Raw genomic sequence first — 72,089 nt, forward strand, 5'->3', positions numbered from 1 at the left:
TAGAAGCATTGAGATATCACATCTCATGTTATAGGAAGGGTCTCAGGACTGGAATGGGAAGGACTTGGATATCACATCTCATGCTATAGGGAGGGTCTCACGTTTGGAAAGGGAAGGAGTTGGATATCACATTTCATGTTAGAGGTAGGATCTCAGATTTGGTATTAGAAGCATTGAGATATCACATCTCATGCTATTGGAAGGATCTTAGGTTTGGTATTAGAGGCATTGAGATATCACATCTCATGCTATCAGAAGGGTCTGAGGATTGGAATGAGAAGGAGTTGGATATCACATCTCGTGCTAAAGGGAGGGTCTCAGGTTTGGAAGGGGAAGGATTTGGATATCACATCTCATGTTATAGGAAGGATCACAGGTTTGGTGTTAGAAGCATTGAGACATCACATCTCATGCTATCGGAAGGGTCTCAGGATTGGAATGGGAAGGAGTTGGATATCACATCTCATGCTATAGGAAGGGTATCAGGTTTGGAACGGGAAGGAGTTGGATATCACATCTCATGTCATAGGAAGAGTCTCAGGTTTGGTATAAGCATTGAGATATCACATCTCTGCTATCGGAGGTGGCTCAGGATTGGGATGGGAAGGAGTTGGATATCACATCTCATGCTATAGGAAGGGTATCAGGTTTGGAACGGGAAGGAGTTGGATATCCCATCTCATGTTATAGGACGGGTCTCAGGTTTGGTATTAGAAGCATTGAGATATCACATCTCATTCTATCGGAAGGGTCTCAGGATTGGAATGGGAAGGAGTTGGATATCACATCTCATGCTATAGGAAGGGTCTCAGGTTTGGAACTGGAAGGAGTTGGATATCACATCTCATGTCATACGAAGAGTCTCAGGTTTGGTATAAGCATTGAGATATCACATCTCTGCTATCGGAGGTGTCTCAGGATTGGGATGGGAAGGAGTTGGATATCACATCTCATGCTATAGGAAGGGTATCAGGTTTGGAACGGGAAGGAGTTGGATATCCCATCTCATGTTATAGGACCGTCTCAGGTTTGGTATTAGAAGCATTGAGATATCACATCTCATGCTATAGGAAGGGTCTCAGGATTGGAATGGGAAGGAGTTGGATATCACATCTCATGTTATAGGAAGGGTCTCAGGATTGGAATGGGAAGGACTTCGATATCAAATCTCATGTTATAGGAACGCTCCCAGGTTTGGAAGGGGAAGGAGTTGGATATCACATTTCATGTTAGAGGTAGGATCTCAGGTTTGTTATTAGAGGCATTGGGATATAACATCTCATGCTATCAGAAGAGTCTCAGGATTGGAATGGGAAGGAGTTGGATATCACATATCATGCTAAAGGGAGGGTCTCAGGTTTGGAAGGGGAAGGATTTGGATATCACATCTCGTGTTATAGGAAGGATCTCAGGTTCGGTATTAGAAGCATTGAGATATCACATCTCATGCTATCGGAAGGATCTCAGGTTTGGTATTAGAGGCATTGAGATATCACATCTCATGCTATCAGAAGGGTCTCAGGATTGGAATGGGAAGGAGTTGGATATCACATCTCATGCTAAAGGGAGGGTCTCAGGTTTGCAAGGGGAAGGATTTGGATATCACATCTCATGTTATAGGAAGGATCACAGGTTTGGTATTAGAAGCATTGAGATATCACATCTCATGCTATCGGAAGGGTCTCAGGATTGGAATGGGAAGGAGTTGGATATCACATCTCATGCTATAGGAAGGGTCTCAGGTTTGGAACTGGAAGGAGTTGGATATCACATCTCATGTTATAGGAAGAGTCTCAGGTTTGGTATAAGCATTGAGATATCACATCTCATGCTATATAAAGGGTCTCAGGATTGGAATGGGAAGGAGTTGTATATGACATCTCATGCCGTACGAAGGGTCTCAGGTTTGGAATGGGAAGGAGTTTTATATGACATCTCATGCCATAGGAAGGATCTCAGGTTTGGTATTAGAAGCATTGAGACATCACATCTCATGTTATAGGAAGGGTCTCAGGATTGGAATGGGAAGGAGTTGGATATCACATCTTATGCTATAGGAATGGTCTCAGGTTTGGTATAAGCATTGATATATCAGATCTCATGCTATAGGAAGGGTCTCAGGATTGGAATGGGAAGGAGTTGTATATGACATCTCATGCCATAGGATGGGTCTCAGGCTGGTATAAGCATTGAGATATCACATCTATGCTATCAGAAGGGTCTCAGGATTGGAATGGGAAGGAGTTGGATATCCCATCTTATGTTATAGGAAGGGTCTCAGGTTTGATATTAGAAGCATTGAGATATCACATCTCATGTTATAGGAAGGGTCTCAGGACTGGAATGAGAAGGACTTGGATATCACATCTCATGCTATAGGGAGGGTCTCACGTTTGGAAAGGGAAGGAGTTGGATATCACATTTCGTGTTAGAGGTAGGATCTCAGGTTTGGTATTAGAGGCATTGAGATATCACATCTCATGCTATGAGAAGGGTCTCAGGATTGGAATTGGAAGGATTTGGATATCACATCTCATGCTAAAGGGAGGGTCTCAGGTTTGGTATTAGAAGCATTGAGATATCACATCTCATGCTATCCGAAGGATCTCAGGTTTGGTATTAGAGGGATTGAGATATCACATCTCATGCGATCGGAAGGGTATCAGGATTGGATTTGAAAGTAGTTGGATATCCCATCTCATGCTATAGGAAGGGTCTCAGGTTGGAATGGGAAGGAGTTGGATATCACATCTCATGTTATAGGAAAGGTCTCAGGATTGGAATGGGAAGGAGTTGGATATCACATCTTATGCTATAGGAATAGTCTCAGGTTTGGTATAAGCATTGATATATCACATCTCATGCTATAGGAAGGGTCTCAGGATTGGAATGGGAAGGAGTTTTATATGACATCTCATGCCATAGGAAGGGTCTCAGGTTTGGTATAAGCATTGAGATATCACATCTCTGCTATCGGAAGGGTCTCAGGATTGGAATGGGAAGGAGTTGGATATCCCATCTTATGTTATAGGAAGGGTCTCAGGTTTGATATTAGAAGCATTGAGATATCACATCTCATGTTATAGGAAGGGTCTCAGGACTGGAATGGGAAGGACTTGGATATCACATCTCATGCTATAGGGAGGGTCTAACGTTTGGAAAGGGAAGGAGTTGGATATCACATTTCATGTTAGAGGTAGGATATCAGGTTTGGTATTAGAGGCATTGAGATATCACATCTCATGCTATCAGAAGGGTCTCAGGATTGGAATGGGAAGGAGTTGGATATCACATCTCATGCTAAAGGGAGGGTCTCAGGTTTGGAAGGGGAAGGATTTGGATATCACATCTCATGTTATAGGAAGGATCTCAGGTTCGGTATTAGAAGCATTGAGATATCACATCTCATGCTATCGGAAGGATCTCAGGTTTGGTATTAGAGGCATTGAGATATCACATCTCATGCTATCAGAAGGGTCTCAGGATTGGAATGGGAAGGAGTTGGATATCACATCTCATGCTAAAGGGAGGGTCTCAGGTTTGGAAGGGGAAGGATTTGGATAGCACATCTCATGTTATAGGAAGGATCACAGGTTTGGTATTAGAAGCATTGAGATATCACATCTCATGCTATCGGAAGGGTCTCAGGATTGGAATGGGAAGGAGTTGGATATCACATCTCATGCTATAGGAAGGGTCTCAGGTTTGGAACTGGAAGGAGTTGGATATCACATCTCATGTTATAGGAAGAATCTCAGGTTTGGTATAAGCATTGAGATATCACATCTCATGCTATAGAAAGGGTCTCAGGATTGGAATGGGAAGGAGTTGTATATGACATCTCATGCCGTAGGAAGGGTCTCAGGTTTGGAATGGGAAGGAGTTTTATATGACATCTCATGCCATAGGAAGGATCTCAGGTTTGGTATTAGAAGCATTGAGACATCACATCTCATGTTATAGGAAGGGTCTCAGGATTGGAATGGGAAGGAGTTGGATATGACATCTCATGCCATAGGAAGGGTCTCAGGTTTGGTATAAGCATTGAGATATCACATCTCTGCTATCAGAAGGGTCTCACGATTGGATTGGGAAGGAGTTGGATATGCCATCTTATGTTATAGGAAGGGTCTCAGGTTTGATATTAGAAGCATTGAGATTTCACATCTCATGTTATAGGAAGGGTCTCAGGACTGGAATGGGAAGGACTTGGATATCACATCTCATGCTATAGGGAGGGTCTCACGTTTGGAAAGGGAAGGAGTTGGATATCACATTTCATGTTAGAGGTAGGATCTCAGGTTTGGTATTAGAAGCATTGAGATATCACATCTCATGCTATCGGAAGGATCTCAGGTTTGGTATTAGAAGCATTGAGATATCACATCTCATGCTATCGGAAGGGTCTCAGGATTGGAATGGGAAGGAGTTGGATATCACATCTCATGCTATAGGAAGGGTATCAGGTTTGGAACGGGAAGGAGTTGGATATCACATCTCATGTCATAGGAAGAGTCTCAGGTTTGGTATAAGCATTGAGATATCACATCTCTGCTATCGGAGGTGTCTCAGGATTGGCATGGGAAGGAGTTGGATATCACATCTCATGCTATAGGAAGGGTATCAGGTTTGGAACGGGAAGGAGTTGGATATCCCATCTCATGTTATAGGACGGGTCTCAGGTTTGGTATTAGAAGCATTGAGATATCACATCTCATGCTATCGGAAGGGTTTCAGGATTGGAATGGGAAGGAGTTGGATATCACATCTCATGCTATAGGAAGGGTCTCAGTTTTGGTAGAAGCATTGAGATATCACATCTCATGCTATAGGAAGGGTCTCAGGATTGGAATGGGAAGGAGTTGGATATCACATCTCATGCTATAGGAAGGGTCTCAGGTTTGGTATAAGCATTGAGATATCACATCTCTGCTATCGGAAGGGTCTGAGGATTGGAATGGGAAGGACTTAGATATCACATCTCATGCTATATGGAGGGTCTCAGTTTTGATATTAGAAGCATTGAGATATCACATCTCATGCTATCGGAAGGGTCTCAGGATTGGAATGGGAGGAGCTGGATATCACATCTCATGCTAAAGGAAGGGTCTCAGGTTTGGAAGGGGAAGGATTTGGATATCACATCTCATGTTATAGGACGGGTCTCAGGTTTGGTATTAGAAGCCTTGAGATATCACATCTCATGCTATAAGAAGTGTGTCAGGATTGGAATGGGAAGGAGTTGGATATCACATCTCATGCTATAGGAAGGGTTTCAGGTTTGGTAGAAGCATTGAGATATCACATCTCATGCTATAGGAAGAGTCTCAGGTTTGGGAAGGGAAGGATTTGCATTTCACATCTCATGTTATAGGATGGTTCTCATGTTTGGTTTTTGAAGCATTGAGATATCACATCTCATGCTATCGGAAGGGTCTCAGGTTTGGAATGGGAAGTAGTTGGATATCACATCTCATGTTATAGGAAGGATCTCAGGTTTGGTATTAGAAGCATTGAGATATCACATCTTATGCTATAGGAAGGGTCTCAGGATTGGAATGTGAAGGATTTGGATATCACATCTCATGCCATAGGAAGGGTCTCAGGTTTGGTATAAGCATTGAGATATCACATCTCTGCTATCGGAAGGGTCTCAGGATTGGATTGGGAAGGAGTTGGATATCCCTTCTCATACTATAGGGTCTCAGGTTGGAATGGGAAGGAGTTGGATATCACATCTCATGTTATAGGAAGGGTCTCAGGATTGGAATGGGAAGGATTTGGATATCACATCTCTTGCTATAGGAAGGGTCTAAGGTTTTTTATTAGAAACATTGAGATATCACATCTCATGCTATAGGAAGGGTTTTAGGATTGGATTGGGAAGGATTTGGATATCACATCTCATGCTAAAGGAAGGGTCTCAGGTTTGGAAGGGGAAGGATTTGGATATCATATCTCATGTTATAGGACGGGTCCCAGGTTTGGTATTAGAAGCATTGAGATATCACATCTCATGGTATAGGAAGGGTCTCAGGGTTGGAAGGGGAAGGATTTGGATATCACATCTCATGTTATAGGAAGGATCTCAGGTTTGGTCTTAGAAGCATTGAGATATCACATCTCATGCTATAGGAAGGTTCTCAGGATTGGAATGGGAAGGAGTTGGATATCACATCTCATGCTATAGGAAGGGTCTCAGGAATGGAATGGGAAGGAGTTTTATATGACATCTCATGCCATAGGAAGAATCTCAGGTTTGGTATTAGAAGCATTGAGACATACCATCTCATGTTATAGGAAGGGTCTCAGGATTGGAATGGGAAGGAGTTGTCTATGACATCTCATGCCATAGGAAGGGTCTCAGGTTTGGTATAAGCATTGAGATATCACATCTCTGCTATCAGAAGGGTCTCAGGATTGGAATGGGAAGGAGTTGGATATCCCATCTTATGTTATAGGAAGGGTCTCAGGTTTAATATTAGAAGCATTGAGATATCACATCTCATGTTATAGGAAGGGTCTCAGGACTGGAATGGGAAGGACTTGGAAATCACATCTCATGCTATAGGGAGGGTCTCACGTTTGGAAAGGGAAGGAGTTGGATATCACATTTCATGTTAGAGGTAGGATCTCAGATTTGGTATTAGAAGCATTGAGATATCACATCTCATGCTATTGGAAGGATCTTAGGTTTGGTATTAGAGGCATTGAGATCTCACATCTCATGCTATCAGAAGGGTCTGAGGATTGGAATGAGAAGGAGTTGGATATCACATCTCGTGCTAAAGGGAGGGTCTCAGGTTTGGAAGGGGAAGGATTTGGATATCACATCTCATGTTATAGGAAGGATCACAGGTTTGGTATTAGAAGCATTGAGACATCACATCTCATGCTATCGGAAGGGTCTCAGGATTGGAATGGGAAGGAGTTGGATATCACATCTCATGTCATAGGAAGAGTCTCAGGTTTGGTATAAGCATTGAGATATCACATCTCTGCTATCGGAGGTGTCTCAGGATTGGGATGGGAAGGAGTTGGATATCACATCTCATGCTATAGGAAGGGTATCAGGTTTGGAACGGGAAGGAGTTGGATATCCCATCTCATGTTATAGGACGGGTCTCAGGTTTGGTATTAGAAGCATTGAGATATCACATCTCATTCTATCGGAAGGGTCTCAGGATTGGAATGGGAAGGAGTTGGATATCACATCTCATGTTATAGGAAGGGTCTCAGGTTTGGAACTGGAAGGAGTTGGATATCACATCTCATGTCATACGAAGAGTCTCAGGTTTGGTATAAGCATTGAGATATCACATCTCTGCTATCAGAGGTGTCTCAGGATTGGGATGGGAAGGAGTTGGATATCACATCTCATGCTATAGGAAGGGTATCAGGTTTGGAACGGGAAGGAGTTGGATATCCCATCTCATGTTATAGGACCGTCTCAGGTTTGGTATTAGAAGCATTGAGATATCACATCTCATGCTATAGGAAGGGTCTCAGGATTGGAATGGGAAGGAGTTGGATATCACATCTCATGTTATAGGAAGGGTCTCAGGATTGGAATGGGAAGGACTTCGATATCAAATCTCATGTTATAGGAACGCTCCCAGGTTTGGAAGGGGAAGGAGTTGGATATCACATTTCATGTTAGAGGTAGGATCTCAGGTTTGTTATTAGAGGCATTGGGATATAACATCTCATGCTATCAGAAGAGTCTCAGGATTGGAATGGGAAGGAGTTGGATATCACATATCATGCTAAAGGGAGGGTCTCAGGTTTGGAAGGGGAAGGATTTGGATATCACATCTCGTGTTATAGGAAGGATCTCAGGTTCGGTATTAGAAGCATTGAGATATCACATCTCATGCTATCGGAAGGATCTCAGGTTTGGTATTAGAGGCATTGAGATATCACATCTCATGCTATCAGAAGTGTCTCAGGATTGGAATGGGAAGGAGTTGGATATCACATCTCATGCTAAAGGGAGGGTCTCAGGTTTGCAAGGGGAAAGATTTGGATATCACATCTCATGTTATAGGAAGGATCACAGGTTTGGTATTAGAAGCATTGAGATATCACATCTCATGCTATCGGAAGGGTCTCAGGATTGGAATGGGAAGGAGTTGGATATCACATCTCATGCTATAGGAAGGGTCTCAGGTTTGGAACTGGAAGGAGTTGGATATCACATCTCATGTTATAGGAAGAGTCTCAGGTTTGGTATAAGCATTGAGATATCACATCTCATGCTATATAAAGGGTCTCAGGATTGGAATGGGAAGGAGTTGTATATGACATCTCATGCCGTACGAAGGGTCTCAGGTTTGGAATGGGAAGGAGTTTTATATGACATCTCATGCCATAGGAAGGATCTCAGGTTTGGTATTAGAAGCATTGAGACATCACATCTCATGTTATAGGAAGGGTCTCAGGATTGGAATGGGAAGGAGTTGGATATCACATCTTATGCTATAGGAATGGTCTCAGGTTTGGTATAAGCATTGATATATCAGATCTCATGCTATAGGAAGGGTCTCAGGATTGGAATGGGAAGGAGTTGTATATGACATCTCATGCCATAGGAAGGGTATCAGGTTTGGTATAAGCATTGAGATATCACATCTATGCTATCAGAAGGGTCTCAGGATTGGAATGGGAAGGAGTTGGATATCCCATGTTATGTTATAGGAAGGGTCTCAGGTTTGATATTAGAAGCATTGAGATATCACATCTCATGTTATAGGAAGGGTCTCAGGACTGGAATGGGAAGGACTTGGATAACACATCTCATGCTATAGGGAGGGTCTCACGTTTGGAAAGGGAAGGAGTTGGATATCACATTTCATGTTAGAGGTAGGATCTCAGGTTTGGTATTAGAGGCATTGAGATATCACATCTCATGCTATCAGAAGGGTCTCAGGATTCGAATGGGAAGGAGTTGGATATCACATCTCATGCTAAAGGGAGGGTCTCAGGTTTGGAAGGGGAAGGATTTGGATATCACATCTCATGTTATAGGAAGGATCTCAGGTTTGGTATTAGAAGCATTGAGATATCACATCTCATGCTATCGGAAGGATCTCAGGTTTGGTATTAGAGGCATTGAGATATCACATCTCATGCTATCAGAAGGGTCTCAGGATTGGAATGGGAAGGAGTTGGATATCACATCTCATGCTAAAGGGAGGGTCTCAGGTTTGGAAGGGGAAGGATTTGGATATCACATCTCATGTTATAGGAAGGATCACAGGTTTGGTATTAGAAGGATTGAGATATCACATCTTATGCTATAGGAAGGGTCTCAGGATTGGAATGTGAAGGATTTGGATATCACATCTCATGCCATAGGAAGGGTCTCAGGTTTGGTATAAGCATTGAGATATCACATCTCTGCTATCGGAAGGGTCTCAGGATTGGATTGGGAAGGAGTTGGATATCCCTTCTCATACTATAGGGTCTCAGGTTGGAATGGGAAGGAGTTGGATATCACATCTCATGTTATAGGAAGGGTCTCAGGATTGGAATGGGAAGGATTTGGATATCACATCTCTTGCTATAGGAAGGGTCTAAGGTTTTTTATTAGAAACATTGAGATATCACATCTCATGCTATAGGAAGGGTTTTAGGATTGGATTGGGAAGGATTTGGATATCACATCTCATGCTAAAGGAAGGGTCTCAGGTTTGGAAGGGGAAGGATTTGGATATCATATCTCATGTTATAGGACGGGTCCCAGGTTTGGTATTAGAAGCATTGAGATATCACATCTCATGGTATAGGAAGGGTCTCAGGGTTGGAAGGGGAAGGATTTGGATATCACATCTCATGTTATAGGAAGGATCTCAGGTTTGGTCTTAGAAGCATTGAGATATCACATCTCATGCTATAGGAAGGTTCTCAGGATTGGAATGGGAAGGAGTTGGATATCACATCTCATGCTATAGGAAGGGTCTCAGGAATGGAATGGGAAGGAGTTTTATATGACATCTCATGCCATAGGAAGAATCTCAGGTTTGGTATTAGAAGCATTGAGACATACCATCTCATGTTATAGGAAGGGTCTCAGGATTGGAATGGGAAGGAGTTGTCTATGACATCTCATGCCATAGGAAGGGTCTCAGGTTTGGTATAAGCATTGAGATATCACATCTCTGCTATCAGAAGGGTCTCAGGATTGGAATGGGAAGGAGTTGGATATCCCATCTTATGTTATAGGAAGGGTCTCAGGTTTAATATTAGAAGCATTGAGATATCACATCTCATGTTATAGGAAGGGTCTCAGGACTGGAATGGGAAGGACTTGGAAATCACATCTCATGCTATAGGGAGGGTCTCACGTTTGGAAAGGGAAGGAGTTGGATATCACATTTCATGTTAGAGGTAGGATCTCAGATTTGGTATTAGAAGCATTGAGATATCACATCTCATGCTATTGGAAGGATCTTAGGTTTGGTATTAGAGGCATTGAGATCTCACATCTCATGCTATCAGAAGGGTCTGAGGATTGGAATGAGAAGGAGTTGGATATCACATCTCGTGCTAAAGGGAGGGTCTCAGGTTTGGAAGGGGAAGGATTTGGATATCACATCTCATGTTATAGGAAGGATCACAGGTTTGGTATTAGAAGCATTGAGACATCACATCTCATGCTATCGGAAGGGTCTCAGGATTGGAATGGGAAGGAGTTGGATATCACATCTCATGTCATAGGAAGAGTCTCAGGTTTGGTATAAGCATTGAGATATCACATCTCTGCTATCGGAGGTGTCTCAGGATTGGGATGGGAAGGAGTTGGATATCACATCTCATGCTATAGGAAGGGTATCAGGTTTGGAACGGGAAGGAGTTGGATATCCCATCTCATGTTATAGGACGGGTCTCAGGTTTGGTATTAGAAGCATTGAGATATCACATCTCATTCTATCGGAAGGGTCTCAGGATTGGAATGGGAAGGAGTTGGATATCACATCTCATGTTATAGGAAGGGTCTCAGGTTTGGAACTGGAAGGAGTTGGATATCACATCTCATGTCATACGAAGAGTCTCAGGTTTGGTATAAGCATTGAGATATCACATCTCTGCTATCAGAGGTGTCTCAGGATTGGGATGGGAAGGAGTTGGATATCACATCTCATGCTATAGGAAGGGTATCAGGTTTGGAACGGGAAGGAGTTGGATATCCCATCTCATGTTATAGGACCGTCTCAGGTTTGGTATTAGAAGCATTGAGATATCACATCTCATGCTATAGGAAGGGTCTCAGGATTGGAATGGGAAGGAGTTGGATATCACATCTCATGTTATAGGAAGGGTCTCAGGATTGGAATGGGAAGGACTTCGATATCAAATCTCATGTTATAGGAACGCTCCCAGGTTTGGAAGGGGAAGGAGTTGGATATCACATTTCATGTTAGAGGTAGGATCTCAGGTTTGTTATTAGAGGCATTGGGATATAACATCTCATGCTATCAGAAGAGTCTCAGGATTGGAATGGGAAGGAGTTGGATATCACATATCATGCTAAAGGGAGGGTCTCAGGTTTGGAAGGGGAAGGATTTGGATATCACATCTCGTGTTATAGGAAGGATCTCAGGTTCGGTATTAGAAGCATTGAGATATCACATCTCATGCTATCAGAAGGATCTCAGGTTTGGTATTAGAGGCATTGAGATATCACATCTCATGCTATCAGAAGTGTCTCAGGATTGGAATGGGAAGGAGTTGGATATCACATCTCATGCTAAAGGGAGGGTCTCAGGTTTGCAAGGGGAAAGATTTGGATATCACATCTCATGTTATAGGAAGGATCACAGGTTTGGTATTAGAAGCATTGAGATATCACATCTCATGCTATCGGAAGGGTCTCAGGATTGGAATGGGAAGGAGTTGGATATCACATCTCATGCTATAGGAAGGGTCTCAGGTTTGGAACTGGAAGGAGTTGGATATCACATCTCATGTTATAGGAAGAGTCTCAGGTTTGGTATAAGCATTGAGATATCACATCTCATGCTATATAAAGGGTCTCAGGATTGGAATGGGAAGGAGTTGTATATGACATCTCATGCCGTACGAAGGGTCTCAGGTTTGGAATGGGAAGGAGTTTTATATGACATCTCATGCCATAGGAAGGATCTCAGGTTTGGTATTAGAAGCATTGAGACATCACATCTCATGTTATAGGAAGGGTCTCAGGATTGGAATGGGAAGGAGTTGGATATCACATCTTATGCTATAGGAATGGTCTCAGGTTTGGTATAAGCATTGATATATCAGATCTCATGCTATAGGAAGGGTCTCAGGATTGGAATGGGAAGGAGTTGTATATGACATCTCATGCCATAGGAAGGGTATCAGGTTTGGTATAAGCATTGAGATATCACATCTATGCTATCAGAAGGGTCTCAGGATTGGAATGGGAAGGAGTTGGATATCCCATGTTATGTTATAGGAAGGGTCTCAGGTTTGATATTAGAAGCATTGAGATATCACATCTCATGTTATAGGAAGGGTCTCAGGACTGGAATGGGAAGGACTTGGATAACACATCTCATGCTATAGGGAGGGTCTCACGTTTGGAAAGGGAAGGAGTTGGATATCACATTTCATGTTAGAGGTAGGATCTCAGGTTTGGTATTAGAGGCATTGAGATATCACATCTCATGCTATCAGAAGGGTCTCAGGATTCGAATGGGAAGGAGTTGGATATCACATCTCATGCTAAAGGGAGGGTCTCAGGTTTGGAAGGGGAAGGATTTGGATATCACATCTCATGTTATAGGAAGGATCTCAGGTTTGGTATTAGAAGCATTGAGATATCACATCTCATGCTATCGGAAGGATCTCAGGTTTGGTATTAGAGGCATTGAGATATCACATCTCATGCTATCAGAAGGGTCTCAGGATTGGAATGGGAAGGAGTTGGATATCACATCTCATGCTAAAGGGAGGGTCTCAGGTTTGGAAGGGGAAGGATTTGGATATCACATCTCATGTTATAGGAAGGATCACAGGTTTGGTATTAGAAGGATTGAGATATCACATCTCATGCTATCGGAAGGGTCTCAGGATTGGAATGGGAAGGAGTTGGATATCACATCTCATGCTATAGGAAGGGTATCAGGTTTGGAACGGGAAGGAGTTGGATATCACATCTCATGTCATAGGAAGAGTCTCAGGTTTGGTATAAGCATTGAGATATCACACCTCTGCTATCGGAGGTGTCTCAGGATTGGGATGGGAAGGAGTTGGATATCACATCTCATGCTATAGGAAGGGTATCAGGTTTGGAACGGGAAGAAGTTGGATATCCCATCTCATGTTATAGGACGGGTCTCAGGTTTGGTATTAGAAGCATTGAGATATCACATCTCATGCTATCGGAAGGGTCTCAGGATTGGAATGGGAAGGAGTTGGATATCACATCTCATGCTATAGGAAGGGTCTCAGGTTTGGAACTGGAAGGAGTTGGATATCACATCTCATGTCATAGGAAGAGTCTCAGGTTTGGTATAAGCATTGAGATATCACATCTCTGCTATCGGAGGTGTCTCAGGATTGGAATGGGAAGGAGTTGGATATCACATCTCATGCTATAGGAAGGGTCTCAGGTTTGGAACTGGAAGGAGTTGGATATCACATCTCATGTTATAGGAAGGGTCTCAGGATTGGAATGGGAAGGACTTCGATATCAAATCTCATGTTATAGGAACGCTCCCAGGTTTGGAAGGGGAAGGAGTTGGATATCACATTTCATGTTAGAGGTAGGATCTAAGGTGTGTTATTAGAGGCATTGGGATATAACATCTCATGCTATCAGAAGAGTCTCAGGATTGGAATGGGAAGGAGTTGGATATCACATCTCATGCTAAAGGGAGGGTCTCGGGTTTGGAAGGGGAAGGATTTGGATATCACATCTCGTGTTATAGGAAGGATCTCAGGTTTGGTATTAGAAGAATTGAGATATCACATCTCATGCTATCGGAAGGATCTCAGGTTTGGTATTAGAAGCATTGAGATATCACATCTCATGCTATCGGAAGGGTCTCAGGATTGGAATGGGAAGGAGTTGGATATCACATCTCATGCTATAGGAAGGGTCTCAGGTTTGGAACTGGAAGGAGTTGGATATCACATCTCATGTTATAGGAAGGGTCTCAGGATTGGAATGGGAAGGACTTCGATATCAAATCTCATGTTATAGGAACGCTCCCAGGTTTGGAAGGGGAAGGAGTTGGATATCACATTTCATGTTAGAGGTAGGATCTCAGGTGTGTTATTAGAGGCATTGGGATATAACATCTCATGCTATCAGAAGAGTCTCAGGATTGGAATGGGAAGGAGTTGGATATCACATCTCATGCTAAAGGGAGGGTCTCGGGTTTGGAAGGGGAAGGATTTGGATATCACATCTCGTGTTATAGGAAGGATCTCAGGTTTGGTATTAGAAGAATTGAGATATCACATCTCATGCTATCGGAAGGATCTCAGGTTTGGTATTAGAAGCATTGAAATATCACATCTCATGCTATCAGAACGGTCTCAGGATTGGAATGGGAAGGAGTTGGATATCACATCTCATGCTATAGGAAGGGTCTCAGGTTTGCTATAAGCATTGAGACATCACATCTCATGCTATAGGAAGGGTCTCAGGATTGGAATGGGAAGGAGTTGTATATGACATCTCATGCCATAGGAAGGGTCTCAGGTTTGGTATAAGCATTGAGATATCACATCTCTGCTATTGGAAGGGTCTCAGGATTGTAATGGGAAGGAGTTGGATATCCCATCTTATGTTATAGGAAGGGTCTCAGGTTTGGTATTAGAAGCCTTGAGATATCACATCTCATGCTATAGGAAGGGTCTCAGGATTGGAATGGGAAGGACTTGGATATCACATCTCATGCTAAAGGGAGAGTCTCAGGTTTGGAAGGGGAAGGATTTGGATATCACATCTCGTGTTATAGGAAGGATCTCAGGCTTGGTATTAGAAGAATTAAGATATCACATCTCATGCTATCGGAAGGATCTCAGGTTTGGTATTAGAAGCATTTAAATATCACATCTCATGCTATCAGAACGGTCTCAGGATTGGAATGGGAAGGAGTTGGATATCACATCTCATGCTAAAGGGAGGGTCTCAGGTTTGGAAGGGGAAGGATTTGGATATCACATCTCATGTTATAGGAAGGATCTCAGGTTTGGTCTTAGAAGCATTGAGATATCACACCTCATGCTATAGGAAGGGTCTCAGGATTGGAATGGGAAGGAGTTGGATATCACATCTCATGCTATAGGAAGGGTCTCAGGAATGGAATGGGAAGGAGTTTTATATGACATCTCATGCCATAGGGAGGATCTCAGGTTTGGTAGTAGAAGCATTGAGACATACCATCTCATGTTATAGGAAGGGTTTCAGGATTGGAATGGGAAGGAGTTGGATATCACATCTCATGCTATCGGAAGGGTCTCAGGTTTGGTATAAGCATTGAGATATCACATCTCATGCTATACGAAGGGTCTCAGGATTGGAATGGGAAGGAGTTGTATATGACATCTCATGCCACAGGAAGGTCTCAGGTTTGGTATAATCATTGGGATATCACATCTCTGCTATTGGAAGGGTCTCAGGATTGTAATGGGAATGAGTTGGATATCCCATCTTATGTTATAGGAAGGGTCTCAGGTTTGGTATTAGAAGCATTGAGATATCACATCTCATGCTATAGGAAGGGTCTCAGGATTGGAATGGGAAGGACTTGGATATCACATCTCATGCTATAGGGAGGGTCTCACGTTTGGAAAGGGAAGGAGTTGGAAATCACATTTCATGTTAGAGGTAGGATCTCAGGTTTGGTATTAGAGGCATTGAGATATCACATCTCATGCTATGAGAAGGGTCTCAGGATTGGAATTGGAAGGAGTTGGATATCACATCTCATGCTAAAGGGAGGGTCTCAGGTTTGGAAGAGGAAGGATTTTGATATCACATCTCATGTTATAGGAAGGATCTCAGGTTTGGTGTTAGAAGCATTGAGATATCACATCTCATGCTATCCGAAGGATCTCAGGTTTGGTATTAGAGGGATTGAGATATCACATCTCATGCTATTGGAAGGGTATCAGGATTGGATTTGGAAGTAGTTGGATATCCCATCTCATGCTATAGGAAGGGTCTCAGGTTGGAATGGGAAGGAGTTGGATATCACATCTCATGTTATAGGTAGGCTCTCAGGTTTGGAAAGGGAAGGAGTTGGATATCACATTTCATGTTAGAGGAAGGATCTCAGGTTTGGTATTAGAGGCATTGAGATATCACATCTCATGCTATAGTAAGGGTCTCAGGATTGGAATGGGAAGGATTTGGATATCACATCTCATGCAATAGGAAGGGTCTCAGGTTTGGTATAAGCATTGAGATATCACATCTCATGCTATAGTAAGGGTCTCAGGATTGGAATGGGAAGGAGTTGAATATCAAATCTCATGTTATAGGAAGGATCTCAGATTTGGTATTAGAAGCATTGAGACATCACATCTCATGCTATAGGAAGGGTCTCAGGATTGGAATGGGAAGGAGTTAGATATCACATCTCATGTTATAGGAAGGGTCTCAGGATTGGAATGGGAAGGACTTCGATATCAAATCTCATGTTATAGGAACGCTCAAAGGTTTGGAAGGGGAAGGAGTTGGATATCACATTTCATGTTAGAGGTAGGATCTCAGGTTTGGTATTAGAGGCATTGAGATATAACATCTCATGCTATCAGAAGGGTCTCAGGATTGGAATGGGAAGGAGTTGGTTATCACATCTCATGCTAAAGGGAGGGTCTCAGGTTTGGAAGAGGAAGGATTTGGATATCCCATCTCGTGTTATAGGAAGGATCTCAAGTTTGGTATTAGAAGAATTGAGATATCACATCTCATGCTATCGGAAGGATCTCAGGTTTGGTATTAGAAGCATTGAAATATCACATCTCATGCTATCAGAACGGTCTCAGGATTGGAATGGGATGGAGTTGGATATCACATCTCATGCTAAAGGGAGGGTCTCAGGTTTGGAAGGGGAAGGATTTGGATATCACATCTCATGTTATAGGAAGGATCTCAGGTTTGGTCTTAGAAGCATTGAGATATCACATCTTATGCTATAGGAAGGTTCTCAGGATTGGAATGGGAAGGAGTTGGATATCACATCTCATGCTATAGGAAGGGTCTCAGGAATGGAATAGGAAGGAGTTGGATATCACATCTCATGCTATAGGAAGGGTCTCAGGTTTCGTATTAGAAGCATTGAGACATACCATCTCATGTTATAGGAAGGGTCTCAGGATTGGAATGGGAAGGAGTTGGATATCACATCTCATGCTATAGGAAGGGTCTCAGGTTTGGTATAAGCATTGAGATATCACATCTCATGCTATAGGAAGGGTCTCAGGATTGGAATGGGAAGGAGTTGTATATGACATCTCATGCCACAGGAAGGGTCTCAGGTTTGGTATAAGCATTGAGATATCACATCTCTGCTATTGGAAGGGTCTCAGGATTGTAATGGGAAGGAGTTGGATAGCCCATCTTATGTTATAGGAAGGGTGTCAGGTTTGGTATTGGAAGCATTGAGATATCACATCTCATGCTATAGGAAGGGTCTCAGGATTGGAATGGGAAGGACTTGGATATCAACTCTCATGCTATAGGGAGGGTCTCACGTTTGGAAAGGGAAGGAGTTGGATATCACATTTCATGTTAGAGGTAGGATCTCAGGTTTGGTATTAGAGACATTGAGATATCACATCTCATGCTATGAGAAGGGTCTCAGGATTGGAGTTGGAAGGATTTGGATATCACATCTCATGCTAAAGGGAGGGTCTCAGGTTTGGAAGTTGAAGAATTTTGATATCACATCTCATGTTATAGGAAGGATCTCAGGTTTGGTATTAGAAGCATTGAGATATCACATCTCATGCTATCCGAAGGATCTCAGGTTTGGTATTAGAGGGATTGAGATATCACATCTCATGCTATCGGAAGGGTATCAGGATTGGATTTGGAAGTAGTTGGATATCCCATCTCATGCTATAGGAAGGGTCTCAGGTTGGAATGGGAAGGAGTTGGATATCACATCTCATGTTATAGGAAAGGTCTCAGGATTGGAATCGGAAATACTTCGATATCACATCTCATGCTATAGGAAGGCTCTCAGGTTTGGAAGGGGAAGGAGTTGGGTATCACATTTCATGTTAGAGGTAGGATCTCAGGTTTGGTATTAGAGGCATTGAGATATCACATCTCATGCTATCAGAAGGGTCTCAGGATTGGAATGGGAAGGAGTTTGATATCACATCTCATGCTAAAGGGAGGGTCTCAGTTTTGGAAGGGGAAGGATTTGGATATCACATCTCGTGTTATAGGAATGATCTCAGGTTTGGTATTAGAAGAATTGAGATAGCACATCTCATGCTATCGGAAGGATCTCAGGTTTGGTATTAGAGGCATTGAAATATCACATCTCATGCTATCAGAACGGTCTCAGGATTGGAATGGGAAGGAGTTGGATATCACATCTCATGCTAAACAGAGGGTCTCAGGTTTGGAAGGGGAAGGATTTGGATATCACATCTCATGTTATAGGAAGGATCTCAGGTTTGGTCTTACAAGCATTGAGATATCAAATCTCATGCTATAGGAAGGGTCTCAGGATTGGAATGGGAAGGAGTTGGATATCACATCTCATGCTATAGGAAGGGTCTCAGGTTTGGAATTGGAAGGAGTTGGATATCACATCTCATGTTATAGGAAGAGTCTCAGGTTTGGTATAAGCATTGAGATATCACATCTCATGCTATAGAAAGGGTCTCAGGATTGGAATGGGAAGGAGTTGTATATGACATCTCATGCCGTAGGAAGGGTCTCAGGTTTGGAATGGGAAGGAGTTTTATATGACATCTCATGCCATAGGAAGGATCTCAGGTTTGGTATTAGAAGCATTGAGACATCACATCTCATGTTATAGGAAGGGTCTCAGGATTGTAATGGGAAGGAGTTGGATATCACATCTTATGCTATAGGAATGGTCTCAGGTTTGGAATAAGCATTGGTATATCACATCTCATGCTATAGGAAGGGTCTCAGGATTGGAATGGGAAGGAGTTGTATATGACATCTCATGCCATAGGAAGGGTCTCAGGTTTGGTATAAGCATTGAGATATCACATCTCTGCTATCAGAAGGGTCTCAGGATTGGAATGGGAAGGAGTTGGATATCCCATCTCATGTTATAGGAAGGATCTCAGGTTTGGTATTAGAAGCATTGAGATATCACATCCCATGCTATCGGAAGGATCTCAGGTTTGGTATTAGAGGGATTGAGATATCACATCTCATGCTATCGGAAGGGTATCAGGATTGGATTTGGAAGTAGTTGGATATCCCATCTCATGCTATAGGAAGGGTCTCAGGTTGGAATGGGAAGGAGTTGGATATCACATCTCATGTTATAGGAAAGGTCTCAGGATTGGAATCGGAAATACTTCGATATCACATCTCATGCTATAGGAAGGCTCTCAGGTTTGGAAGGGGAAGGAGTTGGGTATCACATTTCATGTTAGAGGTAGGATCTCAGGTTTGGTATTAGAGGCATTGAGATATCACATCTCATGCTATCAGAAGGGTCTCAGGATTGGAATGGGAAGGAGTTTGATATCACATCTCATGCTAAAGGGAGGGTCTCAGTTTTGGAAGGGGAAGGATTTGGATATCACATCTCGTGTTATAGGAATGATCTCAGGTTTGGTATTAGAAGAATTGAGATAGCACATCTCATGCTATCGGAAGGATCTCAGGTTTGGTATTAGAGGCATTGAAATATCACATCTCATGCTATCAGAACGGTCTCAGGATTGGAATGGGAAGGAGTTGGATATCACATCTCATGCTAAACAGAGGGTCTCAGGTTTGGAAGGGGAAGGATTTGGATATCACATCTCATGTTATAGGAAGGATCTCAGGTTTGGTCTTACAAGCATTGAGATATCAAATCTCATGCTATAGGAAGGGTCTCAGGATTGGAATGGGAAGGAGTTGGATATCACATCTCATGCTATAGGAAGGGTCTCAGGTTTGGAATTGGAAGGAGTTGGATATCACATCTCATGTTATAGGAAGGGTCTCAGGATTGGAATGGGAAGGACTTCGATATCAAATCTCATGTTATCGGAACGCTCCCAGGTTTGGAAGGGGAAGGAGTTGGATATCACATTTCATGTTAGAGGTAGGATCTCAGGTTTGTTATTAGAGGCATTGGGATATAACATCTCATGCTATCAGAAGAGTCTCAGGATTGGAATGGGAAGGAGTTGGATATCACATATCATGCTAAAGGGAGGGTCTCAGGTTTGGAAGGGGAAGGATTTGGATATCACATCTCGTGTTATAGGAAGGATCTCAGGTTCGGCATTAGAAGCATTGAGATATCACATCTCATGCTATCGGAAGGATCTCAGGTTTGGTATTAGAGGCATTGAGATATCACATCTCATGCTATCAGAAGTGTCTCAGGATTGGAATGGGAAGGAGTTGGATATCACATCTCATGCTAAAGGGAGGGTGTCAGGTTTGCAAGGGGAAAGATTTGGATATCACATCTCATGTTATAGGAAGGATCACAGGTTTGGTATTAGAAGCATTGAGATATCACATCTCATGCTATCGGAAGGGTCTCAGGATTGGAATGGGAAGGAGTTGGATATCACATCTCATGCTATAGGAAGGGTCTCAGGTTTGGAACTGGAAGGAGTTGGATATCACATCTCATGTTATAGGAAGAGTCTCAGGTTTGGTATAAGCATTGAGATATCACATCTCATGCTATATAAAGGGTCTCAGGATTGGAATGGGAAGGAGTTGTATATGACATCTCATGCCGTACGAAGGGTCTCAGGTTTGGAATGGGAAGGAGTTTTATATGACATCTCATGCCATAGGAAGGATCTCAGGTTTGGTATTAGAAGCATTGAGACATCACATCTCATGTTATAGGAAGGGTCTCAGGATTGGAATGGGAAGGAGTTGGATATCACATCTTATGCTATAGGAATGGTCTCAGGTTTGGTATAAGCATTGATATATCAGATCTCATGCTATAGGAAGGGTCTCAGGATTGGAATGGGAAGGAGTTGTATATGACATCTCATGCCATAGGAAGGGTATCAGGTTTGGTATAAGCATTGAGATATCACATCTATGCTATCAGAAGGGTCTCAGGATTGGAATGGGAAGGAGTTGGATATCCCATGTTATGTTATAGGAAGGGTCTCAGGTTTGATATTAGAAGCATTGAGATATCACATCTCATGTTATAGGAAGGGTCTCAGGACTGGAATGGGAAGGACTTGGATAACACATCTCATGCTATAGGGATGGTCTCACGTTTGGAAAGGGAAGGAGTTGGATATCACATTTCATGTTAGAGGTAGGATCTCAGGTTTGGTATTAGAGGCATTGAGATATCACATCTCATGCTATCAGAAGGGTCTCAGGATTCGAATGGGAAGGAGTTGGATATCACATCTCATGCTAAAGGGAGGGTCTCAGGTTTGGAAGGGGAAGGATTTGGAAATCACATCTCATGTTATAGGAAGGATCTCAGGTTTGGTATTAGAAGCATTGAGATATCACATCTCATGCTATCGGAAGGATCTCAGGTTTGGTATTAGAGGCATTGAGATATCACATCTCATGCTATCAGAAGGGTCTCAGGATTGGAATGGGAAGGAGTTGGATATCACATCTCATGCTAAAGGGAGGGTCTCAGGTTTGGAAGGGGAAGGATTTGGATATCACATCTCATGTTATAGGAAGGATCACAGGTTTGGTATTAGAAGGATTGAGATATCACATCTCATGCTATCGGAAGGGTCTCAGGATTGGAATGGGAAGGAGTTGGATATCACATCTCATGCTATAGGAAGGGTATCAGGTTTGGAACGGGAAGGAGTTGGATATCACATCTCATGTCATAGGAAGAGTCTCAGGTTTGGTATAAGCATTGAGATATCACACCTCTGCTATCGGAGGTGTCTCAGGATTGGGATGGGAAGGAGTTGGATATCACATCTCATGCTATAGGAAGGGTATCAGGTTTGGAACGGGAAGAAGTTGGATATCCCATCTCATGTTATAGGACGGGTCTCAGGTTTGGTATTAGAAGCATTGAGATATCACATCTCATGCTATCGGAATGGTCTCAGGATTGGAATGGGAAGGAGTTGGATATCACATCTCATGCTATAGGAAGGGTCTCAGGTTTGGAACTGGAAGGAGTTGGATATCACATCTCATGTCATAGGAAGAGTCTCAGGTTTGGTATAAGCATTGAGATATCACATCTCTGCTATCGGAGGTGTCTCAGGATTGGGATGGGAAGGAGTTGGATATCACATCTCATGCTATAGGAAGGGTATCAGGTTTGGAACGGGAAGGAGTTGGATATCCCATCTCATGTTATAGGACGGGTCTCAGGTTTGGTATTAGAAGCATTGAGATATCACATCTCATGCTATAGGAAGGGTCTCAGGATTGGAATGGGAAGGAGTTGGATATCACATCTCATGTTATAGGAAGGGTCTCAGGATTGGAATCGGAAGGACTTCGATATCAAATCTCATGTTATAGGAACGCTCCCAGGTTTGGAAGGGGAAGGAGTTGGATATCACATTTCATGTTAGAGGTAGGATCTCAGGTGTGTTATTAGAGGCATTGGGATATAACATCTCATGCTATCAGAAGAGTCTCAGGATTGGAATGGGAAGGAGTTGGATATCACATCTCATGCTAAAGGGAGGGTCTCGGGTTTGGAAGGGGAAGGATATGGATATCACATCTCGTGTTATAGGAAGGATCTCAGGTTTGGTATTAGAAGAATTGAGATATCACATCTCATGCTATCGGAAGGATCTCAGGTTTGGTATTAGAAGCATTGAAATATCACATCTCATGCTATCAGAACGGTCTCAGGATTGGAATGGGAAGGAGTTGGATATCACATCTCATGCTATAGGAAGGGTCTCAGGTTTGCTATAAGCATTGAGACATCACATCTCATGCTATAGGAAGGGTCTCAGGATTGGAATGGGAAGGAGTTGTATATGACATCTCATGCCATAGGAAGGGTCTCAGGTTTGGTATAAGCATTGAGATATCACATCTCTGCTATTGGAAGGGTCTCAGGATTGTAATGGGAAGGAGTTGGATATCCCATCTTATGTTATAGGAAGGGTCTCAGGTTTGGTATTAGAAGCCTTGAGATATCACATCTCATGCTATAGGAAGGGTCTCAGGATTGGAATGGGAAGGACTTGGATATCACATCTCATGCTAAAGGGAGGGTCTCAGGTTTGGAAGGGGAAGGATTTGGATATCACATCTCGTGTTATAGGAAGGATCTCAGGCTTGGTATTAGAAGAATTGAGATATCACATCTCATGCTATCGGAAGGATCTCAGGTTTGGTATTAGAAGCATTGAAATATCACATCTCATGCTATCAGAACGGTCTCAGGATTGGAATGGGAAGGAGTTGGATATCACATCTCATGCTAAAGGGAGGGTCTCAGGTTTGGAAGGGGAAGGATTTGGATATCACATCTCATGTTATAGGAAGGATCTCAGGTTTGGTCTTAGAAGCATTGAGATATCACACCTCATGCTATAGGAAGGGTCTCAGGATTGGAATGGGAAGGAGTTGGATATCACATCTCATGCTATAGGAAGGGTCTCAGGAATGGAATGGGAAGGAGTTTTATATGACATCTCATGCCATAGGGAGGATCTCAGGTTTGGTAGTAGAAGCATTGAGACATACCATCTCATGTTATAGGAAGGGTTTCAGGATTGGAATGGGAAGGAGTTGGATATCACATCTCATGCTATCGGAAGGGTCTCAGGTTTGGTATAAGCATTGAGATATCACATCTCATGCTATACGAAGGGTCTCAGGATTGGAATGGGAAGGAGTTGTATATGACATCTCATGCCACAGGAAGGTCTCAGGTTTGGTATAATCATTGGGATATCACATCTCTGCTATTGGAAGGGTCTCAGGATTGTAATGGGAATGAGTTGGATATCCCATCTTATGTTATAGGAAGGGTCTCAGGTTTGGTATTAGAAGCATTGAGATATCACATCTCATGCTATAGGAAGGGTCTCAGGATTGGAATGGGAAGGACTTGGATATCACATCTCATGCTATAGGGAGGGTCTCACGTTTGGAAAGGGAAGGAGTTGGAAATCACATTTCATGTTAGAGGTAGGATCTCAGGTTTGGTATTAGAGGCATTGAGATATCACATCTCATGCTATGAGAAGGGTCTCAGGATTGGAATTGGAAGGAGTTGGATATCACATCTCATGCTAAAGGGAGGGTCTCAGGTTTGGAAGAGGAAGGATTTTGATATCACATCTCATGTTATAGGAAGGATCTCAGGTTTGGTGTTAGAAGCATTGAGATATCACATCTCATGCTATCCGAAGGATCTCAGGTTTGGTATTAGAGGGATTGAGATATCACATCTCATGCTATTGGAAGGGTATCAGGATTGGATTTGGAAGTAGTTGGATATCCCATCTCATGCTATAGGAAGGGTCTCAGGTTGGAATGGGAAGGAGTTGGATATCACATCTCATGTTATAGGTAGGCTCTCAGGTTTGGAAAGGGAAGGAGTTGGATATCACATTTCATGTTAGAGGAAGGATCTCAGGTTTGGTATTAGAGGCATTGAGATATCACATCTCATGCTATAGTAAGGGTCTCAGGATTGGAATGGGAAGGATTTGGATATCACATCTCATGCAATAGGAAGGGTCTCAGGTTTGGTATAAGCATTGAGATATCACATCTCATGCTATAGGAAGGGTCTCAGGATTGGAATGGGAAGGAGTTGGATATCAAATCTCATGTTATAGGAAGGATCTCAGATTTGGTATTAGAAGAATTGAGACATCACATCTCATGCTATAGGAAGGGTCTCAGGATTGGAATGGGAAGGAGTTAGATATCACATCTCATGTTATAGGAAGGGTCTCAGGATTGGAATGGGAAGGACTTCGATATCAAATCTCATGTTATAGGAACGCTCAAAGGTTTGGAAGGGGAAGGAGTTGGATATCACATTTCATGTTAGAGGTAGGATCTCAGGTTTGGTATTAGAGGCATTGAGATATAACATCTCATGCTATCAGAAGGGTCTCAGGATTGGAATGGGAAGGAGTTGGTTATCACATCTCATGCTAAAGGGAGGGTCTCAGGTTTGGAAGAGGAAGGATTTGGATATCCCATCTCGTGTTATAGGAAGGATCTCAAGTTTGGTATTAGAAGAATTGAGATATCACATCTCATGCTATCGGAAGGATCTCAGGTTTGGTATTAGAAGCATTGAAATATCACATCTCATGCTATCAGAACGGTCTCAGGATTGGAATGGGATGGAGTTGGATATCACATCTCATGCTAAAGGGAGGGTCTCAGGTTTGGAAGGGGAAGGATTTGGATATCACATCTCATGTTATAGGAAGGATCTCAGGTTTGGTCTTAGAAGCATTGAGATATCACATCTTATGCTATAGGAAGGTTCTCAGGATTGGAATGGGAAGGAGTTGGATATCACATCTCATGCTATAGGAAGGGTCTCAGGAATGGAATAGGAAGGAGTTGGATATCACATCTCATGCTATAGGAAGGGTCTCAGGTTTCGTATTAGAAGCATTGAGACATACCATCTCATGTTATAGGAAGGGTCTCAGGATTGGAATGGGAAGGAGTTGGATATCACATCTCATGCTATAGGAAGGGTCTCAGGTTTGGTATAAGCATTGAGATATCACATCTCATGCTATAGGAAGGGTCTCAGGATTGGAATGGGAAGGAGTTGTATATGACATCTCATGCCACAGGAAGGGTCTCAGGTTTGGTATAAGCATTGAGATATCACATCTCTGCTATTGGAAGGGTCTCAGGATTGTAATGGGAAGGAGTTGGATAGCCCATCTTATGTTATAGGAAGGGTGTCAGGTTTGGTATTGGAAGCATTGAGATATCACATCTCATGCTATAGGAAGGGTCTCAGGATTGGAATGGGAAGGACTTGGATATCACATCTCATGCTATAGGGAGGGTCTCACGTTTGGAAAGGGAAGGAGTTGGATATCACATTTCATGTTAGAGGTAGGATCTCAGGTTTGGTATTAGAGACATTGAGATATCACATCTCATGCTATGAGAAGGGTCTCAGGATTGGAGTTGGAAGGATTTGGATATCACATCTCATGCTAAAGGGAGGGTCTCAGGTTTGGAAGTTGAAGAATTTTGATATCACATCTCATGTTATAGGAAGGATCTCAGGTTTGGTATTAGAAGCATTGAGATATCACATCTCATGCTATCCGAAGGATCTCAGGTTTGGTATTAGAGGGATTGAGATATCACATCTCATGCTATCGGAAGGGTATCAGGATTGGATTTGGAAGTAGTTGGATATCCCATCTCATGCTATAGGAAGGGTCTCAGGTTGGAATGGGAAGGAGTTGGATATCACATCTCATGTTATAGGAAAGGTCTCAGGATTGGAATCGGAAATACTTCGATATCACATCTCATGCTATAGGAAGGCTCTCAGGTTTGGAAGGGGAAGGAGTTGGGTATCACATTTCATGTTAGAGGTAGGATCTCAGGTTTGGTATTAGAGGCATTGAGATATCACATCTCATGCTATCAGAAGGGTCTCAGGATTGGAATGGGAAGGAGTTTGATATCACATCTCATGCTAAAGGGAGGGTCTCAGTTTTGGAAGGGGAAGGATTTGGATATCACATCTCGTGTTATAGGAATGATCTCAGGTTTGGTATTAGAAGAATTGAGATAGCACATCTCATGCTATCGGAAGGATCTCAGGTTTGGTATTAGAGGCATTGAAATATCACATCTCATGCTATCAGAACGGTCTCAGGATTGGAATGGGAAGGAGTTGGATATCACATCTCATGCTAAACAGAGGGTCTCAGGTTTGGAAGGGGAAGGATTTGGATATCACATCTCATGTTATAGGAAGGATCTCAGGTTTGGTCTTACAAGCATTGAGATATCAAATCTCATGCTATAGGAAGGGTCTCAGGATTGGAATGGGAAGGAGTTGGATATCACATCTCATGCTATAGGAAGGGTCTCAGGTTTGGAATTGGAAGGAGTTGGATATCACATCTCATGTTATAGGAAGGATCTCAGGTTTGGTATTAGAAGCATTGAGATATCACATCTCATGCTATCGGAAGGATCTCAGGTTTGGTATTAGAGGCATTGAGATATCACATCTCATGCTATCAGAAGGGTCTCAGGATTGGAATGGGAAGGAGTTGGATATCACATCTCATGCTAAAGGGAGGGTCTCAGGTTTGGTATTAGAAGCATTGAGACATCACATCTCATGTTATAGGAAGGGTCTCAGGATTGTACTGGGAAGGAGTTGGATATCACATCTTATGCTATAGGAATGGTCTCAGGTTTGGAATAAGCATTGGTATATCACATCTCATGCTATAGGAAGGGTCTCAGGATTGGAATGGGAAGGAGTTGTATATGACATCTCATGCCATAGGAAGGGTCTCAGGTTTGGTATAAGCATTGAGATATCACATCTCTGCTATCAGAAGGGTCTCAGGATTGGAATGGGAAGGAGTTGGATATCCCATCTCATGTTATAGGAAGGATCTCAGGTTTGGTATTAGAAGCATTGAGATATCACATCCCATGCTATCGGAAGGATCTCAGGTTTGGTATTAGAGGGATTGAGATATCACATCTCATGCTATCGGAAGGGTATCAGGATTGGATTTGGAAGTAGTTGGATATCCCATCTCATGCTATAGGAAGGGTCTCAGGTTGGAATGGGAAGGAGTTGGATATCACATCTCATGTTATAGGAAAGGTCTCAGGATTGGAATCGGAAATACTTCGATATCACATCTCATGCTATAGGAAGGCTCTCAGGTTTGGAAGGGGAAGGAGTTGGGTATCACATTTCATGTTAGAGGTAGGATCTCAGGTTTGGTATTAGAGGCATTGAGATATCACATCTCATGCTATCAGAAGGGTCTCAGGATTGGAATGGGAAGGAGTTTGATATCACATCTCATGCTAAAGGGAGGGTCTCAGTTTTGGAAGGGGAAGGATTTGGATATCACATCTCGTGTTATAGGAATGATCTCAGGTTTGGTATTAGAAGAATTGAGATAGCACATCTCATGCTATCGGAAGGATCTCAGGTTTGGTATTAGAGGCATTGAAATATCACATCTCATGCTATCAGAACGGTCTCAGGATTGGAATGGGAAGGAGTTGGATATCACATCTCATGCTAAACAGAGGGTCTCAGGTTTGGAAGGGGAAGGATTTGGATATCACATCTCATGTTATAGGAAGGATCTCAGGTTTGGTCTTACAAGCATTGAGATATCAAATCTCATGCTATAGGAAGGGTCTCAGGATTGGAATGGGAAGGAGTTGGATATCACATCTCATGCTATAGGAAGGGTCTCAGGTTTGGAATTGGAAGGAGTTGGATATCACATCTCATGTTATAGGAAGAGTCTCAGGTTTGGTATAAGCATTGAGATATCACATCTCATGCTATAGAAAGGGTCTCAGGATTGGAATGGGAAGGAGTTGTATATGACATCTCATGCCGTAGGAAGGGTCTCAGGTTTGGAATGGGAAGGAGTTTTATATGACATCTCATGCCATAGGAAGGATCTCAGGTTTGGTATTAGAAGCATTGAGACATCACATCTCATGTTATAGGAAGGGTCTCAGGATTGTAATGGGAAGGAGTTGGATATCACATCTTATGCTATAGGAATGGTCTCAGGTTTCGAATAAGCATTGGTATATCACATCTCATGCTATAGGAAGGGTCTCAGGATTGGAATGGGAAGGAGTTGTATATGACATCTCATGCCATAGGAAGGGTCTCAGGTTTGGTATAAGCATTGAGATATCACATCTCTGCTATCAGAAGGGTCTCAGGATTGGAATGGGAAGGAGTTGGATATCCCATCTCATGTTATAGGAAGGATCTCAGGTTTGGTATTAGAAGCATTGAGATATCACATCCCATGCTATCGGAAGGATCTCAGGTTTGGTATTAGAGGCATTGAGATATCACATCTCATGCTATCAGAAGGGTCTCAGGATTGGAATGGGAAGGAGTTGGATATCACATCTCATGCTAAAGGGAGGGTCTCAGGTTTGGAAGGGGAAGGATTTGGATATCACATCTCATGTTATAGGAAGGATCTCAGGTTTGGTATTAGAAGCATTGAGATATCACATCTCATGCTATCGGAAGGATCTCAGGTTTGGTATTAGAGGTATTGAGATATCACATCTCATGCTATCAGAAGGGTCTCAGGATTGGAATGGGAAGGAGTTGGATATCACATCTCATGCTAAAGGGAGGGTCTCAGGTTTGGAAGGGGAAGGATTTGGATATCACATCTCATGTTATAGGAAGGATCACAGGTTTGGTATTAGAAGCATTGAGATATCACATCTCATGCTATCGGAAAGGTCTCAGGATTGGAATGGGAAGGAGTTGGATATCACATCTCATGCTATAGGAAGGGTATCAGGTTTGGAACGGGAAGGAGTTGGATATCACATCTCATGTCATAGGAAGAGTCTCAGGTTTGGTATAAGCATTGAGATATCACATCTCTGCTATCGGAGGTGTCTCAGGATTGGGATGGGAAGGAGTTGGATATCACATCTCATGCTAAAGGAAGGGTATCAGGTTTGGAACGGGAAGGAGTTTGATATCACATCTCATGCTATAAGAAGGGTCTCAGGTTTGGTATAAGCATTGAGATATCCCATCTCATGCTATAGGAAGGGTCTCAGGATTGGAATCGGAAGGAGTTGTATATGACATCTCATGCCATAGGAAGGGTCTCAGGTTTGGTATAAGCATTGAGATATCACATCTCTGCTATCGGAAGGGTCTCAGGATTGGAATGGGAAGGAGTTGGATATCCCATCTCGTTATAAGAAGGGTCTCAGGTTTGGTATTAGAAGCATTGCGATATCACATCTCATGCTATAGGAAGGGTCTAAGGTTTGGAAGGGGAAGGATTTGTATATCACATCTCATGGTGTAGGACCGGTCTCAGGTTTGGCATTAGAAGCATTGAGATATCAAGTCTCATGGTATAGGACGGGTCTCAGAATTGGAATGGGAAGGTGTTGGATATCACATCTCAAGCTATGGGAAGGGTCTCAGGATTGTAATGGAAAGGACTTGGATATCACATCGACATGTTATAGGAAGGGTCTCAGGTTTGGTATTAGAAGCATTGAGATATCAAGTCTCATGGTATAGGACGGGCCTCAGAATTGGAATGGGAAGGAGTTGGATATCACATCTCAAGCTATAGGAAGGGTCTCAGGATTGGAATGGGAAGGAGTTGGATATCACATCTCAAGCTATAGGATGAGTCTCAGGATTGGAATGGGAAGGAGTCTGATATCACATCTCATGCCATGGTATGGGTCTCAGGTTTTGTAGAAGCATTGGGATATCACATCTCATGCTATCGGAAGCGTATCAGGATTGGATTTGGAAGGAGTTGGATATCCCATCTCATGCTATAGGAAGGGTCTAAGGTTGGAATGGGAAGGAGTTGGATATCACATCTCATGTTATAGGAAGGGTCTCAGGATTGGAATGGGAAGGACTTGGATATCACATCTCATGCTGTAGGAAGGCTCTCAGGTTTGGAAAGGGAAGGAGTGGGCTATCACATTTCATGTTAGAGGTAGGATCTCAGGTTTGGTATTAGAGGCATTGAGATATCACATCTCATGCTATCAGAAGGGTATCAGGATTGGAATGGGAAGGAGTTGGATATCACATCTCATGCTAAAGGGAGGGTCTCAGGTTTGGAAGGGGAAGGATTTGGATATCACATCTCATGTTATAGGAAGGATCTCAGGTTTGGTATTAGAAGCATTGAGATATCACAACTCATGCTATCGGAAGGATCTCAGGTTTGGTATTAGAAGCATTGAGATATCACATCTCATGCTATAGGAAGGGTCTCAGGATTGGAATGGGAAGGAGTTGGATATCACATCTCATGTTATAGGAAGGATCTCAGGTTTGGTATTAGAAGCATTGAGATATCACATCTCATGCTATAGGAAGGTTCTCAGGATTGGACTGGGATGGAGTTGGATATCACATCTCATGCTATAGGAAGGGTCTCAGGTTGGGTATAAGCATTGAGATATCACATCTCTGCTATCGGAAGGGTCTCAGGATTGGAATGGGAAGGACTTAGATATCACATCTCATGCTATAGGGAGGGTCTCAGTTTTGATATTAGAAGCATTGAGATATCAAATCTCATGCTATCGGAAGGGTCTCAGGATTGGAATGGGAAGGAGTTGGATATCACATCTCATGTTATAGGAAGGGTCTCAGGATTGGAATGGGAAGGACTTGAATATCACATCTCATGCTGTAGGAAGGCTCTCAGGTTTGGAAAGGGAAGGAGTGGGCTATCACATTTCATGTTAGAGGTAGGATCTCAGGTTTGGTATTAGAGGCATTGAGATATCACATCTCATGCTATCAGAAGGGTATCAGGATTGGAATGGGAAGGAGTTGGATATCACATCTCATGCTAAAGGGAGGGTCTCAGGTTTGGAAGGGGAAGGATTTGGATATCACATCTCATGTTATAGGAAGGATCCCAGGTTTGGTATTAGAAGCATTGAGATAGCACAACTCATGCTATCGGAAGGATCTCAGGTTTGGTATTAGAAGCATTGAGATATCACATCTCATGCTATAGGAAGGGTCTCAGGATTGGAATGGGAAGGAGTTGGATATCACATCTCATGTTGTAGGAAGGGTCTCAGGTTTGGTATTAGAAGCATTGAGATATCACATCTCATGCTATAGGAAGGGTCTCAGGATTGGAATGGGAAGGAGTTGGATATCACATCTCATGCTATAGGAAGGGTCTCAGGTTTGGTATAAGCATTGAGATATCACATCTCTGCTATCGGAAGGGTCTCAGGATTGGAATGGGACGGACTTAGATATCACATCTCATGCTATAGGGAGGGTCTCAATTTTGATATTAGAAGCATTGAGATATCACATCTCATGCTATCGGAAGGGTCTCAGGATTGGAATGGGAGGAGCTGGATATCACATCTCATGCTAAAGGAAGGGTCTCAGGTTTGGAAGGGGAAGGATTTGGATATCACATCTCATGTTATAGGACGGGTCTCAGGTTTGGTATTAGAAGCATTGAGATATCACATCTCATGCTATAGGAAGTGTGTCAGGATTGGAATGGGAAGGAGTTGGATATCACATCTCATGCTATAGGAAGGGTTTCTGGTTTGGTAGAAGCATTGAGATATCACATCTCATGCTATAGGAAGAGTCTCAGGTTTGGGAAGGGAAGGATTTGGATTTCACATCTCATGTTATAGGATGGTTCTCATGTTTGGTTTTTGAAGCATTGAGATATCACATCTCATGCTATCGGAAGGGTCTCAGGTTTGGAATGGGAAGTAGTTGGATATCACATCTCATGTTATAGGAAGGATCTCAGGTTTGGTATTAGAAGCATTGAGATATCACATCTCATGCTATAGGAAGGGTCTCAGGATTGGAATGTGAAGGATTTGGATATCACATCTCATGCTAAAGGAAGGGTCTCAGGTTTGGAATGGGAAGGAGTTGGATATGACATATCTTGTTATAGGGAGGGTCTCAGGATTTGAATGGCAAGGAGTTGGATATCACATCTCATGCCATAGGAAGGGTCTCAGGTTTGGTATAAGCATTGAGATATCACATCTCTGCTATCGGAAGGGTCTCAGGATTGGATTGGGAAGGAGTTGGATATCCCTTCTCATACTATAGGGTCTCAGGTTGGAATGGGAAGGAGTTGGATATCACATCTCATGTTATAGGAAGGGTCTCAGGATTGGAATGGGAAGAATTTGGATATCACATCTCTTGCTATAGGAAGGGTCTAAGGTTTTCTATTAGAAACATTGAGATATCACATCTCATGCTATAGGAAGGGTTTTAGGATTGGAATGGGAAGGATTTGGATATCACATCTCATGCCAAAGGAAGGGTCTCAGGTTTGGAAGGGGAAGGATTTGGATATCATATCTCATGTTATAGGACGGGTCCCAGGTTTGGTATTAGAAGCATTGAGATATCACATCTCATGGTATAGGAAGGGTCTCAGGGTTGGAATGGGAAGGAGTTGGATATCACATCTCATCCAATAGGAAGGGCCTCAGGATTGGAATATGAAGGATTTGGATATCACATCTCATGCTAAAGGAAGGGTCTCAGGTTTGGTAGAAACATTGAGATATCACATCTCATGCTATAGTAGGGGTCTCAGGATTTGAATGGCAAGGAGTTGGATATCACATCTCATGCCATAGGAAGGGTCTCAGGTTTGGTATAAGCATTGTGATATCACATCTCTGCTATCGGAAGGGTCTCAGGATTGGATTGGGAAGGAGTTGGATATCCCTTCTCATGCTATAGGAAGGGTCTCAGGTTGGAATGGGAAGGAGTTGGATATCACAACTCATGTTATAGGAAGGGTCTCAGGATTGGAATGGGAATGATTCGGATATCACATCTCTTGCTATAGGAAGGGTCTCAGGATTGGAATGGGAAGGATTTGGATATCACATCTCATGTCATAGGAAGGATCTCAGGTTTGGTATTAGAAGCATTGATATATCACATCTCATGCTATAGGAATGGTCTCAGGATTGGAATAGGTAGGAGTTGGATATTACATTCTTGCTATAGGAAGGGTCTAATGTTTGGAATGGGAAGGAGTTGGATATCACATATGCTATAGGAAGTGTCTCAGGTTTGGAACGGGAAGGAGTTGGATATCACATCTCATGTTATAGGAAGGGTCTCAGGTTTGGTATAAGCATTGAGATATCACATCTCTGCTATTGGAAGTGGCTCAGGATTGGAATGGGAAGGAGTTGGATATCCCATCTCATGTTATAGGACGGGTCTCTGGTTTGGTATTAGAATCATTGAGATATCACATTGCATGCTGTAGGAAGGGTCTAAGGATTGGAATGGGATGGACTTGGATATCACATCTCATGCTATAGGTAGGCTCTCAGGTTTGGGATAAGCATTTAGATAGCACATCTCATGCTATAGGAAGGGTCTCAGGATTGGAATGGGAAGGATTTGGATATCACATCTCATGCTATAGGAAGGGTCTCCGGTTTGGTATAAGCATGGAGATATCACTTCTCATGCTATAGGAAGGGTCTCAGGATTGGAATGGGAATGAGTTGGATATCACATCTCATGTTATAGGAAGGATCTCAGGTTTGGTATTAGAAGCATTGAGACATCACATCTCATGCTATAGGAAGGGTCTCAGGATTGGAATGGGAAGGAGTTGGATGTCACATCTCATGCTATAGGAAGGGTCTCAGATTTGGTATAAGCATTGAGATATCACATCTCATGCTATAGGAAGGGTCTCAGGATTGGAATGGGAAGGAGTTGTATATGACATCTCAGGCCATAGGAAGGGTCTCAGGTTTGGTATAAGCATTGAGATATAACATCTCTGCTATCGGAAGGGTCTCAGGATTGGAATGGGAAGGAGTTGGATATCCTATCTCATGTTATAGGAAGGGTCTCAGGTTTGGTATTAGATGCATTGAGATATCACATCTCATGCTATAGGAAGGGTCTCAGGATTGGAATGGGAAGGAGTTGTATATGACATCTCAGGCCATAGGAAGGGTCTCAGGTTTGGTATAAGCATTGAGATATAACATCTCTGCTATCGGAAGGGTCTCAGGATTGGAATGGGAAGGAGTTGGATATCCTATCTCATGTTATAGGAAGGGTCTCAGGTTTGGTATTAGAAGCATTGAGATATCACATCTCATGCTATAGGAAGGGTCTCAGGATTGGAATGGGAAGGAGTTGGATATCACATCTCATGTTGTAGTAAGGGTCTCAGGTTTGGTATTAGAAGCATTGAGATATCACATCTCATGCTATAGGAAGGGTCTCAGGATTGGAATGGGAAGGAGTTGGATATTACATCTCATGCTAAAGGAAGGGTCTCAGTTTTGGTAGAAGCCTTGAGATATCACATCTCATGCTATAGGAAGGGCTCAGGATTGGAATGGGAAGGAGTTGGATATCACATCTCATGCTATAGGAAGGGTCTCAGGTTTGGTATAAGCATTGAGATATCACATCTCTGCTATCGGAAGGGTCTCAGGATTGGAATGGGAAGGAGTTGGATATCACATCTCATGCTATAGGAAGGGTCTCAGGTTTGGTATAAGCATTGAGATATCACATCTCTGCTATCGGAAGGGTCTCAGGATTGGAATGGGACGGACTTAGATATCACATCTCATGCTATAGGGAGGGTCTCAATTTTGATATTAGAAGCATTGAGATATCACATCTCATGCTATCGGAAGGGTCTCAGGATTGGAATGGGAGGAGCTGGATATCACATCTCATGCTAAAGGAAGGGTCTCAGGTTTGGAAGGGGAAGGATTTGGATATCACATCTCATGTTATAGGACGGGTCTCAGGTTTGGTATTAGAAGCATTGAGATATCACATCTCATGCTATAGGAAGTGTGTCAGGATTGGAATGGGAAGGAGTTGGATATCACATCTCATGCTATAGGAAGGGTTTCAGGTTTGGTAGAAGCATTGAGATATCACATCTCATGCTATAGGAAGAGTCTCAGGTTTGGGAAGGGAAGGATTTGGATTTCACATCTCATGTTATAGGATGGTTCTCATGTTTGGTTTTTGAAGCATTGAGATATCACATCTCATGCTATCGGAAGGGTCTCAGGTTTGGAATGGGAAGTAGTTGGATATCACATCTCATGTTATAGGAAGGATCTCAGGTTTGGTATTAGAAGCATTGAGATATCACATCTCATGCTATAGGAAGGGTCTCAGGATTGGAATGTGAAGGATTTGGATATCACATCTCATGCTAAAGGAAGGGTCTCAGGTTTGGAATGGGAAGGAGTTGGATATGACATATCTTGTTATAGGGAGGGTCTCAGGATTTGAATGGCAAGGAGTTGGATATCACATCTCATGCCATAGGAAGGGTCTCAGGTTTGGTATAAGCATTGAGATATCACATCTCTGCTATCGGAAGGGTCTCAGGATTGGATTGGGAAGGAGTTGGATATCCCTTCTCATACTATAGGGTCTCAGGTTGGAATGGGAAGGAGTTGGATATCACATCTCATGTTATAGGAAGGGTCTCAGGATTGGAATGGGAAGAATTTGGATATCACATCTCTTGCTATAGGAAGGGTCTAAGGTTTTTTATTAGAAACATTGAGATATCACATCTCATGCTATAGGAAGGGTTTTTGGATTGGAATGGGAAGGATTTGGATATCACATCTCATGCCAAAGGAAGGGTCTCAGGTTTGGAAGGGGAAGGATTTGGATATCATATCTCATGTTATAGGACGGGTCCCAGGTTTGGTATTAGAAGCATTGAGATATCACATCTCATGGTATAGGAAGGGTCTCAGGGTTGGAATGGGAAGGAGTTGGATATCACATCTCATCCAATAGGAAGGGCCTCAGGATTGGAATATGAAGGATTTGGATATCACATCTCATGCTAAAGGAAGGGTCTCAGGTTTGGTAGAAACATTGAGATATCACATCTCATGCTATAGTAGGGGTCTCAGGATTTGAATGGCAAGGAGTTGGATATCACATCTCATGCCATAGGAAGGGTCTCAGGTTTGGTATAAGCATTGTGATATCACATCTCTGCTATCGGAAGGGTCTCAGGATTGGATTGGGAAGGAGTTGGATATCCCTTCTCATGCTATAGGAAGGGTCTCAGGTTGGAATGGGAAGGAGTTGGATATCACAACTCATGTTATAGGAAGGGTCTCAGGATTGGAATGGGAATGATTTGGATATCACATCTCTTGCTATAGGAAGGGTCTCAGGATTGGAATGGGAAGGATTTGGATATCACATCTCATGTCATAGGAAGGATCTCAGGTTTGGTATTAGAAGCATTGATATATCACATCTCATGCTATAGTAGGGGTCTCAGGATTTGAATGGCAAGGAGTTGGATATCACATCTCATGCCATAGGAAGGGTCTCAGGTTTGGTATAAGCATTGTGATATCACATCTCTGCTATCGGAAGGGTCTCAGGATTGGATTGGGAAGGAGTTGGATATCCCTTCTCATGCTATAGGAAGGGTCTCAGGTTGGAATGGGAAGGAGTTGGATATCACAACTCATGTTATAGGAAGGGTCTCAGGATTGGAATGGGAATGATTCGGATATCACATCTCTTGCTATAGGAAGGGTCTCAGGATTGGAATGGGAAGGATTTGGATATCACATCTCATGTCATAGGAAGGATCTCAGGTTTGGTATTAGAAGCATTGATATATCACATCTCATGCTATAGGAATGGTCTCAGGATTGGAATAGGTAGGAGTTGGATATTACATTCTTGCTATAGGAAGGGTCTAATGTTTGGAATGGGAAGGAGTTGGATATCACATATGCTATAGGAAGTGTCTCAGGTTTGGAACGGGAAGGAGTTGGATATCACATCTCATGTTATAGGAAGGGTCTCAGGTTTGGTATAAGCATTGAGATATCACATCTCTGCTATTGGAAGTGGCTCAGGATTGGAATGGGAAGGAGTTGGATATCCAATCTCATGTTATAGGACGGGTCTCTGGTTTGGTATTAGAATCATTGAGATATCACATTGCATGCTGTAGGAAGGGTCTAAGGATTGGAATGGGATGGACTTGGATATCACATCTCATGCTATAGGTAGGCTCTCAGGTTTGGGATAAGCATTTAGATAGCACATCTCATGCTATAGGAAGGGTCTCAGGATTGGAATGGGAAGGATTTGGATATCACATCTCATGCTATAGGAAGGGTCTCCGGTTTGGTATAAGCATGGAGATATCACTTCTCATGCTATAGGAAGGGTCTCAGGATTGGAATGAGTTGGATATCACATCTCATGTTATAGGAAGGATCTCAGGTTTGGTATTAGAAGCATTGAGACATCACATCTCATGCTATAGGAAGGGTCTCAGGATTGGAATGGGAAGGAGTTGGATGTCACATCTCATGCTATAGGAAGGGTCTCAGATTTGGTATAAGCATTGAGATATCACATCTCATGCTATAGGAAGGGTCTCAGGATTGGAATGGGAAGGAGTTGTATATGACATCTCAGGCCATAGGAAGGGTCTCAGGTTTGGTATAAGCATTGAGATATAACATCTCTGCTATCGGAAGGGTCTCAGGATTGGAATGGGAAGGAGTTGGATATCCTATCTCATGTTATAGGAAGGGTCTCAGGTTTGGTATTAGATGCATTGAGATATCACATCTCATGCTATAGGAAGTGTCTCAGGATTGGAATGGGAAGGACTTAGATGTCACATCTCATGCTATAGGGAGGGTCTCAAGTTTGTTATTAGAAGCATTGAGATAACAAATCTCATGATATCGGAAGGGTCTCAGGATTGGAATGGGAAGTAGTTGGATATCACATCTCATGATAAAGGAAGGGTCTAAGGTTTGGAAGGGGAAGGATTTGGATATCACATCTCATGTTATAGGACGGGTCTCAGGTTTGGTATTACAAGCATTGAGATATCAAGTCTCATGGTATAGGAAGGGTCTCAGAATTGACATGGGAAGGAGTTGGATATCACATCTCAAGCTATAGGAAGGGTCTCAGGATTGGAATGGGAAGGAGTTTGATATCACATCTCATGCCATAGTATGGGTCTCAGGTTTGGTAGAAGCATTGGGATATCACATCTCATGCTATCGGAAGGGTATCAGTATTGGATTTGGAAGGAGTTGGATATCCCATCTCATGCTATAGGAAGGGTCTCAGGTTGGAATGGGAAGGAGTTGGATATCACATCTCATGTTATAGGAAGGGTCTCAGGATTGGAATGGGAAGGACTTGGATATCACATCTCATGCTGTAGGAAGGCTCTCAGGTTTGGAAAGGGAAGGAGTGGGCTATCACATTTCATGTTAGAGGTAGGATCTCAGGTTTGGTATTAGAGGCATTGAGATATCACATCTCATGCTATCAGAAGGGTATCAGGATTGGAATGGGAAGGAGTTGGATATCACATCTCATGCTAAAGGGAGGGTCTCAGGTTTGGCAGGGGAAGGATTTGGATATCACATCTCATGTTATAGGAAGGATCTCAGGTTTGGTATTAGAAGCATTGAGATATCACAACTCATGCTATCGGAAGGATCTCAGGTTTGGTATTAGAAGCATTGAGATATCACATCTCATGCTATAGGAAGGGTCTCAGGATTGGAATGGGAAGGAGTTGGATATCACATCTCATGTTATAGGAAGGATCTCAGGTTTGGTATTAGAAGCATTGAGATATCACATCTCATGCTATAGGAAGGTTCTCAGGATTGGACTGGGATGGAGTTGGATATCACATCTCATGCTATAGGAAGGGTCTCAGGTTTGGTATAAGCATTGAGATATCACATCTCTGCTATCGGAAGGGTCTCAGGATTGGAATGGGAAGGACTTAGATATCACATCTCATGCTATAGGGAGGGTCTCAGTTTTGATATTAGAAGCATTGAGATATCACATCTCATGCTATCGGAAGGGTCTCAGGATTGGAATGGGAAGGAGTTGGATATCACATCTCATGTTATAGGAAGGGTCTCAGGATTGGAATGGGAAGGATTTGAATATCACATCTCATGCTGTAGGAAGGCTCTCAGGTTTGGAAAGGGAAGGAGTGGGCTATCACATTTCATGTTAGAGGTAGGATCTCAGGTTTGGTATTAGAGGCATTGAGATATCACATCTCATGCTATCAGAAGGGTATCAGGATTGGAATGGGAAGGAGTTGGATATCACATCTCATGCTAAAGGGAGGGTCTCAGGTTTGGAAGGGGAAGGATTTGGATATCACATCTCATGTTATAGGAAGGATCCCAGGTTTGGTATTAGAAGCATTGAGATAGCACAACTCATGCTATCGGAAGGATCTCAGGTTTGGTATTAGAAGCATTGAGATATCACATCTCATGCTATAGGAAGGGTCTCAGGATTGGAATGGGAAGGAGTTGGATATCACATCTCATGTTGTAGTAAGGGTCTCAGGTTTGGTATTAGAAGCATTGAGATATCACATCTCATGCTATAGGAAGGGTCTCAGGATTGGAATGGGAAGGAGTTGGATATTACATCTCATGCTAAAGGAAGGGTCTCAGTTTTGGTAGAAGCATTGAGATATCACATCTCATGCTATAGGAAGGGCTCAGGATTGGAATGGGAAGGAGTTGGATATCACATCTCATGCTATAGGAAGGGTCTCAGGTTTGGTATAAGCATTGAGATATCACATCTCTGCTATCGGAAGGGTCTCAGGATTGGAATGGGACGGACTTAGATATCACATCTCATGCTATAGGGAGGGTCTCAATTTTGATATTAGAAGCATTGAGATATCACATCTCATGCTATCGGAAGGGTCTCAGGATTGGAATGGGAGGAGCTGGATATCACATCTCATGCTAAAGGAAGGGTCTCAGGTTTGGAAGGGGAAGGATTTGGATATCACATCTCATGTTATAGGACGGGTCTCAGGTTTGGTATTAGAAGCATTGAGATATCACATCTCATGCTATAGGAAGTGTGTCAGGATTGGAATGGGAAGGAGTTGGATATCACATCTCATGCTATAGGAAGGGTTTCAGGTTTGGTAGAAGCATTGAGATATCACATCTCATGCTATAGGAAGAGTCTCAGGTTTGGGAAGGGAAGGATTTGGATTTCACATCTCATGTTATAGGATGGTTCTCATGTTTGGTTTTTGAAGCATTGAGATATCACATCTCATGCTATCGGAAGGGTCTCAGGTTTGGAATGGGAAGTAGTTGGATATCACATCTCATGTTATAGGAAGGATCTCAGGTTTGGTATTAGAAGCATTGAGATATCACATCTCATTCTATAGGAAGGGTCTCAGGATTGGAATGTGAAGGATTTGGATATCACATCTCATGCTAAAGGAAGGGTCTCAGGTTTGGAATGGGAAGGAGTTGGATATGACATATCTTGTTATAGGGAGGGTCTCAGGATTTGAATGGCAAGGAGTTGGATATCACATCTCATGCCATAGGAAGGGTCTCAGGTTTGGTATAAGCATTGAGATATCACATCTCTGCTATCGGAAGGGTCTCAGGATTGGATTGGGAAGGAGTTGGAAATCCCTTCTCATACTATAGGGTCTCAGGTTGGAATGGGAAGGAGTTGGATATCACATCTCATGTTATAGGAAGGGTCTCAGGATTGGAATGGGAAGAATTTGGATATCACATCTCTTGCTATAGGAAGGATCTCAGGTTTGGTATTAGAAGCATTGAGATATCACATCTCATGCTATAGGAAGGGTCTCAGGATTGGAATGTGAAGGATTTGGATATCACATCTCATGCTAAAGGAAGGGTCTCAGGTTTGGAAAGGGAAGGATCTGGATTTCACATCTCATGTTATAGGATGGTTCTCATGTTTGGTTTTTGAAGCATTGAGATATCACATCTCATGCTATCGGAAGGGTCTCAGGTTTGGAATGGGAAGTAGTTGGATATCACATCTCATGTTATAGGAAGGATCTCAGGTTTGGTATTAGAAGCATTGAGATATCACATCTCATGCTATAGGAAGGGTCTCAGGATTGGAATGTGAAGGATTTGGATATCACATCTCATGCTAAAGGAAGGGTCTCAGGTTTGGAATGGGAAGGAGTTGGATATGACATATCTTGTTATAGGGAGGGTCTCAGGATTTGAATGGCAAGGAGTTGGATATCACATCTCATGCCATAGGAAGGGTCTCAGGTTTGGTATAAGCATTGAGATATCACATCTCTGCTATCGGAAGGGTCTCAGGATTGGATTGGGAAGGAGTTGGATATCCCTTCTCATACTATAGGGTCTCAGGTTGGAATGGGAAGGAGTTGGATATCACATCTCATGTTATAGGAAGGGTCTCAGGATTGGAATGGGAAGAATTTGGATATCACATCTCTTGCTATAGGAAGGGTCTAAGGTTTTTTATTAGAAACATTGAGATATCACATCTCATGCTATAGGAAGGGTTTTTGGATTGGAATGGGAAGGATTTGGATATCACATCTCATGCCAAAGGAAGGGTCTCAGGTTTGGAAGGGGAAGGATTTGGATATCATATCTCATGTTATAGGACGGGTCCCAGGTTTGGTATTAGAAGCATTGAGATATCACATCTCATGGTATAGGAAGGGTCTCAGGGTTGGAATGGGAAGGAGTTGGATATCACATCTCATCCAATAGGAAGGGCCTCAGGATTGGAATATGAAGGATTTGGATATCACATCTCATGCTAAAGGAAGGGTCTCAGGTTTGGTAGAAACATTGAGATATCACATCTCATGCTATAGTAGGGGTCTCAGGATTTGAATGGCAAGGAGTTGGATATCACATCTCATGCCATAGGAAGGGTCTCAGGTTTGGTATAAGCATTGTGATATCACATCTCTGCTATCGGAAGGGTCTCAGGATTGGATTGGGAAGGAGTTGGATATCCCTTCTCATGCTATAGGAAGGGTCTCAGGTTGGAATGGGAAGGAGTTGGATATCACAACTCATGTTATAGGAAGGGTCTCAGGATTGGAATGGGAATGATTTGGATATCACATCTCTTGCTATAGGAAGGGTCTCAGGATTGGAATGGGAAGGATTTGGATATCACATCTCATGTCATAGGAAGGATCTCAGGTTTGGTATTAGAAGCATTGATATATCACATCTCATGCTATAGTAGGGGTCTCAGGATTTGAATGGCAAGGAGTTGGATATCACATCTCATGCCATAGGAAGGGTCTCAGGTTTGGTATAAGCATTGTGATATCACATCTCTGCTATCGGAAGGGTCTCAGGATTGGATTGGGAAGGAGTTGGATATCCCTTCTCATGCTATAGGAAGGGTCTCAGGTTGGAATGGGAAGGAGTTGGATATCACAACTCATGTTATAGGAAGGGTCTCAGGATTGGAATGGGAATGATTCGGATATCACATCTCTTGCTATAGGAAGGGTCTCAGGATTGGAATGGGAAGGATTTGGATATCACATCTCATGTCATAGGAAGGATCTCAGGTTTGGTATTAGAAGCATTGATATATCACATCTCATGCTATAGGAATGGTCTCAGGATTGGAATAGGTAGGAGTTGGATATTACATTCTTGCTATAGGAAGGGTCTAATGTTTGGAATGGGAAGGAGTTGGATATCACATATGCTATAGGAAGTGTCTCAGGTTTGGAACGGGAAGGAGTTGGATATCACATCTCATGTTATAGGAAGGGTCTCAGGTTTGGTATAAGCATTGAGATATCACATCTCTGCTATTGGAAGTGGCTCAGGATTGGAATGGGAAGGAGTTGGATATCCAATCTCATGTTATAGGACGGGTCTCTGGTTTGGTATTAGAATCATTGAGATATCACATTGCATGCTGTAGGAAGGGTCTAAGGATTGGAATGGGATGGACTTGGATATCACATCTCATGCTATAGGTAGGCTCTCAGGTTTGGGATAAGCATTTAGATAGCACATCTCATGCTATAGGAAGGGTCTCAGGATTGGAATGGGAAGGATTTGGATATCACATCTCATGCTATAGGAAGGGTCTCCGGTTTGGTATAAGCATGGAGATATCACTTCTCATGCTATAGGAAGGGTCTCAGGATTGGAATGAGTTGGATATCACATCTCATGTTATAGGAAGGATCTCAGGTTTGGTATTAGAAGCATTGAGACATCACATCTCATGCTATAGGAAGGGTCTCAGGATTGGAATGGGAAGGAGTTGGATGTCACATCTCATGCTATAGGAAGGGTCTCAGATTTGGTATAAGCATTGAGATATCACATCTCATGCTATAGGAAGGGTCTCAGGATTGGAATGGGAAGGAGTTGTATATGACATCTCAGGCCATAGGAAGGGTCTCAGGTTTGGTATAAGCATTGAGATATAACATCTCTGCTATCGGAAGGGTCTCAGGATTGGAATGGGAAGGAGTTGGATATCCTATCTCATGTTATAGGAAGGGTCTCAGGTTTGGTATTAGATGCATTGAGATATCACATCTCATGCTATAGGAAGTGTCTCAGGATTGGAATGGGAAGGACTTAGATGTCACATCTCATGCTATAGGGAGGGTCTCAAGTTTGTTATTAGAAGCATTGAGATAACAAATCTCATGATATCGGAAGGGTCTCAGGATTGGAATGGGAAGTAGTTGGATATCACATCTCATGATAAAGGAAGGGTCTAAGGTTTGGAAGGGGAAGGATTTGGATATCACATCTCATGTTATAGGACGGGTCTCAGGTTTGGTATTACAAGCATTGAGATATCAAGTCTCATGGTATAGGAAGGGTCTCAGAATTGACATGGGAAGGAGTTGGATATCACATCTCAAGCTATAGGAAGGGTCTCAGGATTGGAATGGGAAGGAGTTTGATATCACATCTCATGCCATAGTATGGGTCTCAGGTTTGGTAGAAGCATTGGGATATCACATCTCATGCTATCGGAAGGGTATCAGTATTGGATTTGGAAGGAGTTGGATATCCCATCTCATGCTATAGGAAGGGTCTCAGGTTGGAATGGGAAGGAGTTGGATATCACATCTCATGTTATAGGAAGGGTCTCAGGATTGGAATGGGAAGGACTTGGATATCACATCTCATGCTGTAGGAAGGCTCTCAGGTTTGGAAAGGGAAGGAGTGGGCTATCACATTTCATGTTAGAGGTAGGATCTCAGGTTTGGTATTAGAGGCATTGAGATATCACATCTCATGCTATCAGAAGGGTATCAGGATTGGAATGGGAAGGAGTTGGATATCACATCTCATGCTAAAGGGAGGGTCTCAGGTTTGGCAGGGGAAGGATTTGGATATCACATCTCATGTTATAGGAAGGATCTCAGGTTTGGTATTAGAAGCATTGAGATATCACAACTCATGCTATCGGAAGGATCTCAGGTTTGGTATTAGAAGCATTGAGATATCACATCTCATGCTATAGGAAGGGTCTCAGGATTGGAATGGGAAGGAGTTGGATATCACATCTCATGTTATAGGAAGGATCTCAGGTTTGGTATTAGAAGCATTGAGATATCACATCTCATGCTATAGGAAGGTTCTCAGGATTGGACTGGGATGGAGTTGGATATCACATCTCATGCTATAGGAAGGGTCTCAGGTTTGGTATAAGCATTGAGATATCACATCTCTGCTATCGGAAGGGTCTCAGGATTGGAATGGGAAGGACTTAGATATCACATCTCATGCTATAGGGAGGGTCTCAGTTTTGATATTAGAAGCATTGAGATATCACATCTCATGCTATCGGAAGGGTCTCAGGATTGGAATGGGAAGGAGTTGGATATCACATCTCATGTTATAGGAAGGGTCTCAGGATTGGAATGGGAAGGATTTGAATATCACATCTCATGCTGTAGGAAGGCTCTCAGGTTTGGAAAGGGAAGGAGTGGGCTATCACATTTCATGTTAGAGGTAGGATCTCAGGTTTGGTATTAGAGGCATTGAGATATCACATCTCATGCTATCAGAAGGGTATCAGGATTGGAATGGGAAGGAGTTGGATATCACATCTCATGCTAAAGGGAGGGTCTCAGGTTTGGAAGGGGAAGGATTTGGATATCACATCTCATGTTATAGGAAGGATCCCAGGTTTGGTATTAGAAGCATTGAGATAGCACAACTCATGCTATCGGAAGGATCTCAGGTTTGGTATTAGAAGCATTGAGATATCACATCTCATGCTATAGGAAGGGTCTCAGGATTGGAATGGGAAGGAGTTGGATATCACATCTCATGTTGTAGTAAGGGTCTCAGGTTTGGTATTAGAAGCATTGAGATATCACATCTCATGCTATAGGAAGGGTCTCAGGATTGGAATGGGAAGGAGTTGGATATTACATCTCATGCTAAAGGAAGGGTCTCAGTTTTGGTAGAAGCATTGAGATATCACATCTCATGCTATAGGAAGGGCTCAGGATTGGAATGGGAAGGAGTTGGATATCACATCTCATGCTATAGGAAGGGTCTCAGGTTTGGTATAAGCATTGAGATATCACATCTCTGCTATCGGAAGGGTCTCAGGATTGGAATGGGACGGACTTAGATATCACATCTCATGCTATAGGGAGGGTCTCAATTTTGATATTAGAAGCATTGAGATATCACATCTCATGCTATCGGAAGGGTCTCAGGATTGGAATGGGAGGAGCTGGATATCACATCTCATGCTAAAGGAAGGGTCTCAGGTTTGGAAGGGGAAGGATTTGGATATCACATCTCATGTTATAGGACGGGTCTCAGGTTTGGTATTAGAAGCATTGAGATATCACATCTCATGCTATAGGAAGTGTGTCAGGATTGGAATGGGAAGGAGTTGGATATCACATCTCATGCTATAGGAAGGGTTTCAGGTTTGGTAGAAGCATTGAGATATCACATCTCATGCTATAGGAAGAGTCTCAGGTTTGGGAAGGGAAGGATTTGGATTTCACATCTCATGTTATAGGATGGTTCTCATGTTTGGTTTTTGAAGCATTGAGATATCACATCTCATGCTATCGGAAGGGTCTCAGGTTTGGAATGGGAAGTAGTTGGATATCACATCTCATGTTATAGGAAGGATCTCAGGTTTGGTATTAGAAGCATTGAGATATCACATCTCATTCTATAGGAAGGGTCTCAGGATTGGAATGTGAAGGATTTGGATATCACATCTCATGCTAAAGGAAGGGTCTCAGGTTTGGAATGGGAAGGAGTTGGATATGACATATCTTGTTATAGGGAGGGTCTCAGGATTTGAATGGCAAGGAGTTGGATATCACATCTCATGCCATAGGAAGGGTCTCAGGTTTGGTATAAGCATTGAGATATCACATCTCTGCTATCGGAAGGGTCTCAGGATTGGATTGGGAAGGAGTTGGAAATCCCTTCTCATACTATAGGGTCTCAGGTTGGAATGGGAAGGAGTTGGATATCACATCTCATGTTATAGGAAGGGTCTCAGGATTGGAATGGGAAGAATTTGGATATCACATCTCTTGCTATAGGAAGGGTCTAAGGTTTTTTATTAGAAACATTGAGATATCACATCTCATGCTATAGGAAGGGTTTTAGGATTGGAATGGGAAGGATTTGGATATCACATCTCATGCCAAAGGAAGGGTCTCAGGTTTGGAAGGGGAAGGATTTGGATATCATATCTCATGTTATAGGACGGGTCCCAGGTTTGGTATTAGAAGCATTGAGATATCACATCTCATGGTATAGGAAGGGTCTCAGGGTTGGAATGGGAAGGAGTTGGATATCACATCTCATCCAATAGGAAGGGCCTCAGGATTGGAATATGAAGGATTTGGATATCACATCTCATGCTAAAGGAAGGGTCTCAGGTTTGGTAGAAGCATTGAGATATCACATCTCATGCTATAGTAGGGGTCCCAGGATTTTAATGGCAAGGAGTTGGATATCACATCTCATGCCATAGGAAGGGTCTCAGGTTTGGTATAAGCATTGTGATATCACATCTCTGCTATCGGAAGGGTCTCAGGATTGGATTGGGAAGGAGTTGGATATCCCTTCTCATGCTATAGGAAGGATCTCAGGTTGGAATGGGAAGGAGTTGGATATCACAACTCATGTTATAGGAAGGGTCTCAGGATTGGAATGGGAATGATTTGGATATCACATCTCTTGCTATAGGAAGGGTCTCAGGATTGGAATGGGAAGGATTTGGATATCACATCTCATGTCATAGGAAGGATCTCAGGTTTGGTATTAGAAGCATTGATATATCACATCTCATGCTATAGGAATGGTCTAAGGATTGGAATAGGTAGGAGTTGGATATTACATTCTTGCTATAGGAAGGGTCTAATGTTTGGAATGGGAAGGAGTTGGATATCACATATGCTATAGGAAGTGTCTCAGGTTTAGGATAAGCATTTAGATAGCACATCTCATGCTATAGGAAGGGTCTCAGGATTGGAATGGGAAGGATTTGGATATCACATCTCATGCTATAGGAAGGGTCTCCGGTTTGGTATAAGCATGGAGATATCACTTCTCATGCTATAGGAAGGGTCTCAGGATTGGAATGGGAAGGAGTTGGATATCACATCTCATGTTATAGGAAGGATCTCAGGTTTGGTATTAGAAGCATTGAGACATCACATCTCATGCTATAGGAAGGGTCTCAGGATTGGAATGGGAAAGAGTTGGATATCACATCTCATGCTATAGGAAGGGTCTCAGATTTGGTATAAGCATTGAGATATCACATCTCATGCTATAGGAAGGGTCTCAGGATTGGAATGGGAAGGAGTTGTATATGACATCTCAGGCCATAGGAAGGGTCTCAGGTTTGGTATAAGCATTGAGATATAACATCTCTGCTATCGGAAGGGTCTCAGGATTGGAATGGGAAGGAGTTGGATATCCCATCTCATGTTATACGAAGGGTCTCAGGTTTGGTATTAGATGCATTGAGATATCACATCTCATGCTATAGGAAGGGTCTCAGGATTGGAATGGGAAGGACTTAGATGTCACATCTCATGCTATAGGGAGGGTCTCAAGTTTGATATTAGAAGCATTGAGATAACAAATCTCATGATATCGGAAGGGTCTCAGGATTGGAATGGGAAGGAGTTGGATATCACATCTCATGATAAAGGAAGGGTCTAAGGTTTGGAAGGGGAAGGATTTGGATATCACATCTCATGTTATAGGACGGGTCTCAGGTTTGGTATTAGAAGCATTGAGATATCAAGTCTCATGGTATAGGAAGGGTCTCAGAATTGACATGGGAAGGAGTTGGATATCACATCTCAAGCTATAGGAAGGGTCTCAGGATTGGAATGGGAAGGAGTTTGATATCACATCTCATGCCATAGTATGGGTCTCAGGTTTGGTAGAAGCATTGGGATATCACATCTCATGCTATCGGAAGGGTATCAGTATTGGATTTGGAAGGAGTTGGATATCCCATCTCATGCTATAGGAAGGGTCTCAGATTGGAATGGGAAGGAGTTGGATATCACATCTCATGCTATAGGAAGGGCCTCAAGATTGGAATGGGAAGGAGTTGTATATGATATCTCAGGCCATAGGAAGGGTCTCAGCTTTGGTATAAGCATGGAGATATCACTTCTCATGCTATAGGAAGGGTCTAAGGATTGGAATGGGAAGGAGTTGGATATCACATCTCATTTCATAGGAAGGATCTCAGGTTTGGTATTAGAAGCATTGAGACATCACATCTCATGTTATAGGAAGGGTCTCAGGATTGGAATGGGAAGAAGTTGGATATCACATCTCATGCTATAGGAAGGGTCTCAGGTTTGGTATAAGCATTGAGATATCACATCTCATGCTATAGGAAGGGTATCAGGATTGGAATGGGAAGGAGTTGGATATCAAATCTCATGCTATAGGAAGGGTCTCAGGATTTTAATGAGAAGGAGTTGTATATGACATCTCAGGCCATAGGAAGGGTCTCAGGTTTGGTATAAGCATTGAGATATCACATCTCTGCTATCGGAAGGGTCTCAGGATTCTAATGGGAAGGACTTGGATGTCACATCTCATGCTATAGGGAGGGTCTCAAGTTTGATATTAGAAGCATTGAGATAACAAATCTCATGATATCGGAAGGGTCTCAGGATTGGAATGGGAAGGAGTTGGATATCACATCTCATGATAAAGGAAGGGTCTAAGGTTTGGAAGGGGAAGGATTTGGATATCACATCCCATGTTATAGGATGGGTCTCAGGTTTGGTATTAGAAGCATTGAGATATCAAGTCTCATGGTATAGGAAGGGTCTCAGAATTGGAATGGGAAGGAGTTGGATATCACATCTCAAGCTATAGGAAGGGTCTCAGGATTGGAATGGGATGGCGTTTGTTATCACATCTCATGCCATAGTATGGGTCTCAGGTTTTGTAGAAGCATTGGGATATCACATCTCATGCTATCGGAAGGGTCTCAGGTTGGAATGGGAAGGAGTTGGATATCACATCTCATGTTATAGGAAGTGTCTCAGGATTGGAATGGGAAGGAGTTGGATATCACATCTCATGTTATAGGAAGGATCTCAGGTTTGGTATTAGAAGCATTGAGACATCACATCTCATGTTATAGGAAGGGTCTCAGGATTGGAATGGGAAGAAGTTGGATATCACATCTCATGCTATAGGAAGGGTCTCAGGTTTGGTATAAGCATTGAGATATCACATCTCATGCTATAGGAAGGGTCTCAGGATTTTAATGAGAAGGAGTTGTATATGACATCTCAGGCCATAGGAAGGGTCTCAGGTTTGGTATAAGCATTGAGATATCACATCTCTGCTATCGGAAGGGTCTCAGGATTCTAATGGGAAGGACTTGGATGTCACATCTCATGCTATAGGTAAGGTCTCAATTTTGATATTAGAAGCATTGAGATAACAAATCTCATGATATCGGAAGGGTCTCAGGATTGGAATGGGAAGGAGTTGGATATCACATCTCATGATAAAGGAAGGGTCTAAGGTTTGGAAGCGGAAGGATTTGGATATCACATCCCATGTTATAGGATGGGTCTCAGGTTTGGTATTAGAAGCATTGAGATATCAAGTCTCATGGTATAGGAAGGGTCTCAGAATTGGAATGGGAAGGAGTTGGATATCACATCTCAAGCTATAGGAATGGGTCTCAGGAATGGAATGGGAAGGAGTTTGATATCACATCTCATGCCATAGTATGGTTCTCAGGTTTGGTAGAAGCATTGGGATATCACATCTCATGCTATCGGAAGGGTCTCAGGTTGGAATGGGAAGGAGTTGGATATCACATCTCATGTTATAGGAAGGGTCTCAGGATTGGAATGGGAAGGATTTGGATATCACATCTCATGTTATAGGAAGGGTCTCAGGATTGGAATGGGAAGGACTTGGATATCATATCTCATGCTATGGGAAGGCTCTCAGGTTTGGAAGGGGAAGGAGTTGGATATCACATTTCATGTTATAGGAAGGATCTCAGGTTTGGTATTAGAAGCATTCAGACATCACATCTCATGCTATAGGAAGGGACTCAGGATTGGAATGGGAAGGAGTTGGATATCCCATCTCATGCTATAGGAAGGGTCTCAGGTTGGAATGGGAAGGAGTTGGATATCACATCTCATGCTATAGGAAGGGTCTCAGGATTGGAATGGGAAGGAGTTGTATATGACATCTCAGGCCATAGGAAGGGTCTCAGGTTTGGTATAAGCATGGAGATATCACTTCTCATGCTATAGGAAGGGTCTCAGGATTGGAATGGGAAGGAGTTGGATATCACATCTCATGTTATAGGAAGGATCTCAGGTTTGCTATTAGAAGCATTCAGACATCAGATCTCATGCTATTGGAAGGGTCTCAGGATTGGAATGGGAAGGAGTTGGATATCACATCTCATGCTATAGGAAGGGTCTCAGGATTTTAATGGGAAGGAGTTGTATATAATAATAATAATAATAATAATTTGGCATTTATATAGCGCTACAAACCCTCAGGTATCTGAGCGCTGCTTATTATTACCCACGGTGTGTGGTGCTCATTTATCGACCTCGGAAGGATGAAAGGCTGAGTTTGGCCCCGCCGGGATTCGAACCTGCGTTAGCAGGCTCTGCACGGATGTCAAAGTGAGCGCTCTACTCTATGACATCTCAGGCCATAGGAAGGGTCTCAGGTTTGGTATAAGCATTGAGATATCACATCTCTGCTATCGGAAGTGTCTCAGGATTTTAATGGGAAGGACATGGATGTCACATCTCATGCTATAGGGAGGGTCTCAAGTTTGATATTAGAAGCATTGAGATAACAAATCTCATGATATCGGAAGGGTCTCAGGATTGGAAAGGGAAGGAGTTGGATATCACATCTCATGATAAAGGAAGGGTCTAAGGTTTTGAAGGGGAAGGATTTGGATATCACATCCCATGTTATAGGATGGGTCTCAGGTTTGGTATTAGAAGCATTGAGATATCAAGTCTCATGGTATAGGAAGGGTCTCAGAATTAGAATGGGAAGGAGTTGGATATCACATCTCAAGCTATAGGAAGGGTCTCAGGATTGGAATGGGAAGGAGTTTGATATCACATCTCATGCCATAGTATGGGTCTCAGGTTTGGTAGAAGCATTGGGATATCACATCTCATGCTATCGGAAGGGTATCAGTATTGGATATGGAAGGAGTTGGATATCCCATCTCATGCTATAGGAAGGGTCTCAGGTTGGAATGGGAAGGAGTTGGATATCACATCTCATTTTATAGGAAGGGTCTCAGGATTGGAATGGGAAGGACTTGGATATCATATCTCATGCTATGGGAAGGCTCTCAGGTTTGGAAGGGGAAGGAGTTGGATATCACATTTCATGTTAGAGGAAGGATCTCAGGTTTGGTATTAGAGGCATTGAGATATCACATCTCACGCTATAGGAAGGGTCTCAGGATTGGAATGGGAAGGAGTTGGATATCACATCTAAAGCTATAGGAAGGGTCTCAGGTTTGGTATAAGCATTGAGATATCACATCTCATGCTATAGGAAGGGTCTCAGAATTGGAATGGGAAGGAGTTGGATATCACATCTCATGTTATAGGAAAGATCTCAGGTTTGGTATTAGAAGCATTGAGACATCACATCTCATGTTATGGGAAGGGTCTCAGGATTGGAATGGGAAGGATTTGGATATCACATCTCATGTCATAGGAAGGATCTCAGGTTTGGTATTAGAAGCATTGATATATCACATCTCATGCTATAGGAATGGTCTCAGGATTGGAATGGGTAGGAGTTGGATATTACATTCTTGCTATAGGAAGGGTCTCATGTTTGGAATGGGAAGGAGTTGGATATCACATATGCTATAGGAAGTGTCTCAGGTTTGGAACGGGAAGGAGTTGGATATCACATCTCATGTTATAGGAAGGGTCTCAGGTTTGGTATAAGCATTGAGATATCACATCTCTGCAATCGGAAGTGTCTCAGGATTGGGATGGGAAGGAGTTGGATATCACATCTCATGCTATAGGAAGGGTCTCAGGTTTGGAAGGGGAAGGAGTTGGATATCCCATCTCATGTTATAGGACTGGTCTTAGGTTTGGTATTAGAAGCATTGAGATATCACATTGCATGCTGTAGGAAGGGTCTCAGGTTTGGAATGGGAAGGAGTTGGATATCCCATCTCATGTTATAGGACAGGTCTCTAGTTTGGTTTTAGAATCATTGAGATATCACATCGCATGCTGTAGGAAGGGTCTAAGGATTGGAATGGGATGGACTTGGATATCACATCTCATGCTATAGGTAGGCTCTCAGGTTTGGTATAAGCATTGAGATATCACATCTCATGCTATAGGAAGGGTCTCAGGATTGGAATGGGAAGGATTTGGATATCACATCTCATGCTATAGGATGGCTCTCAGGTTTGGTATAAGCATGGAGATAGCACTTCTCATGCTACAGGAAGGGTCTCAGGATTGGAATGGGAAGGAGTTGGATATCACATCTCCTGTTATAGGAAGGATCTCAGGTTTGGTATTAGAAGCATTGAGAAATCACATCTCATGCTATAGGAAGGGTCTCAGGATTGGAATGGGAAGGAGTTGGATATCACATCTCATGCTATAGGAAGGGTCTCAGATTTGGTATAAGCATTGAGATATCACATCTCATGCTATAGGAAGGGTCTCAGGATTGGAATGGGAAGGAGTTGTATATGACATCTCAGGCCATAGGAAGGGTCTCAGGTTTGGTATAAGCATTGAGATATCACATCTCTGCTATCGGAAGGGTCTCAGGATTTTAATGGGAAGGACTCGGATGTCACATCTCATGCTATAGGGAGGGTCTCAAGTTTGATATTAGAAGCATTGAGATAACAAATCTCATGATATCGGAAGGGTCTCAGGATTGGAATGGGAAGGAGTTGGATATCACATCTCATGATAAAGGAAGGGTCTAAGGTTTGGAAGGGGAAGGATTTGGATATCACATCTCATGTTATAGGATGGGTCTCAGGTTTGGTATTAGAAGCATTGAGATATCAAGTCTCATGGTATAGGAAGGGTCTCGGAATTGGAATGGGAAGGAGTTGGATATCACATCTCAAGCTATAGGAAGGGACTCAGGATTGGAATGGGAAGGAGTTTGATATCACATCTCATGCCATAGTATGGGTCTCAGGTTTGATAGAAGCATTGGGATATCACATCTCATGCTATCGGAAGGGTATCAGAATTGGATTTGGAAGGAGTTGGATATACCATCTCATGCTATAGTAAGGGTCTCAGGTTGAAATGGGAAGGAGTTGGATATCACATCTCATGTTATAGGAAGGGTCTCAGGATTGGTATTAGAGGCATTGAGATATCACATCTCATGCTATCAGAAGGGTCTCAGGATTGGAATGGGAAGGAGTTGGATATCACATCTCATGTTATAGGAAGGGTCTCAGGATTGGAATGGGAAGGACTTGGATATCATATCTCATGCTATGGGAAGGCTCTCAGGTTTGGAAGGGGAAGGAGTTGGATATCACATTTCATGTTAGAGGAAGGATCTCAGGTTTGGCATTAGAAGCATTGAGATATCACATCTCATGCTATAGGAAGGGTCTCAGGATTGGAATGGGAAGGAGTTGGATATCACATCTCAAGCTATAGGAAGAGTCTCAGGTTTGGTATAAGCATTGAGATATCACATCTCATGCTATATAAAGGGTCTCAGAATTGGAATGGGAAGGAGTTGGATATCACATCTCATGTTATAGGAAAGATCTCAGGTTTGGTATTAGAAGCATTGAGACATCACATCTCATGTTATAGGAAGGGTCTCAGGATTGGAATGGGAAGAAGTTGGATCTCACATCTCATGCTATAGGAAGGGTCTCAGGTTTGGTATAAGCATTGAGATATCACATCACATGCTATAGGAAGGGTCTCAGGATTGGAATGGGAAGGAGTTGTATATGACATCTCATGCCATAGGAAGGGTCTCAGGTTTGGTATAAGCATTGATATATCACATCACATGCTATAGGAAGGGTCTCAGGATTGGAATGGGAAGGACTTGGATATCACATCTCATGCTATAGGCAGGGTCTCAGGTTTGGAAAGGGAAGGAGTTGGATATCACATTTCATGTTAGAGGTAGGATCTCAGGTTTGGTATTAGAGGCATTGAGATATCACATCTCATGCTATCAGAAGGGTCTCAGGATTGGAATGGGAAGGAGTTGGATATCACATCTCATGCTAAAGGGAGGGTCTCAGGTTTGGAAGGGGAAGGATTTGGATATCACATCTCATGTTATAGGAAGGATCTCAGGTTTAGTATTAGAAGCATTGAGATATCACATCTCATGCTATCGTAAGTATCTCAGGTTTGGTATTAGAGGCATTGAGATATCACATCTCATGCTATCATAAGGGTCTCAGGATTGGAATGGGAAGGAGTTGGATAGCACTTCTCATGCTAAAGGGATGGTCTCAGGTTTGGTATAAGCATTGAGATATCACATCTCTGCAATCGGAAGTGTCTCAGGATTGGGATGGGAAGGAGTTGGATATCACATCTCATGCTATAGGAAGGGTCTCAGGTTTGGAAGGGGAAGGAGTTGGATATCCCATCTCATGTTATAGGACTGGTCTTAGGTTTGGTTTTAGAATCATTGAGATATCACATCGCATGCTGTAGGAAGGGTCTAAGGATTGGAATGGGATGGACTTGGATATCACATCTCATGCTATAGGTAGGCTCTCAGGTTTGGTATAAGCATTGAGATATCACATCTCATGCTATAGGAAGGGTCTCAGGATTGGAATGGGAAGGATTTGGATATCACATCTCATGCTATAGGAAGGCTCTCAGGTTTGGTATAAGCATGGAGATAGCACTTCTCATGCTACAGGAAGGGTCTCAGGATTGGAATGGGAAGGAGTTGGATATCACATCTCCTGTTATAGGAAGGATCTCAGGTTTGGTATTAGAAGCATTGAGACATCACATCTCATGCTATAGGAAGGGTCTCAGGATTGGAATGGGAAGGAGTTGGATATCACATCTCATGCTATAGGAAGGGTCTCAGATTTGGTATAAGCATTGAGATATCACATCTCATGCTATAGGAAGGGTCTCAGGATTGGAATGGGAAGGAGTTGTATATGACATCTCAGGCCATAGGAAGGGTCTCAGGTTTGGTATAAGCATTGAGATATCACATCTCTGCTATCGGAAGGGTCTCAGGATTTTAATGGGAAGGACTCGGATGTCACATCTCATGCTATAGGGAGGGTCTCAAGTTTGATATTAGAAGCATTGAGATAACAAATCTCATGATATCGGAAGGGTCTCAGGATTGGAATGGGAAGGAGTTGGATATCACATCTCATGATAAAGGAAGGGTCTAAGGTTTGGAAGGGGAAGGATTTGGATATCACATCTCATGTTATAGGATGGGTCTCAGGTTTGGTATTAGAAGCATTGAGATATCAAGTCTCATGGTATAGGAAGGGTCTCGGAATTGGAATGGGAAGGAGTTGGATATCACATCTCAAGCTATAGGAAGGGACTCAGGATTGGAATGGGAAGGAGTTTGATATCACATCTCATGCCATAGTATGGGTCTCAGGTTTGATAGAAGCATTGGGATATCACATCTCATGCTATCGGAAGGGTATCAGAATTGGATTTGGAAGGAGTTGGATATCCCATCTCAGGCTATAGTAAGGGTCTCAGATTGAAATGGGAAGGAGTTGGATATCACATCTCATGTTATAGGAAGGGTCTCAGGATTGGTATTAGAGGCATTGAGATATCACATCTCATGCTATCAGAAGGGTCTCAGGATTGGAATGGGAAGGAGTTGGATATCACATCTCATGTTATAGGAAGGGTCTCAGGATTGGAATGGGAAGGACTTGGATATCATATCTCATGCTATGGGAAGGCTCTCAGGTTTGGAAGGGGAAGGAGTTGGATATCACATTTCATGTTAGAGGAAGGATCTCAGGTTTGGCATTAGAAGCATTGAGATATCACATCTCATGCTATAGGAAGGGTCTCAGGATTGGAATGGGAAGGAGTTGGATATCACATCTCAAGCTATAGGAAGAGTCTCAGGTTTGGCATAAGCATTGAGATATCACATCTCATGCTATATAAAGGGTCTCAGAATTGGAATGGGAAGGAGTTGGATATCACATCTCATGTTATAGGAAAGATCTCAGGTTTGGTATTAGAAGCATTGAGACATCACATCTCATGTTATAGGAAGGGTCTCAGGATTGGAATGGGAAGAAGTTGGATCTCACATCTCATGCTATAGGAAGGGTCTCAGGTTTGGTATAAGCATTGAGATATCACATCACATGCTATAGGAAGGGTCTCAGGATTGGAATGGGAAGGAGTTGTATATGACATCTCATGCCATAGGAAGGGTCTCAGGTTTGGTATAAGCATTGAGATATCACATCACATGCTATAGGAAGGGTCTCAGGATTGGAATGGGAAGGACTTGGATATCACATCTCATGCTATAGGCAGGGTCTCAGGTTTGGAAAGGGAAGGAGTTGGATATCACATTTCATGTTAGAGGTAGGATCTCAGGTTTGGTATTAGAGGCATTGAGATATCACATCTCATGCTATCAGAAGGGTCTCAGGATTGGAATGGGAAGGAGTTGGATATCACATCTCATGCTAAAGGGAGGGTCTCAGGTTTGGAAGGGGAAGGATTTGGATATCACATCTCATGTTATAGGAAGGATCTCAGGTTTGGTATTAGAAGCATTGAGATATCACATCTCATGCTATCGTAAGTATCTCAGGTTTGGTATTAGAGGCATTGAGATATCACATCTCATGCTATCATAAGGGTCTCAGGATTGGAATGGGAAGGAGTTGGATAGCACATCTCATGCTAAAGGGATGGTCTCAGGTTTGGAAGGGGAAGGATTTGGATATCACATCACATGTTATAGGAAGGATCTCAGGTTTGGTATTAGAAGCATTGAGATATCACATCTCATGCTATCGGAAGGGTCTCAGGATTGGAATCGGAAGGAGTTGGATATCACATCTCATGCTATAGGATGGGTCTCAGGTTTGGAACGGGAAGGAGTTGGATATCACATCTCATGTTATAGGAAGAGTCTCAGGTTTGGTATAAGCATTGAGATATCACATCTCTGCAATCGGAAGTGTCTCAGGATTGGGATGGGAGGAGCTGGATATCACATCTCATGCTAAAGGAAGGGTCTCAGGTTTGGAAGGGGAAGGATTTGGATATCACATCTCATGTTATAGGACGGGTCTCAGGTTTGGTATTAGAAGCATTGAGATATCACATCTCATGCTATATATAGGAAGTGTGTCAGGATTGGAATGGGAAGGAGTTGGATATCACATCTCATGCTATAGGAAGGGTTTCAGGTTTGGTAGAAGCATTGAGATATCACATCTCATTCTATAGGAAGAGTCTCAGGTTTGGGAAGGGAAGGATTTGGATGTCACATCTCATGTTATAGGATGGTTCTCATGTTTGGTTTTTGAAGCATTGAGATATCACATCTCATGCTATCGGAAGGGTCTCAGGTTTGGAATGGGAAGTAGTTGGATATCACATCTCATGTTATAGGAAGGATCTCAGGTTTGGTATTAGAAGCATTGAGATATCACATTTCATGCTATAGGAAGGGTCTCAGGATTGGAATGTGAAGGATTTGGATATCACATCTCATGCTAAAGGAAGGGTCTCAGGTTTGGAATGGGAAGGATTTGGATATGACATATCTTGTTATAGGGAGGGTCTCAGGATTTGAATGGCAAGGAGTTGGATATCACATCTCATGCCATAGGAAGGGTCTCAGGTTTGGTATAAGCATTGAGATATCACATCTCTGCTATCGGAAGGGTCTCAGGATTGGATTGGGAAGGAGTTGGATATCCCTTCTCATACTATAGGGTCTCAGGTTGGAATGGGAAGGAGTTGGATATCACATCTCATGTTATAGGAAGGGTCTCAGGATTGGAATGGGAAGAATTTGGATATCACATCTCTTGCTATAGGAAGGGTCTAAGGTTTTTTATTAGAAACATTGAGATATCACATCTCATGCTATAGGAAGGGTTTTAGGATTGGAATGGGAAGGATTTGGATATCACATCTCATCCCAAAGGAAGGGTCTCAGGTTTGGAAGGGGAAGGATTTGGATATCATATCTCATGTTATAGGACGGGTCCCAGGTTTGGTATTAGAAGCATTGAGATATCACATCTCATGGTATAGGAAGGGTCTCAGGGTTGGAATGGGAAGGAGTTGGATATCACATCTCATCCAATAGGAAGGGCCTCAGGATTGGAATATGAAGGATTTGGATATCACATCTCATGCTAAAGGAAGGGTCTCAGGTTTGGTAGAAGCATTGAGATATCACATCTCATGCTATAGTAGGGGTCTCAGGATTTGAATGGCAAGGAGTTGGATATCACATCTCATGCCATAGGAAGGGTCTCAGGTTTGGTATAAGCATTGTGATATCACATCTCTGCTATCGGAAGGGTCTCAGGATTGGATTGGGAAGGAGTTGGATATCCCTTCTCATGCTATAGGAAGGGTCTCAGGTTGGAATGGGAAGGAGTTGGATATCACAACTCATGTTATAGGAAGGGTCTCAGGATTGGAATGGGAATGATTTGGATATCACATCTCTTGCTATAGGAAGGGTCTCAGGATTGGAATGGGAAGGATTTGGATATCACATCTCATGTCATAGGAAGGATCTCAGGTTTGGTATTAGAAGCATTGATATATCACATCTCATGCTATAGGAATGGTCTCAGGATTGGAATAGGTAGGAGTTGGATATTACATTCTTGCTATAGGAAGGGTCTAATGTTTGGAATGGGAAGGAGTTGGATATCACATATGCTATAGGAAGTGTCTCAGGTTTGGAACGGGAAGGAGTTGAATATCACATCTCATGTTATAGGAAGGGTCTCAGGTTTGGTATAAGCATTGAGATATCACATCTCTGCTATTGGAAGTGGCTCAGGATTGGAATGGGAAGGAGTTGGATATCCCATCTCATGTTATAGGACGGGTCTCTGGTTTGGTATTAGAATCATTGAGATATCACATTGCATGCTGTAGGAAGGGTCTAAGGATTGGAATGGGATAGACTTGGATATCACATCTCATGCTATAGGTAGGCTCTCAGGTTTGGGATAAGCATTTAGATAGCACATCTCATGCTATAGGAATGGTCTCAGGATTGGAATGGGAAGGATTTGGATATCACATCTCATGCTATAGGAAGGGTCTCCGGTTTGGTATAAGCATGGAGATATCACTTCTCATGCTATAGGAAGGGTCTCAGGATTGGAATGGGAAGGAGTTGGATATCACATCTCATGTTATAGGAAGGATCTCAGGTTTGGTATTAGAAGCATTGAGACATCACATCTCATGCTATAGGAAGGGTCTCAGATTTGGTATAAGCATTGAGATAATACATCTCATGCTATAGGAAGGGTCTCAGGATTGGAATGGGAAGGAGTTGTATATTACATCTCAGGCCATAGGAAGGGTCTCAGGTTTGGTATAAGCATTGAGATATAACATCTCTGCTATCGGAAGGGTCTCAGGATTGGAATGGGAAGGAGTTGGATATCCCATCTCATGTTATAGGAAGGGTCTCAGGTTTGGTATTAGATGCATTGAGATATCACATCTCATGCTATAGGAAGGGTCTCAGGATTGGAATGGGAAGGACTTAGATGTCACATCTCATGCTATAGGGAGGGTCTCAAGTTTGATATTAGAAGCATTGAGATAACAAATCTCATGATATCGGAAGGGTCTCAGGATTGGAATGGGAAGGAGTTGGATATCACATCTCATGATAAAGGAAGGGTCTAAGGTTTGGAAGGGGAAGGATTTGGATATCACATCTCATGTTATAGGACGGGTCTCAGGTTTGGTATTAGAAGCATTGAGATATCAAGTCTCATGGTATAGGAAGGGTCTCAGAATTGACATGGGAAGGAGTTTGATATCACATCTCATGCCATAGTATGGGTCTCAGGTTTGGTAGAAGCATTGGGATATCACATCTCATGCTATCGGAAGGGTATCAGTATTGGATTTGGAAGGAGTTGGATATCCCATCTCATGCTATAGGAAGGGTCTCAGGTTGGAATGGGAAGGAGTTGGATATCACATCTCATGCTATAGGAAGGGCCTCAAGATTGGAATGGGAAGGAGTTGTATATGATATCTCAGGCCATAGGAAGGGTCTCAGGTTTGGTATAAGCATGGAGATATCACTTCTCATGCTATAGGAAGGGTCTCAGGATTGGAATGGGAAGGAGTTGGATATCACATCTCATTTTATAGGAAGGATCTCAGGTTTGGTATTAGAAGCATTGAGACATCACATCTCATGTTATAGGAAGGGTCTCAGGATTGGAATGGGAAGAAGTTGGATATCACATCTCATGCTATAGGAAGGGTCTCAGGTTTGGTATAAGCATTGAGATATCACATCTCATGCTATAGGAAGGGTATCAGGATTGGAATGGGAAGGAGTTGGATATCAAATCTCATGCTATAGGAAGGGTCTCAGGATTTTAATGAGAAGGAGTTGTATATGACATCTCAGGCCATAGGAAGGGTCTCAGGTTTGGTATAAGCATTGAGATATCACATCTCTGCTATCGGAAGGGTCTCAGGATTCTAATGGGAAGGACTTGGATGTCACATCTCATGCTATAGGGAGGGTCTCAAGTTTGATATTAGAAGCATTGAGATAACAAATCTCATGATATCGGAAGGGTCTCAGGATTGGAATGGGAAGGAGTTGGATATCACATCTCATGATAAAGGAAGGGTCTAAGGTTTGGAAGGGGAAGGATTTGGATATCACATCCCATGTTATAGGATGGGTCTCAGGTTTGGTATTAGAAGCATTGAGATATCAAGTCTCATGGTATAGGAAGGGTCTCAGAATTGGAATGGGAAGGAGTTGGATATCACATCTCAAGCTATAGGAAGGGTCTCAGGATTGGAATGGGAAGGAGTTTGTTATCACATCTCATGCCATAGTATGGGTCTCAGGTTTTGTAGAAGCATTGGGATATCACATCTCATGCTATCGGAAGGGTCTCAGGTTGGAATGGGAAGGAGTTGGATATCACATCTCATTTTATAGGAAGTGTCTCAGGATTGGAATGGGAAGGAGTTGGATATCACATCTCATGTTATAGGAAGGATCTCAGGTTTGGTATTAGAAGCATTGAGACATCACATCTCATGTTATAGGAAGGGTCTCAGGATTGGAATGGGAAGAAGTTGGATATCACATCTCATGCTATAGGAAGGGTCTCAGGTTTGGTATAAGCATTGAGATATCACATCTCATGCTATAGGAAGGGTCTCAGGATTTTAATGAGAAGGAGTTGTATATGACATCTCAGGCCATAGGAAGGGTCTCAGGTTTGGTATAAGCATTGAGATATCACATCTCTGCTATCGGAAGGGTCTCAGGATTCTAATGGGAAGGACTTGGATGTCACATCTCATGCTATAGGTAAGGTCTCAATTTTGATATTAGAAGCATTGAGATAACAAATCTCATGATATCGGAAGGGTCTCAGGATTGGAATGGGAAGGAGTTGGATATCACATCTCATGATAAAGGAAGGGTCTAAGGTTTGGAAGCGGAAGGATTTGGATATCACATCCCATGTTATAGGATGGGTCTCAGGTTTGGTATTAGAAGCATTGAGATATCAAGTCTCATGGTATAGGAAGGGTCTCAGAATTGGAATGGGAAGGAGTTGGATATCACATCTCAAGCTATAGGAAGGGTCTCAGGAATGGAATGGGAAGGAGTTTGATATCACATCTCATGCCATAGTATGGTTCTCAGGTTTGGTAGAAGCATTGGGATATCACATCTCATGCTATCGGAAGGGTCTCAGGTTGGAATGGGAAGGAGTTGGATATCACATTTCATGTTATAGGAAGGGTCTCAGGATTGGAATGGGAAGGATTTGGATATCACATCTCATGTTATAGGAAGGGTCTCAGGATTGGAATGGGAAGGACTTGGATATCATATCTCATGCTATGGGAAGGCTCTCAGGTTTGGAAGGGGAAGGAGTTGGATATCACATTTCATGTTATAGGAAGGATCTCAGGTTTGGTATTAGAAACATTCAGACATCACATCTCATGCTATAGGAAGGGTCTCAGGATTGGAATGGGAAGGAGTTGGATATCCCATCTCATGCTATAGGAAGGGTCTCAGGTTGGAATGGGAAGGAGTTGGATATCCCATCTCATGCTATAGAAAGGGTCTCAGGATTGGAATGGGAAGGAGTTGGATATCCCATCTCATGCTATAGGAAGGGTCTCAGGTTGGAATGGGAAGGAGTTGGATATCACATCTCATGCTATAGGAAGGGTCTCAGGATTGGAATGGGAAGGAGTTGGATATCACATCTCATGTTATAGGAAGGATCTCAGGTTTGCTATTAGAAGCATTCAGACATCAGATCTCATGCTATAGGAAGGGTCTCAGGATTGGAATGGGAAGGAGTTGGATATCACATCTCATGCTATAGGAAGGGTCTCAGGATTTTAATGGGAAGGAGTTGTATATGACATCTCAGGCCATAGGAAGGGTCTCAGGTTTGGTATAAGCATTGAGATATCACATCTCTGCTATCGGAAGTGTCTCAGGATTTTAATGGGAAGGACATGGATGTCACATCTCATGCTATAGGGAGGGTCTCAAGTTTGATATTAGAAGCATTGAGATAACAAATCTCATGATATCGGAAGGGTCTCAGGATTGGAAAGGGAAGGAGTTGGATATCACATCTCATGATAAAGGAAGGGTCTAAGGTTTGGAAGGGGAAGGATTTGGATATCACATCCCATGTTATAGGATGGGTCTCAGGTTTGGTATTAGAAGCATTGAGATATCAAGTCTCATGGTATAGGAAGGGTCTCAGAATTGGAATGGGAAGGAGTTGGATATCACATCTCAAGCTATAGGAAGGGTCTCAGGATTGGAATGGGAAGGAGTTTGATATCACATCTCATGCCATAGTATGGGTCTCAGGTTTGGTAGAAGCATTGGGATATCACATCTCATGCTATCGGAAGGGTATCAGTATTGGATATGGAAGGAGTTGGATATCCCATCTCATGCTATAGGAAGGACCTCAGGTTGGAATGGGAAGGAGTTGGATATCACATCTCATTTTATAGGAAGGGTCTCAGGATTGGAATGGGAAGGACTTGGATATCATATCTCATGCTATGGGAAGGCTCTCAGGTTTGGAAGGGGAAGGAGTTGGATATCACATTTCATGTAAGAGGAAGGATCTCAGGTTTGGTATTAGAGGCATTGAGATATCACATCTCACGCTATAGGAAGGGTCTCAGGATTGGAATGGGAAGGAGTTGGATATCACATCTAAAGCTATAGGAAGGGTCTCAGGTTTGGTATAAGCATTGAGATATCACATCTCATGCTATAGGAAGGGTCTCAGAATTGGAATGGGAAGGAGTTGGATATCACATCTCATGTTATAGGAAAGATCTCAGGTTTGGTATTAGAAGCATTGAGACATCACATCTCATGTTATAGGAAGGGTCTCAGGATTGGAATGGGAAGGATTTGGATATCACATCTCATGTCATATGAAGGATCTCAGGTTTGGTATTAGAAGCATTGATATATCACATCTCATGCTATAGGAATGGTCTCAGGATTGGAATGGGTAGGAGTTGGATATTACATTCTTGCTATAGGAAGGGTCTCATGTTTGGAATGGGAAGGAGTTGGATATCACATATGCTATAGGAAGTGTCTCAGGTTTGGAACGGGAAGGAGTTGGATATCACATCTCATGTTATAGGAAGGGTCTCAGGTTTGGTATAAGCATTGAGATATCACATCTCTGCAATCGGAAGTGTCTCAGGATTGGGATGGGAAGGAGTTGGATATCACATCTCATGCTATAGGAAGGGTCTCAGGTTTGGAAGGGGAAGGAGTTGGATATCCCATCTCATGTTATAGGACTGGTCTTAGGTTTGGTATTAGAAGCATTGAGATATCACATTGCATGCTGTAGGAAGGGTCTCAGGTTTGGAATGGGAAGGAGTTGGATATCCCATCTCATGTTATAGGACAGGTCTCTGGTTTGGTATTAGAATCATTGAGATATCCATCGCATGCTGTAGGAAGGGTCTAAGGATTGGAATGGGATGGACTTGGATATCACATCTCATGCTATAGGTAGGCTCTCAGGTTTGGTATAAGCATTGAGATATCACATCTCATGCTATAGGAAGGGTCTCAGGATTGGAATGGGAAGGATTTGGATATCACATCTCATGCTATAGGAAGGGTCTCAGGTTTGGTATAAGCATGGAGATAGCACTTCTCATGCTACAGGAAGGGTCTCAGGATTGGAATGGGAAGGAGTTGGATATCACATCTCATGTTATAGGAAGGATCTCAGGTTTGGTATTAGAAGCATTGAGACATCACATCTCATGCTATAGGAAGGGTCTCAGGATTGGAATGGGAAGGAGTTGGATATCACATCTCATGCTATAGGAAGGGTCTCAGGATTGGAATGGGAAGGAGTTGTATATGACATCTCAGGCCATAGGAAGGGTCTCAGGTTTGGTATAAGCATTGAGATATCACATCTCTGCTATCGGAAGGGTCTCAGGATTTTAATGGGAAGGACTCGGATGTCACATCTCATGCTATAGGGAGGGTCTCAAGTTTGATATTAGAAGCATTGAGATAACAAATCTCATGATATCGGAAGGGTCTCAGGATTGGAATGGGAAGGAGTTGGATATCACATCTCATGATAAAGGAAGGGTCTAAGGTTTGGAAGGGGAAGGATTTGGATATCACATCTCATGTTATAGGATGGGTCTCAGGTTTGGTATTAGAAGCATTGAGATATCAAGTCTCATGGTATAGGAAGGGTCTCGGAATTGGAATGGGAAGGAGTTGGATATCACATCTCAAGCTATAGGAAGGGACTCAGGATTGGAATGGGAAGGAGTTTGATATCACATCTCATGCCATAGTATGGGTCTCAGGTTTGATAGAAGCATTGGGATATCACATCTCATGCTATCGGAAGGGTATCAGAATTGGATTTGGAAGGAGTTGGATATCCCATCTCATGCTATAGGAAGGGTCTCAGGTTGAAATGGGAAGGAGTTGGATATCACATCTCATGTTATAGGAAGGGTCTCAGGATTGGTATTAGAGGCATTGAGATATCACATCTCATGCTATCAGAAGGGTCTCAGGATTGGAATGGGAAGGAGTTGGATATCACATCTCATGTTATAGGAAGGGTCTCAGGATTGGAATGGGAAGGACTTGGATATCATATCTCATGCTATGGGAAGGCTCTCAGGTTTGGAAGGGGAAGGAGTTGGATATCACATTTCATGTTAGAGGAAGGATCTCAGGTTTGGCATTAGAAGCATTGAGATATCACATCTCATGCTATAGGAAGGGTCTCAGGATTGGAATGGGAAGGAGTTGGATATCACATCTCAAGCTATAGGAAGAGTCTCAGGTTTGGTATAAGCATTGAGATATCACATCTCATGCTATATAAAGGGTCTCAGAATTGGAATGGGAAGGAGTTGGATATCACATCTCATGTTATAGGAAAGATCTCAGGTTTGGTATTAGAAGCATTGAGACATCACATCTCATGTTATAGGAAGGGTCTCAGGATTGGAATGGGAAGAAGTTGGATCTCACATCTCATGCTATAGGAAGGGTCTCAGGTTTGGTATAAGCATTGAGATATCACATCTCATGCTATAGGAAGGGTCTCAGGATTGGAATGGGAAGGAGTTGTATATGACATCTCATGCCATAGGAAGGGTCTCAGGTTTGGTATAAGCATTGAGATATCACATCACATGCTATAGGAAGGGTCTCAGGATTGGAATGGGAAGGACTTGGATATCACATCTCATGCTATAGGCAGAGTCTCAGGTTTGGAAAGGGAAGGAGTTGGATATCACATTTCATGTTAGAGGTAGGATCTCAGGTTTGGTATTAGAGGCATTGAGATATCACATCTCATGCTATCAGAAGGGTCTCAGGATTGGAATGGGAAGGAGTTGGATATCACATCTCATGCTAAAGGGGGGGGGTCTCAGGTTTGGAAGGGGAAGGATTTGGATATCACATCTCATGTTATAGGAAGGATCTCAGGTTTGGTATTAGAAGCATTGAGATATCACATCTCATGCTATCGTAAGTATCTCAGGTTTGGTATTAGAGGCATTGAGATATCACATCTCATGCTATCATAAGGGTCTCAGGATTGGAATGGGAAGGAGTTGGATAGCACATCTCATGCTAAAGGGATGGTCTCAGGTTTGGAACGGGAAGGAGTTGGATATCACATCTCATGTTATAGGAAGAGTCTCAGGTTTGGTATAAGCATTGAGATATCACATCTCATGCTATCGGAAGGGTATCAGAATTGGATTTGGAAGGAGTTGGATATCCCATGTCATGCTATAGGAAGGGTCTCAGGTTGAAATGGGAAGGAGTTGGATATCACATCTCATGTTATAGGAAGGGTCTCAGGATTGGTATTAGAGGCATTGAGATATCACATCTCATGCTATCAGAAGGGTCTCAGGATTGGAATGGGAAGGAGTTGGATATCACATCTCATGTCATAGGAAGGATCTCAGGTTTGGTATTAGAAGCATTGAGATATCAGATCTCATGCTATAGGAATGGTCTCAGGATTGGAATGGGAAGGAGTTGGATATTACATTCTTGCTATAAGAAGGGTCTCATGTTTGGAATGGGAAGGAGTTGGATATCACATATGCTATAGGAAGGATCTCAGGTTTGGTATTAGAAGCATTGAGATATCACATCTCATGCTATCGGAAGGGTCTCAGGATTGGAATCGGAAGGAGTTGGATATCACATCTCATGCTATAGGATGGGTCTCAGGTTTGGAACGGGAAGGAGTTGGATATCACATCTCATGTTATAGGAAGAGTCTCAGGTTTGGTATAAGCATTGAGATATCACATCTCTGCAATCGGAAGTGTCTCAGGATTGGGATGGGAAGGAGTTGGATATCACATCTCATGCTATAGGAAGGGTCTCAGGTTTGGAATGGGAAGGAGTTGGATATCCCATCTCATGTTATAGGACGGGTCTCAGGTTTCTTATTAGAATCATTGAGATATCATATTGCATGCTGTAGGAAGGGTCTAAGGATTGGAATGGGAAGGACTTGGATATCACATCTCATGCTATAGGTAGGCTCTCAGGTTTGGAAAGGAAAGGAGTTGGATATCACATTTCATGTTAGAGGAAGGATCTCAGGTTTGGTATTAGAGGCATTGAGATATCACATCTCATGCTATAGGAAGGGTCTCAGGATTGGAATCGGAAGGAGTTGGATATCACATCTCATGCTATAGGAAGGGTCTCCGGTTTAGGAAGGGTCTCAGGGTTGGAATGGGAAGGAGTTGGATATCACATCTCATCCAATAGGAAGGGTCTCAGGTTTGGAATGGGAAGGAATTGGATATCACATCTCATGTTATAGGAAGGATCTCAGGTTTGGTATTAGAAGCATTGAGATATCACATCTCATGCTATAGGAAGGGTCTCAGGATTGGAATGTGAAGGATTTGGATATCACATCTCATGCTAAAGGAAGGGTCTCAGGTTTGGTAGAAGCATTGTGATATCACATCTCATGCTATAGGAAGGGTCTCAGGATTTGAATGGCAAGGAGTTGGATATCACATCTCATGCCATTGGAAGGGTCTCAGGTTTGGTATAAGCATTGAGATATCACATCTCTTCTATCGGAAGGGTCTCAGGATTGGATTGGGAAGAAGTTGGATATCCCTTCTCATGCTATAGGAAGGGTCTCAAGTTGGAATGGGAAGGAGTTGGATATCACATCTCATGTTATAGGAAGGGTCTCAGGATTGGAATGGGAAGGATTTGGATATCAAATCTCTTGCTATAGGAATGGTCTCAGGATTGGAATGGGTAGGAGTTGGATATTACATTCTTGCTATTGGAAGGGTCTCATGTTTGGAATGGGAAGGAGTTGGATATCACATATGCTATAGGAAGTGTCTCAGGTTTGGAACGGTAAGGAGTTGGATATCACATCTCATGTTATAGGAAGGGTCACAGGTTTGGTATAAGCATTGAGATATCACATCTCTGCTATCGGAAGTGGCTGAGGATTGGAATGGGAAGGAGTTGGATATCCCATCTCATGTTATAGGACGGGTCTCTGGTTTGGTATTAGAATCATTGAGATATCACATCGCATGCTGTAGGAAGGGTCTAAGGATTGGAATGGGATGGACTTGGATATCACATCTCATGCTATAGGTAGGCTCTCAGGTTTGGTATAAGCATTGAGATAACAAATCTCATGATATCGGAAGGGTCTCAGGATTGGAATGGGAAGGAGTTGGATATCATATCTCATGATAAAGGAAGGGTCTAAGGTTTGGAAGGGGAAGGATTTGGATATCACATCTCATGTTATAGGAAGGGTCTCAGGTTTGGTATTAGAAGCATTGAGACATCAAGTCTCATGGTATAGGAAGGGTCTCAGAATTGGAATGGGAAGGAGTTAGATATCACATCTCAAGCTATAGGAAGGGTCTCAGGATTGGAATGGGAAGGAGTTTGATATCACATCTCATGCCATAGTATGGGTCTCAGGTTTGGTAGAAGCATTGGGATATCACATCTCATGCTATCGGAAGGGTATCAGTATTGGATTTGGAAGGAGTTGGCTATCCCATCTCATGCTATAGGAAGGGTCTCAGGTTTGGAAAGGGAAGGAGTTGGATATCACATTTCATGTTAGAGGTAGGATCTCAGGTTTGATATTAGAGGCATTGAGATATCACATCTCATGCTATCAGAAGGGTATCAGGATTGGAATGGGAAGGAGTTGGATATCACATCCCATGCTAAAGGGAGGGTCTCAGGTTTGGAAGGGGAAGGATTTGGATATCACATCTCATGTTATAGGAAGGATCTCAGGTTTGGTATTAGAAGCATTGAGATATCACATCTCATGCTATCGGAAGGATCTCAGGTTTGTTATTAGAAGCATTGAGATATCACATCTCATGCTATAGGAAGGGTCTCAGGATTGGAATGGGAAGGAGTTGGATATCACATCTCATGCTATAGGGAGGTTCTCAGTTTTGATATTAGAAGCACTGAGATATCACATCTCATGCTATCGGAAGGGTCTCAGGATTGGAATGGGAGGAGCTGGATATCACATCTCATGCTAAAGGAAGGGTCTCAGGTTTGGAAGGGGAAGGATTTGGATATCACATCTCATGTTATAGGACGGGTCTCAGGTTTGGTATTAGAAGCATTGAGATATCACATCTCATGCTATAAGAAGTGTCTCAGGATTGGAATGGGAAGGAGTTGGATGTCACATCTCATGCTATAGGAAGGGTTTCAGGTTTGGTAGAAGCATTGAGATATCACATCTCATGCTATAGGAAGAGTCTCAGGTTTGGGAAGGGAAGGATTTGGATTTCACATCTTATGTTATAGGATGGTTCTCATGTTTGGTTTTTGAAGCATTGAGATATCACATCTCATGCTATCGGAAGGGTCTCAGGTTTGGAATGGGAAGGAGTTGGATATCACATCTCATGTTATAGGAAGGACCTCAGGTTTGGTATTAGAAGCATTGAGACATCACATCTCATGTTATAGGAAGGGTCTCAGGATTGGAATGGGAAGAAGTTGGATATCACATCTCATGCTATAGGAAGGGTCTCAGGTTTGGTATAAGCATTGAGATATCACATCTCATGCTATAGGAAGGGTCTCAGGATTGGAATGGGAAGGAGTTGGATATCACATCTCATGTTATAGGAAGGACCTCAGGTTTGGTATTAGAAGCATTGAGACATCACATCTCATGTTATAGGAAGGGTCTCAGGATTGGAATGGGAAGAAGTTGGATATCACATCTCATGCTATAGGAAGGGTCTCAGGTTTGGTATAAGCATTGAGATATCACATCTCATGCTATCGGAAGGGTCTCAGGTTTGGAATGGGAAGGAGTTGGATATCACATCTCATGTTATAGGAAGGATCTCAGGTTTGGTATTAGAAGCATTGAGATATCACATCTCATGCTATAGGAACGGTCTCAGGATTGGAATGTGAAGGATTTGGATATCACATCTCATGCTAAAGGAAGGGTCTCAGGTTTGGAATGGGAAGGAGTTGGATATGACATCTCTTGTTATAGGGAGGGTCTCAGGATTTGAATGGCAAGGAGTTGGATATCACATCTCATGCCATAGGAAGGGTCTCAGGTTTGGTAAAAGCATTGAGATATCACATCTCTGCTATCGGAAGGGTCTCAGGATAGATTGGGAAGGAGTTGGATATCCCTTCTCATGCTATAGGGTCTCAGGTTGGAATGGGAAGGAGTTGGATATCACATCTCATGTTATAGGAAGGGTCTCAGGATTGGAATGGGAAGGATTTGGATATCACATCCCTTGCTTTAGGAAGGGTCTAAGGTTTTTTATTAGAAACATTGAGATATCACATCTCATGCTATAGGAAGGGTTTTAGGATTGGAATGGGAAGGATTTGGATATCACATCTCATGCTAAAGGAA

The sequence above is a fragment of the Ambystoma mexicanum genome, chromosome 9 (genome assembly GCF_040938575.1).
Source record: "Ambystoma mexicanum isolate Mex_15411 chromosome 9, UKY_AmexF1_1, whole genome shotgun sequence".
Lineage (NCBI taxonomy): Eukaryota > Metazoa > Chordata > Amphibia > Caudata > Ambystomatidae > Ambystoma > Ambystoma mexicanum.